The sequence below is a fragment of the Cnephaeus nilssonii genome (genome assembly GCF_951640355.1).
Source record: "Cnephaeus nilssonii genome assembly, chromosome: 8".
Lineage (NCBI taxonomy): Eukaryota > Metazoa > Chordata > Mammalia > Chiroptera > Vespertilionidae > Cnephaeus > Cnephaeus nilssonii.
Window position 1 is genome coordinate 11990372 of NC_137079.1, and position 72089 is coordinate 12062460.

Below are 72089 nucleotides of genomic sequence, written 5' to 3' on the forward strand. Positions count from 1 at the left end.
ACCCAGTAATCCACTTCTAGGAATATATCCCAAGAAAACAGAAACACCAATCAGAAAGGATATATGCACCCCTATGTTCATAGCAGCACAATTTATAATAGCTAAGATTTGGAAACAGCCTAAGTGCCCATCAGCAGATGAGTGGATTAGAAAACTGTGGTACATCTACACAATGCAATAAATACTCCTGTGCTATAAAAAAAGAAGGAACTTTTACCATTTGCAACAGTATGGATGGACATGGAAAGCATTATGCTAAGCGAAATAAGCCATTCGGAGAAAGATACATATCACATGATCTCACTCATTTGTGGAATATAATGAACAACATAAACTGATTAACAAAAATAGAGCCAGAGGCAAAGAAGGATCGAACAGTCAAACCTCAGAGTGAAGTCAGGGAGGGTGGGGGGCGTGGTAAGAGATCAACCAAAGGACTTGTATGCATGCATATAAGCATAACTAATGGACACAGCCAGTAGGGGGTGAGAGCATGTGCTAGGGGGTAGGAGTGGCCTGGGAGAGGTCAATGGGGGAAAAAGGAGACATATGTAAACTTTAATCAATAAAGAGTAAGGGAAAAAAAGAAGAAAAGTAAAAGAAACGTCAACATATGAATATAGTACTACTCATTTTTTTTTTTGCCTGTGAAAGCAAGCCAAAATGTCAACATTGACTCTTTAACTACTCTTTAACTTTACTTTCTATATAAACAAGCAGCATTAGCATTTTCCCAGAGGACAGGGTAAAAAGTTGTTCATAATGAAGTAAGATTTGGAATTAAAAATACAAACAGCATTGTGCTTGAACAAAGCCAGATTATCTAGTGCAAACAATGGATCAATTGTCAGCTGAGTGAAAAGATAACCAACTCTCCAATGCCCAGGGGCCTGGAAGACAACTCATTACACCGAGAGTTTTCATGCATCCATTTTCCTATGTGTTGGAGAAGAGAACAATTTCACCTTGACACCAAGAACTATGCACACACAAATGCCTAGCGCTCAAGTGGAATAGGTCTGAACCTCCTGGGAAAAATAGATGGCTTTCATTATTAATTTAACTTTAAACTATGTACTTAAAAGGTGAGGTTTTAAAGACTTACTGAGCATTGCAGTTCTAGAGAAAGAATGCCAAACTCACAACTCCTAGAATGTAAACCACGAAAATACAGAGACAATATTTTTGTAAATAACTTTGTTTGGCACCAAAACCATGTCGATGAGTAATGATGTACTTAGAAAATACTTTGTTGATGAAGAAGATAAGGAATCAGGACTTTTGATTGGAAGAGACAGAGAGCCAAAATCAGCCATCTCAAAAAAGGAATTGGCAGCTCCCCTAACCAAACTCCAGGAAAAATTGTGAGCAAAGCTGGACCTCGAGCTAGGGCCAGGGCCCGAAAAGGGGCTAGGACTTTTTATCTCTAGGTCTTTCATTCCCACTTTCTTGGGGTATTGGCTTTGTCATCTCCAACCTGAAACCCACTTCTTCCCCTATAGCAGGAAACATAAATCCAGAGGCTCTCTGCTAGCATCTTTCTAAGCTGAGAGGAAACAGTTCTCTTAATTTGCTTTTTCCTGTGTTTGGTCCAACTGAATCACCCACTCACTCTCAGACATATCCTTGGCCAGGGATGTGGCGTTTCGTCATTGGCCAATGTTGACTCATGTGCCTATCCTTAGAGGGTCAGAGATTTATGATTGGAGTGAGGGAAGAGAAGTTGTTCCTGCAAAAGAATAAATGGACTGAACTACAGGAATAAGGAGAAGTAATGAATCAAATAAATCGCCCATAGGAAACTTTGCTTCTTTTGCTCTCCTGAGCCTTTTGGTCACCTCGGGTCATGCAGAAGTTGTCTACAGAATGTAGAATTGCTTTAGAACACTAGATACATTGCCTAATTAAGGCCATTAAGGTTTCAGTAATCTTTATGTCCTACCTTAGAACAGCATGTATTTAAGGCTGATTCCAATGCCACATAAACGATAGCAAGAGTCACACTGATGTGTGCTGATGGTAATAGAAGACAATATTCCATAAGAAACTATCAAAACTACAAAACTCATTCAACAAAGTACAGTCGTGTAAGGGAACATGGTACACCTAGAATAGATTACCATGTAGCTCGGCAGGAGTTCTTGAGAGCCCCCATTGTTAAAAGGCAAGAATGGCTTTTATACAGATAGTATTTGTATGGAAATGGATATTCCTAAGGTACATTAAAACAAAGCTCTTCTTTCAACAGTAAGTTGGCTAGGTAGTTTGTAAAGCCCTTACTGCAAAACACATAGAAATAGCAGATAAAATACAACAAACATCCATTTAAATGCATAGTTGTGCTTCCACGAGAATGAGAGAAATATCCAAGGGGCAACTACAATAAGACAAAGCAGAAAACCCAGATGGTCAATGAACACAAAAACCATGACTGTTCTGGGAACAACTGTTACTGCCAAGACTCTAGAAACTGGGATCCCAAGGCTGCACAGGGGACAGAAGACAAGGCTTTGGACTCTTGCAAGATAGATAATTGGAAGTGTGACTCCTGCATAGATTCAGAACTCATGGATCAGGAAATAAAAGCTTCTGATGACAGTAGAGAGCTAGAAAGAGGGACTTGTCCACCTCAGTCTGAACCCAAAGAAAGACAAAATTCCTCTTGAGAACCCTACCCTGAAACAGATTGGGATTTTGAATTTACACCTCAGCAGGCTCTGAGAAAACCTAAGCCAGGAAAGAACGGTAAAGAAATCCCTGAGAGGGAATGTTTGGGACACCATGTTGAAACAAATATAAAACTTGTCTTGAGTGACACACTCACAACGGGGACATCAGACTTCTCACCAATTCAGAACAGCTGAGCAAGCACCCACAAATCAGAATTGCAAAACAGAACTTATTTGTTGGTTCTGATAACTCTGGCCCATGTTAGCTTATTTCCTTACATAGAAGTAGAAAGAGATCAAGAATTTTTTAAAATTCCACCAGTCCAATAGAAGTCAGGAGAGGTGTGGGGCATGGAGAGGCATAAGATATTGAGGCAAAAGAAAGCACCTAAATAAGAGAGTATAATAAATCTGTCAGTAATCACCATCGATCTAAATGGCTGAACCCAGTCATTTAAACACAAATAATGAGACTAGACTAGAAAGCTGAATCTAGCTACATATAGTTTAAAAGAGCCAACCTAAAACATGATATCAAAAAATTCTGAAAATTCAACAATAACAAAACAAGCAACCTAATTAAAAACCATACCAAAGACCTTAACAGACAGCTTACCAAATAAGATATACAGATAGCAATAAGCATATGAAAAGATGCTCCACATCATATGTCATCAGGGAAATACAAATTAAAACAACAATGAGATACTACTACACACGGTTAGAATGGCAAAGATCCAGAACACTGACAGCACTAAATGCTGACAAGGATGTGGAGCAACAATAACTCCCAGAATGGCTGGTGGAAAAGCAAAATGATGCAGCCACTTTGGAAGAGAGTTTGGTGGTTTCTTACAAAACTAAACATACTCTTACCACACAAACACACCCCTTGGTATTTTCCCAAAGGCAATGAAAACTTATGCCCATGCAAAAATCTGCACACAGATGTTTATTACAGCTTTATTCATAACTGCCCAAACTTGGAAGCAAACAAATTGCCCTTCAGTGGGTAGATGGATAAACAGACTGTGGTCCATCCTTTCCCTGGTATCCACACAAAAAGGAATGAACTATCGAGCCAAGAAAGGTATGGAGGAAACTGAAGCGAACATTTCTATGTGAAAGAAGCCAATCTAAAAAGAGGCCACATATTATATAACTCCCGCTTTATGGCATTCTGGAAAAGGCAAAACTATGGAGACAATAAAATAAAAAAAAGCAGTGGTTGCTGGGAAGAAAAAGAGGTAGAGGGAATGAGTAGGCAAAGCACAGGAGATTTTTAGGGCAGTGACCAATATTTTGTATGATATTATAATGATAGGTAAGTCATTATACTTTTGTCCAAACCCATAAAACATGTAACAACAAGAATAAGTCCTAAAATAAACTATAGATTTTGGACAATTATGATGTAACTCTGTAGGTTCATCCTCAGTATAAAAAAAAAATGTACAATTCTGATAATGGGGGAGGTTATGCATATATAGGGGAAGGGAGTGTATAGGTAATCTCTGTACCTTCTACTCAATTTTATTGTAAACTGAAACTGTTATAAAAACAAAAAAGTCTTTAAAAAAGCATGATGATAAAGATTGAAACTAAAATATAGAAAGTCAGTTACCACAAAAATATTAATATTAACTGAAAGAAAACATATAACAATGTTAACATCTGATAAAATAGATTCAAAGGTAAAAGTATGATTAACAATAAAAATGATCACTAATTAATTATAAAAGTTCCATTTATCCAAAGACATGACAATTATAAACTTATATGCAATAAAAAGTATAGTTTTAAATATAGAAACAAAACTTGACAGAATTAAAGAGGAAAATGGACATATGCATACATCATAACATGAAATTTCAATGTCTCTTCATAATTTGTCAATCAAATACATAAATATTTAGTAGGAATGCAAAAGAATTGGGAAACAGAATAAAGCTGAACATATATAAAACCTTGCACCAAAAAGTAGCAATGCATATTCTTCTTAAGCATAAAATTATAAAAGAGGTTATCAAGTTAATCTCAATAAATTTCAAATAATCAATATCACGCAGAAAAATATAGTTTAACCAAATTCAATTACATTAAAAATTAGTAACAAGTTTTTTTATAATAAAGTACATTTGGAAATTGTCAAACATATAAAATTACCAAGGGGTTAAAGTAGAAATAATAATGAAAATATAATATATTTAGCCGAAACCGGTTTGGCTCAGTAGATAGAGCGTTGGCCTGCGGACTCAAGGGTCCCAGGTTCGATTCCGGTCAAGGACATGTACCTTGGTTGCGGGCACATCCCCAGTAGGGGGTGTGCAAGAGGCAGCTGATCGATGTTTCTCTCTCATCGATGTTTCTAACTCTCTATCCCTCTCTCTTCCTCTCTGTAAAAAATCAATAAAATATATATTAAAAAAAAAGAAAATATAATATATTTAGAAAAATAACAAAATTTCTACATATCAAAATTTAGGAATACAATTAATGTCTAGGAAAAATAAATTATTACTTTCACATTAGAAAATTAAAAGTTAAAAAGTAATGATCCAGCAATCCCACTTCGGGTATATACCCAAAGGAATTTAAGTCAGGATCTTAAAGCATGTTCATCGCAGCAGAATTCACACTAGCCAAAAGGTAGACACATATCAACAGATAAATGGATAGGGAAAATTTGTAAACTATATACAAGAGATAATTATTCAATCTTAAGGAATACTTATATCCTATCATTTGCTACAGTGTGGATGAAACTTGAAGACATTATGCTAAGTGAAATGTCATTCACAAAAAGATCATATTATATGAATGATAGTATGGGATATGTAATCTAAAGTAGTCACACTCTTTTTTTTTAGTAGTCAGAGAGAAACAGAAAGTAGAATGATAGTTGTCAGGGACTCGAGGGAGGAAGAAAAGACTTCTTATATGGATGTAAACTTTCAAATTTGCAAGAAAAAAAAGCCCTAGAGATCTGTTGTATAATAATGTGCATACAGTTGCCACTACTATACTTAAAAATGTTTAAGATGATCATTTTTATGTTATGCATTTTTTACCTCAGTAAAAATATAATAATGAATGAAGCATCCAAGGTAAGAAGTGAGGGGGAAAAGACAGAGGAAATCTAATAAATGGGAAGGAGGATAATAATAAAACTAAGAGCAAAAATTAATCAAATGAAGAGAAAAAGATTCAATGGAAAGGATCAACAAAACCCAATGTTGTTTCTTTGAAAAGATTAATAAAATAATCAATCCTCTGTAAGTTGGGTTAAGAAAAGAAAAAGAGAGGAGACATGAACTATAATAGGAATGAAATAGAAGATATATCTGTAGATATAGCAGAGATTTACAAGGTTATAATAAGATGAATAATTTTACAGCAATAAAATTTAAAACATGGATGAAATGGATAATTTCCTACAAAAGTACAAAAAATTAATTCAGCACTGAATCAAAACTGCAATCTTATTCCATCACATTGTGAAGTGAGCACCTGCTCAGAGACCCTTTTGAAGGTCATTGAGGCATCATGGAGGAAGCAGAAATCACAACCCTCTGATGCCCTTGGCTGGGTTGTGCGGAGACTGTTTGGTAACCACAGTTTATTAGTGTTGAGTTCCCAGGTGACCAGTTGCACAGAACCTCACTTACATTACTGAATAAAAGTGGACTGGGGGCCTTTAGTGTGATGGGAGGGGGGGGATGGCAGTGCAGTAGGAATAAGGACTGTTTCCCAGAGCGAGTCTATAAAGAGCAAAGTGGTGTCTGTTTTCAATCCCGCCATTTCTACAACAGGTCAACTGTAATTCCCATACAATGAAAGGTGCCCTGAAGTGAACATTGAATCAAAGCAACCATATCCTTATTCCAAACCTCCTGAATTCACTGAGATTTAAGGACTTGCTATTTTAGTCTATCAAATAAGTTCTACTTCTTTATTCCTTAAACAACTTCAGATAAAACTATAAATTAGCATAATTACTCCACTTGAAATTATTAAACTACTAAGGCTTCAAAATTGATTAAAAGGATTTTCACTGAACTCTAATCTTTAAGTGAAACAATATCTTTCCCTCCAAAAATATACCAATTTCCTGGAAATATACTTCATGGCTTTATTTCCTTTGTTAATTAATCCTGGTAATTTAATTCAATAACTTTTATAAAGTTAAAATTATAAGGATTTAATTGACTTTTGCTTAACTTCCAATTATGTCTAATTGGTTTCTATTCAGTCTCATTAAATCCAATTATGGTTTGACTAATCGTAATTACTCCCAATAGTTCATTTACTTTAAAATAAGGACTCTGTCCTTTGTTACTTTCATCGGGGTTAGGTAGGGTCGCTTAATTATATTAATGCAAATGGCTTCCTATATGCATCAATAAGTTTACATTTAGTACTTAGGTAATCCTTTGTAACTCAGCAAAGCTGGTAAGATCCTAAATACAGCCCAGTAGCTATATAGGTAACGTCCTGGTAGTCATCATTAATATCAATTGAAATTGGTGACCAATCGCTTGGTGTCATATTTCATTACCCTAGTTACAGAAACTTCTAAAAATTGTAGAATTTGGATTAAAAAAGAAGTTAATATAAAGAATAATCACAGACATTAGGAAGAGGGGGCACTTTCTCAGAAATGATGCATGAGTGGAGCAAGCTCATTTTGTATTTTGTTTTGTGACTATCTATTTCCATTTTGATAAACTATTATAAAGGCCCAGAAAGGAATGCATATAACATAATTTTTTTTAAAAAAGTTAATCTGGGTTTTTATAAAAGACTAAGATTTCTTAGCAGTACTTTCTCTGTGACGAAAAACAGAAAGAGAAAAATGGAACAACAAATGTTTCAAGGGAGAAAAAATGGAATATTCTTTTGTATTGTACTGATTTTCTCTCCTGATACCAAAAAAAGGGGGGACAGAGGGGAGAACCAAGCACATTTTTCAAGACAGCACTTGAAACAAATTAAAAATACTTTGCAGAGCTAATAAAAATCACTGTGACTTGTTCCTTTCATTTAAAGAACATAAAATACTGTATGATTCTCTTTATATGAATTCTTGAAATAAAATTTTAGAGATGGAGAGAGCAGAGAGCGATTGCCAAGGGTAAGAGCTACATGGGAAGGGAGTAGATGTGGCTACCAAGGGATAGCATGAGGGAGCCCATAGTGATGACATAGTTCTTTACCTTGATTCAGTGGTGGTGATACAAATCTACATGTGATAAAATGGTATAGAACTATACCACACATACAAACACACACACACACACACACACACACACACACACACACACATTGAGATCTGAATAAGCTCTGTAGATTGTACCAATGTCATTTTATGGGTTTTCATATTGTCCTATAGTTGTGTAATTTGTCACCTTTGGGAGAAAAGGAGTCAAAAGTACATAAGACATCCCTTTACACTTTTTTATTGCCAAGTTTTTATAAACCTATTATTATTTCAAAATAAAGTTCAAAATATAAGTATGGTAAGACCTAACATCCATCATTTTCAAAAAGAAAAGAAATGAGGGTTGATGGACCTATTCAATAATGTCAAATATGAAACAGTCCATCAGAGGGTCATCGTCTGTTCACTCACAGTATAGCTGTCATTTAGCCTCGTTCCGCTGTGCCCTGGAAGATGAGCACGGTTATATTCCGAAGGCCCATAACTTTCATTGCTAACTTCATACTAAACTAAAAGACAATGCAAAATAATAGAATGATTATTTGTAACTCTGAAATAAAGTCTCTGCCACCAGGCACAAAGCTCCTAAATCCCCAGCTTTTTCCTCAGTGATAAGAGCACTGAAATCATCCTTTGGTCCAATATTTGGTCTTTGACCCCATCCCTGACACACGGCTCCTACATCCCTTAGAATTTCCTGTGTGATAACAGTGTCTTTTGTTCTAATGAGGTGACACTTGGTGGCCTCCTGAATGAGTGCTGGCCACCAGAAAGACCAAGCCATGGTTAGAAAAGAGACAGAAATTTCCAGCTACCCCCGTCACCTCCCTCCCCCCTCCCTCAACTCTCTTGAGAGTGGAGAATGGCTGGAAATAGGATTTGTAGTTGATCATGCCTATGTGAGGAAACTCCCATAAAAATCCCAACAGTATGGGGTCTGGGGTTGGTGAACACATCCAAGTACCAGGAGGATAACACATCCCAACTCCACGGGGACAGAGTGCCTGGGCTCAGGACCCTCCCAGGCCTCATCCTATGGCACCTCTTCATCTAGCTGATCATGTGTATTTATCATATCCTGTGTTATACAATGAATTGATAAACATAAGTGTTCCCCTGAGTCCCATGAGCTGTTCTAGCGAATAATGGAATCTGAGGAGACCATCACAGGAACCTCAATGTAGCTGATCTCAGAAGCACAGATGACAATTCAGACAGGCGATGGGTATCTAAAAGGTTGGGAGTGCAGTCTTGTGAGATTGAGCCCTTAGCCTGTGTGATTTGACACTATCTCCAGGTAGACAGTGTTAGAATGGAATAAACGGGAGCAGACGGACACGTAGCTGGTGTCACAGAATCGCTTGGTGTGGGAGGAAAACCCACACATCTGGTGGCTGTGAGTGTGACAGTAATGTGAGACCAAAGGAGGAACACACAGGATGAGAAAAGGAGTTCATCTTCCAAAAACAACTAGCATTTATTTATTTACAGAGACAATAATGGTCGGAAATTTTAACAGTTGGGGTGAAGGACAGAATCTTAATGAGACTGCAATGGCAAAATGCATAGGGTAGAAAGCAAAATAAAGGAGTTGGCAACAAATAGCCCAATGTTGTGGGAAAATCCTGGGACTGAGAAGCAGGAGAACTGAGATTATTATATTATTTCTGCCTCAAACCTGCTGAATAACCTTCACTAACTCACTCCCTTTCCCTGAGTCTCACTTTTTTTTTTTAAGAAACTGAATGAAGTGGACCATCTCCAACATCCCCAAATACTGGCATTTGTCAACTCTATGTGGAGTCTGATTAGATCCCTAATTTCAATTTTAATATGGGTATGTGCCCACTGCAAATTCTAATAAATAGCTAAATCCAGCACAGGAGGCTAATGCACTTTGCTAAGTATTCTTGAATCTTATTCTATCAGTGTTGCAAGATAAATTGCTAACAATTTAGTAGACATGAGGCCTATTAGCAACTGTGACTGCTGTGTTATCTCAAAGACTTTGCAAGGATAATGTTAGGAACTCGACACGGTTAGCATTAGAATAAAGGAATCGAGAAAAAAGCAAGCGAGTGCAAAGGGTTAACCATTCTGCTCATGAAAATTCACTTCTTTCAATAATCCAAACACCTTCCTGTATAGTTTCTGGGCTGACATTATCCCACTCCTTTATGCAAGTATTAATTGCACCCTCGTTAGCTTACACATCATGAATAATAGCCACTTTGCAATAATCCATGGCAACTTCTTTATATACCTGTTTATACTTGTGATCATAATAATGTCAACTTTAATATTCTTATCAAGCAATTCTAGGGAAAAAAAACACATAACATGGTGCTAAATATCTAGGATGCCCATAAATAATCAAAAGATAAAAGCAATACAAGTAATCTCTGACAGTGCTATGAAAAGGCATCGAGTTTAGCGTTATCAAGTTCATAAAATAAAATTCTTAACCAGCTGCTAAAATTGGAAGTTATAATTTGTCTGCAACCAGGATATCAGCTTGTTCAAAAATATAGGTGATATGCCCCAGCTGCTTTGGCTCAGTAGCTAGAGCATCAACCTGTGGACTAAAGGGTTCTGGGTTCGATTCCAGTCAAGGCATATGCCTGAGTTGCTGGTTCAATCCCCAGTAGGGAGTATGCAGGAGGCAGCCGATCAATGATTCTCTCTTATCATTGATGTTTCTATCTCTCTCCCTCTCCCTTCCTCTCTGAAATCAATAAAAATATATTTTTTAAAAATATGTATATATAGGCAATATACTCATGAACGCGTCTGGTAAACTCTACCTGACCTCACCATGTGAGGAAACTGGAGGAAGAATAGTGAGATGAAAGCTCTCACTATAAGGCTCAAATCAGGAGGTCAAGGAGCAGAATTACTGCGCATCCCCCATGCCTCTTTCCCATCTGTTCTGATCATCCAGGCAGACTTATGTGGAAACAAAATAAAAGCAGTAGTATGCAGTCTCCTTGGCTGCATTTCTCTTAGTTTCATGCAGGAAAACACCCAGTCACCGCCTCTCACACTGCATTCCTAACCCCAGGATTTTGCATATTCCTGCGATTGGTCACAAGATGCAAAAGGCAGTGCAAACCCATCACTGCCACTGGAAATACTACACAGGAGACACGTGCTACCGATGGCGGGTCAGAGCAGTCACAGGACTCAAAACCCCCGCTGGACTCATGGGTTCTAATTTCTTCATGGGCTACCGGTTGGCTCCCTCTTCGCTTCGGCCACAACAGAATAGAACACCAGCCAATCCACAGAGTCACCAGCAGCCTGGGCGATAACCTGATATTAAAAGTTCTGCACAAACAGCCACCAAATGAGCCAGTGAGGTGTTCTTCCTTGGCAATAGAAGTGGGGAATATATAGAAATCAGGCACTTGGCAATAGAGTCGAGGTGGAAAAATTATGCAATACAAAGAGACTTAGAAGGACCAAAGTGAGTCAACGTTCATACCAGAGTGCAGAGCAACTTCTAGTCCCCCGACCCCCGACCCCGTCTCAGGGCTGAGCTATGGAAGAGAAATATCAGGGAGACGGTTTACAGCTCAGATCAAAGAGATGATCTTTTAGCTGCCTCTTTGAAAGAGGGCTATATTTCTAGTGCCAGGCTATATCACTATATCAGGGCCAGACTGAATTGGTTTAGACGTTCACCCACCACAGAAAGATATAATAAGGGACAAAGAGAGATTGAAAGAGAGCATTCAGAAAACCAGAAAATAGCCCTCTTACCTTTCATTTCATTTGTGTGATGGTGGGGAGTGTAAGGCCAACACACTCAAAAGGTCTTTGAAATTTGGATCACGCCTGGATCCCAAAGAGTAAAGGTTGGTGTGTCAGAGATTCTCAGGTCATTGGCGGGCCTAGCATAGCCCCGGAAAACATCTGGGACACAAGTGGTAGATTAGTCTCCCTCATCAAAGGGCTTCAGGGAGGGCCATAGGACTTTCTTGGAGGATACATAGATGGAATCGCCTGTTCCTGGTAAGAGAGATGGAGCTCGGAGTTATACCTTTTATAAGGCTCTGAAATCTGTCCACTGAGGCTCTACCTCCCTGCACTTCCAGAGTCACTGGTGGCATAAAAATGAAACAGCTGCCCAACCACCCTTGACTGTCAGGATGCTCTCATCCATATCAGCAAACTGCCCTCTTTCCCTGCTGCCTGCCCTTCCTGGACATGAAAACATATGAAGTCATATAGAAGTTTAGGAATAACCTTCGAGAAACAGAAAGGAAAATGAGAGGGCAAGTGTAGTACTATGAACAGTGATTGAGACATTAATGTCTGGCTTAAACTTTTTAAAATATTATGGGAGAGACCCAAGGTTACTAAAACAAGACCAGTTATAGTCCAAGAAGAATAGAGGTTCAAAGTTAAGAAAAGCTTGTACACTCATAAGAGCAGAGTGAAGTTCAATCTCATTAGTCTTTAGAGAAGTCCAAAAATTCATTAGCATAACAATATACATCCAACAACATAACAAAAACTTTTTGAAAATACCAAGTGTTTGCAAGGATGTGGAATAACTGGAATAGTCAAATACTACTGGTGAAAACCAAATTGGTGCAACCATTTTCAATATTTTTTGTCGATATTAAAATTGAACCTTTTCATACCTTATGGTCCAACAATTTCAATTCTGAGAACATATACAACAGAAATTAATATATATGTGTACCCAAAGTCATATACGTGAATGTTAATAGCCTGATTGGATTCCATTTGAAGTAAAAAATGGAAGCAACTGAAAAAACCATTGACAATATAATGATAAATATGTGTGAGGATATTTGTACAACAATAATAAACATGAAAAACTATTTTTACATATTTATTATGTAAAATAAAACATATTTATGTATTAAATCTCACAAACATAATGTAGAGTAAAATAATCTAGCCATAAGTAAAATGTGCAATATAATTTCAGTTTTATAAAATTTAAACTCTGGCAAAACCGATCAGTGGTGCATGAAGCCAGGAGAGCACTTTCTTTGAGGGGGATCGCAGGAGCAGTGACTAGAAGGGGACTTCGATGAACCTCTACAGTGTAGGTGAGTTTTATATCTTGATCTGGATTGTGGTTATAGGGACATGTTCACTTGGTGATAGTTCATCAATCTGTATGTTTTGACTTGTTTACTTTATGTATGCATACTATACTCTAATAAAAAATAGATCTGAAAAATACACATTATGATCACATCAATTAAAACAGTGATAATGAGAAAGTCTTAAAAGCAACCATAGAAAAAACACATATTGTGCACAAAGGAACAATATCTATATCTATATCTATATCTATATCTATATCTATATCTATATCTATATATCTATATCTACATCTATATCTATATCCATGTCTAAATCTATGTCTATATCTATCTATGTTGACACCGATATAGATCTATAGTCATCTCATCAGAAACAGTGAAAGACAACGACAATAAAACAACATATTTAAAGGAAAACATTGTGCTAAAGAAAACTGTCATATTAGAATTTTATAAACAATAAAGTTTACATTCAATATGAAGGCTCAATAAAGTTTTCTCAGACAACTAAAATGCTTGAGAGAATTCATCACTAGCAGACCTACATTGTAAGAAATGTTATAGAATGTCTTCAGGGTGAAAGAAAATGACACCAGATGGAAACTTGAATCTATGCTAGGGAATAAAGAACCTCAGAAATGGTAAATGTGCGGATAAGTATGAGACTATTTTTCTCACATTTTTTAATTTATTCAAAAGATAATTGGATGTTTTAGGCAAAAGTAATACCAATGTATTATGAAAATTAAAATATTGATGTAGAATGTTGGACAATAGCACTGCTGTGGTCTAAATATTTGTGTCCTTCCCAAATTCATCTGTTGAAATCCTAACTCAAAAATAGTATTAGGAATTGGGACGTTGGGGAGGTAATTGGATCATGAGGATACAGCCCTCATGAATGGCTTTGGTGCTCTTGTATGAGATCCCACATTGCTCCCTCGCCTCTTCCATCCTATGAGGATACAATGAGAAGTCTGCAACCCAAAACAGGACCCTCATCCATCCTAAACTCAGACTTCAGAACTGTTAGCAATTAATTTCTGCTATTTGTAATCTACCTGGTCTGTGTCATTTTGTTTTAGCAATTGAAACAGCCAAAGACAAGCACAAAGAAATAGGAGAGTTAGAAGCATAGGAAGTCCTCACTTTGTATGGTCATGTAAGACTGTTAAAATGACCATGCAAGCCAAAGCCACACAAACTGATCTTTCTAATCAATGAAAACGATTACAATTGTTGTGTGACTCTTCAAAACATTGTCAAAACAGTTACACCTCTCTTAATGTCCGTTATCTAAATGTATAGAAAAATGAAAAAAATAGTGAAACTAATATTTATTTAGTCCACTATAATTTAAAACAGTAGAAACATTAAGGATTAAAGTGATTCATTTCTTTGCAAAGAAAACTTCAATAGTAGATTGAACCGTGCTTGCCATCTTCTTCTCAAAGTATAACCTACCATTTGCAGTAAGCATCTTTTCAATGTATTGGAAAACAGTCAAACTCTTTTATAAGTCTGCATCAGCTTCCAACATTTCCATTTTTGTGCTTTTAATATTGTGAAATATCTTCAAGATTTCCTTTAATGTAAAGTTTTAGCTGACATCACTTCTTTAGGCATATCTGACTTCTTTTTTGTGAGAATCTTTTTTCCTCATAATAAGCCCACTTTCACTAAGTTTCTCCCAGATGGTGGTGGTCAACATTTCCATGGTCAGCTATTGCTCCAATAACTCCATTAACATCCTATTTGAATTCTGCATGCTATTTTCACAGTTCAATAAAAGTTTCTGCCACATTACATACATATTAGTCATTGTTCCTTCCTTCTATGATGCCTGAATCAATTGCATTCTTTCAGTAATATTTATTCCATGCTCAGCTAAAAAAAAATGGTATGATCTTTCATTGTAGCATCAATAGCCTGTGGAAAAGTCAATCTAAAATAGTAGGCGTTAAAAGTCCAAATGATTCCTTGGTCCATTGGGCGGATTGAAGATTATGTGTATGTTAGTAAAAAGCAAATTATCACATTTTCTTGGAAGTCTCCAAATGCATAAAGGTGACCTGAACCATTATCCAACAGTAGAACTACTTTAAAAGTTAAATTGTATGGGCTTATAACTGGGAGATGAGCAGTCAACACAACTATACACTGGCTGTTTGTGTTTGAAAGAAATAACAGATGCACGGTGGCTAATCACCAACAGACTTTGAAAGAAATAATATGCACATCAAAAGAAGCCATGATGCACATCTGTTAATTATGTTGATTTGTGTACTAAAGACGAGCATCAAATTTGTACTTTATACAATTATTCAGAGTTAATACACTGGGTAACTGATATTTGAACTGTGTTATTGGAGAAATGGTATTATCTGACTAAACCATAACTGAAATGCATGTATACCAGGACCATAAAAAAGAAGGACTGCCTGTATACTTGTCTAAAATTTTTACCTATTTTGTGAAGTGGTATAATATTACTTGAGGGTAAACTATGAAAAGTTAAAGGTACATATTGTAAACCTTCAGCAATCACTAAAAAAGTTACAACTAATAAGCCAATAGTTGTTATAAAATGTAATATTAAAACAACTCAAAAAGAAAAGAGGAACAAAGCAACCAAGAACAAATGGGGAAATAGAAAAGAAACAGCAAACAGTAGATTTAAAGCCAACTTTGTTGAATTTATATTAAATATAATGAACTCTAATTAAAAACTAGAGATGATCAGATTAGATAAACATGCAAGAGCCTATGATATGCTATCTACAAAAAAATACCACCTTAAATATGAGATAGATTAAAAGGATGAAAATAGATGTATGATATAAACACCAATAATAAAAAATAGGAATTATATTATTAACATCAGAAAAAGTGGACTTCGGGAAAAGAAATATCTGGGACAAAAAAAGGAAATTTCATGACAAAGGGTCAATTCATTAAGAAGACTTAACAATCCAAAATATGTATATAATAAAACAACTTCAAAATACATGAAGCAAAAACTAATAGAACTGAAAGGAGAAATAGAAATTTCAACACTTCTCCTTTCACAGAAGTAGGCTGAAAATCAGTAACAATAATGAAAACTCAATGCTAAAAAATAACTTGACCAATTGTCAGCACAATACACATTTTTTTCAACTACACATGGTACATTCACAAAGATGAGCCAAATGCTGGCACTTCAATATCAATAAATTTAAAAGAATTGGTATCATTCCCTAGCTAGTTTGGCTCAGTGGATAGAGAGTTGCCCGAGGACTGAACTATCCTGGGTTCAATTCTGATCCAGGGCACATACCCTGGTTGTGAGCTTGATCCCTGGCCCTGGTCAGGGTGCGCGCGGAAGGCAACCCAATCGTTGTATCTCCTCATATGGATGTTTCTCTCACTCTGCCTCTCCCTTTCTTTAAAAATCAATGGAATAATATCCTCAGGTAAGGATTAATAACAACAACAACAACAAAGAATTGGTATCATATAGTTAGTTCTCTGGAATTAAATTAAAATTTTTATATTTATTTAAAATTTTCTAAATATTTGGAAAATAAGCAACACATTTTTAAATAATCCATGAGACAGAGCAAAAAAAAATTATAAGCTAGAAAATATTTTTAGCCCTATAATAATAAAATCAGAACATTTCAAAATTTGTGGAATGTGGTAAAACAGTGCTTAACATGATATATACATTTTTAGATACTTATGTTACAAAACAAAGGTCTAAAATCAACTATCTAAGTCATCATCTTTAAAAAGAAAACTAGAAAAAATGGAACAAATTAAACCCAAAGTAAGTAGAAGAAAGGAGAATAAAGATAAGGGGGGGGGGGGGGACAACAATTATATAGAAAACAAAAAAATAGAGAAAAATCAATGAAACCAAAAACTGCTTCTTTTAAAAGATCAATAAAATTGCAAACTTTTAGTCAGACCAATCAAGAGGGAAAAAAAAAAAAAACAGAAAGAAGGCACAAGTTATCAACTCAGGAATAAAAGATAGGACATCAGCCCTGGCTGGATGGCTCAGTTGGTTGGAGCGCAGTCCCATACACAAGGTTGTGGTTGGATTCCCGGTCAGGGCACATATCTAGGTTGTAGGTTCCATCAATAGTTGGTGCATGTACAGGAAGCAACCAATCAATCTCTCTCTCTCTCTCTCTCTCTCTCTCTCTCTCTCTCTCTCTCTCAAATCAATAAACATATCCTTGGGTGAGGATTTTAAAAAAAAATAAGACATCATCAGTGATGCTATAGACTTTAATGAGCTAATAAGGAATATTATGAACAACTTTATCACAATAAATGCAACTATTTAGATGATACAAATTCCTTAAAGACAATAAATAAAACATGGCCAAAGGACTTGAACAGACACTACACCAAAAGGGATATACAAATGGCCAGTCATCACATGAAAGATTCTCCATATCATTAGTCATTAGGGAAATTTATATTTAAACTATGAGGAAATTCAACTTCACACTGAAAGAATAATTAAAATTATAAAGACTAAAAATATTAAGTTTGGGTGAGGATATGGAGCAATTGAAAAACTCATACTTTGCAGGTGGCAGAGCACTACTTTGAAACACAGTTTGGTAGTTCCTCATTAAGTTAAAAACACCATATGACCCAGCAACTCCCTTCTTTAGTGATTTGACCAAGAAAATAAAAGCATCTCTACACAAAGATTAGTATAAGAATGTTCAGATCAGCTATATTCAAAACAGCTAGTAACTGGACACAATCCAAATGTCCATCAACAGGTGAATTGTACATCAGCTACTCAGCAATAAAAGAAACAATAAAAGGAAATAAATAACTTGGATGAATCTCAAAAGCTTATGCTGAGTAAAAGAAGCCAAACATAAAAGAGACATGTTGTAGAAGTCCAAACATATTAAATTATACAATAGGCAAAAGCACTTGACACTGACATAAAACAAGTCAGTGGTTGTCTGGGGCTGGGGACAAGGTGATTAATTCCAAAGGAACATGGGAAACTTTTAGAGGAACAGGAAATGTGCTACACTTTGAATGTCATGCCAGTTAGCCAGATATATGCATTTATAAAAACTCATTGAGCTATACCTTTAAAATGGGTATATTTTAATATATGTAAATCATGTCTCAGTAAAGTTGACATAAAAAAGCACTTAAAACTAAGCACATGCATCTTAGAATTCTACATAACTCTTGTAAACTCTTATGTAGTATACTTAGTTCCAATAAATACTGTTTCAACATTACTGACTATAGACATTCTAACCTTATTTTTTAATTAAGACCATATTGAAATGTAAGTAATTCTTAAGTATATATCTCCTAGACTAAATGAGTAGAAGGAACCCAAGAAGAAGGACTGGAAAAGAGAAGAAGAGACTACAGGAAGGTATAATTGGGGATGATAATGTGAAAGAAGAGGTGTGAACTGGCACATTTAAAATAGGGAAAATTAATATCAAAGCATTCTTCCATCCCAATTACAACCTACATATACATTAAAAAGAATTAATCAATGAAGGGAATATTTAGGAGAGCGCTATGGATTACCTAAAAGGACTAGGACTCAACAACAAAAAAGAATTTTAGAGGTTATGACATTATTAATTGACTAGAGGCCCGGTGAACAAATTCGTGCACCAGTGGGGTCCTCAGCCTGGCCTGCGGGATAGGGCCAAAACCGGCTCTCTGACATCTCCCAAGGGGTTCTGGATTGAGAGAGGGCACAGGCCAGGCCAAGGCACCCCACTAGTGCACGATCGGGGCCAGGGAGGGACTCAGGAGGTTGGCCAGCCGGGAGGGACCACTGGAGGGCTCCAGGGCATATGCGGCCCATCTCGCTCAGTCCTGATCTGCCAGACCCCAGCAGCAAGCTAACCTACCGGTTGGAGCATCTGCCCCCTGGTGGTCAGTGCACATCATAGAGAGCAGTTGAGTGGCCTTAGCATATCATTAGCATATTACGCTTTGATTGGTTGAACGGCCAACCGGACGACTGGACGTTTAGCATATTAGGCTCTCATTATATAGGATTGTCTCAGAATACCTGCCTTTGAGGTGTTTAAACATAGATTAGAAAAAACATTATGAGGCAAGGCAAAGAGAGCTCTTCTGCATCTACTTGCCATGTAGAACAAACACTTCTTCCGTCTGCTCCCATAAGGGCCACAAGCTCTATGCTTTCTGCCTACATTACCTTGGATTCATTCTCAAAAGTAGAGCCTGAGATGAGGCCTGGGTGCAAGAAGTTGATTTTTTAATCCCTGAGAATAGGAGTGGAGTCTTAGAAGAGTGAAATAGGGAACAAGGAAAAATCACTTCAAAGGTGCATTATCTAGCTGATAAACACTGTGGGGAGCTAATGCTCAATCCCACTGGGACCCTGAGGCATTTGTGTACTGCAAGCTGTTTGGGTAGAATGTGCTGAGACTTTTCCACCCAGCTCTATCTACCATTGGTCAAGTGGCCCTAACTATGCAATGATTCTCAACTTTGGCTGTTGTTCAGAATCACACGGAGTGTTTTCGAAACTCCAGGTGCAGACTACAAAGCAGAGCAATTAAGTCAGAACATCTTCAGGTGGCACCCAGGAATCTGTATGTTTCAGTCATCCCCAAGTGATTCTCATGTGTCATTCTTGAGAACCAGTGTCCCAAGGGATAATGTCCTTGTACTTCCAGATGTGTGCATGTGTGAGTGCCAGGAAGGTTCCCACAGGAGCCTCAGGACATGCAGGGGACTTAAGTTGAGGTATTTGCAGATTACACCTATAAAATGTGGGTGAAAATGAGAGAGACTCAAAGATGTCTGGCTCGTTGTCCCCACTTATGACTATCTACCTACTTCTACTTCAAAATGCAACAGATGGTTGGATTGAGAAAGAAGGTAAGGTACATGCATTGATCCTGAGAAAGGCAAATGTGATCTACTAAGAGCCCACAACAATCCTTAATTGTCCCTGCCTGCCCTGAGGCTCTGATTGGTCACATGCATTGCGCATAGTTGACGGTCCATTAATATTTGTGCTCAGCTGAGCTAAAGCATCCTTAAGGACACCAGTGTTGTGGCCTAAAAGCAGGGAGAAATACATCATAGGAGGGTTCTCTCCATCCTGCCAACTACCCCACATCAACATATTTGTGTTATTTATGTTATATGTAGTACCCCATAAGATATATCCCATAATCTCAAAAATATCTCAAGATTTTCAATATGCCTTGAGTTAAATAAAAAGCAACTACATGTTACAAATGATATTTGATAGGAAAACATCAATTTAGCATCACCAGAGTTGAACTCCACGAAAGCTGGGGGATTTTCCCATTGCCTTGGCTAGGAGAGGGAGTCCCACCAACACCCCTTCTCATTTATTTCTAGAGAAATATCACTAATACCTTTCTGGTCACCAGGGGGAAATGAAAGAGCTTTGCTTCAGAGCCTCTGATGTTCCATGTGACCTTTGGTTAGTTATGAATCTTCTCTGTGCCTTTGTCTTTAACTTCAAATTAAAGCATTGGACTATATGATCTCAAAGAATCTTTTTAACTGAAAAATTCTGTTCATGGTTATTTTATTTTAAATTTCCTTTAAGTATTAATCTACTAAGGAAAATTTTGTCATTGATCCTTATATATCTCTTTAATTAATACAGTCTTTTCAGAATGCTGGCAAGGTGTCAATGAATTTGGCACAAGCTATTGTCATGGATTTTAAATTTACTACCTATTATGAGTTTCCATAGACTTTATAGACTGTACCCAGTCTAGCCCTTTTTCAAATGTAAAGCTTCTTTTCATTGATTAGTCTGAAGGCTGCTGGAGTAGAGAGCTGTGTCTCAAACATCTTTACTGGCCTCTATAATGCTATAAAAAAAAAAGTCCTGACTGTACTGGAGGGGGTTAATATTAATTATTAAATTGAATAAGATGGAAAGTAACTCCAAAAGTACAGCAAATTGATGTTTTCAAAAAGTAAAAGGAGTTAAGTCCACCACATTTTCTTCTCTCACCATTTAACTACACATTCCACAAAACAGATTTATTAAACAATAGTAGATGATGCACAAAGTGTTCACGGTACTGCCAGAGCATTCATTGTAAAGGTGTGGACGAAACCTAACAAGCGTGGCATTAGAATTAGAAGCCTCAATAATTTGAATATGTTTGGGGTTAAGTGAAAAGAAGATGACGTGTCACAATGATATTTGATGGGAAAACTAAAAGGAAAATCATTATACGTACTGACCATAATTACTTGGAAATTCAAGTGGTGTCTGGGTCATAGTCCTTCTCGGCAAGATAGAAGAGAGAAAGTTGAAAACTCTATTCTGGTGAGGTAAGACAATGAACTGTTAGACAACAACCCGAGAAGAATTGCTTTAAGTTTAAAACTGTACAGGCTCAATTTTTTCTTATAATTACAATTCTTCTCTATGACTACTCTCATTCAAGAAGAAGAAATGAGTGTGGCTTGTTTTATTGTTCCTTTGTTTCTTTTCCTTTTTGTTTCTGTTTTAATCTTTCAAAAAAAGCAGTCAAATAACATTTAACCATGAGGCTTGGCCCTGTGAGATATGGCTCCCTGATAACCACAAAGGTTAGAAAAGATGTTTATCATGGGAAACAGTATTTATTCATTGGACTATAAAATACAGAAGTGGGCAAAAGTAGGTTTACAGTTGTTTGTTCAGAAAATAATACAATCCTATCTAATAAAAGCCTAATATGCAAATCGACCAAACCATGGAATGACCAGCGGAACAACCAGTCATTATGACGCACACGGACCACTAGAGGGCAGATGTTCAATGCAGGAGCTGCCCCCTGGTGGTCAGTATGCTCCCACAGGGGGAGCACCACTTAGCCAGAAGCTGGGCTCACAGCTAATGAGCACAGCAGCAGTGGCAGGAGCCTCTCCCACCTCCGCGGCAGCACTAAGGATGTCCAACTGCCAGCTTAAGGCCCACTCCCGGGCCTAAGCCGGCAGTTGGACAGCCCCCGAGGGCTCCCAGACTACAAGAGAGTGCAGGCCAGGCTGTGGGACCATCCCCCCCCCCCCCAAGAGTGCACAGATTTCATGCACTGGGGCTCTAGTAATTAATAAATAATAATACAAGAATAGCCTCTGGGTTTCACTTACAACTGTAAGCCTACTTTTGGCTAGCCGTGTACATTTTTAATAAGAAATTGAATATTCTCACATAAGCTGTAAATCAATTTATCAGCTTTGTTGTGTTGAACCCACACTCTGTCAAAAAACTCACCAAATTTGTGCTAATTAATTCACCCCAGTTTTTTTTTTTCATGAGAAATATTTTTTGTCCAATATTATCCCTGCTGAGCTGCTTTAAAGAAAGGTTGCCTGGAGCTAATTCTGATTCAAACAAAAATGAAAGCTTTTTTTCTTCTTTAAAAAGGGCAGCCCTTAATTTTGTGATTGGGGTCCATATTTAAAATTATTCTTCTAAAGCAAATAGAGGTGTCTCCTTCGGTTGATTTCATGAATAACAATATTTTTACCTTGATGTCTTCAATGTGCTTTCAAATTCATTATCTCATTTGATTTTAATAATCACATTGTGAGCTAAGTGTATCCCAATTTTAATAATGAGATAGAAAGAGGTTAGTAACTTGCTGAAGTGTGTTTAACTTGCAAGGTAGGGGCTACCAACTGATCTTCCCATTTGGAACCTCATTCTCAAACTGCCTCCAGGATCCTAAAAGCCTCAGTATTGCGTGTTGAAAATCAATACAATCAGTGTTGCCCTTTAAATCTCCCTAATTCCTTGTCAGTCTCTGACCTGAGGTCTCCCTTTTTGTCCACTTTATCTGGTCCCCTCCCAGGCAGCCAAGCAAAATGGGAGAAAATTATATAAAGGAACCACTATTCCCCATTGTCTGGCCCACATCCACTCAGTGAATACTTATTGAGCATCTTCTACATCAGGCCAAGTTCTAGGAGCTACTGCCATAGCTGTTAAGACAGACAAAATTCTTAGAACTCTGCAGAAGTAGAGTAGTATTTGATTCTTATTTCTCTACCATTCCAATGATTTGATTTGATTTCTGTATTCTGTTATAAGCCTCTAAAATACTTTCTGAGGCAGATATAGTGGAAATCCTATATAATAAAGAGCTAATATGCAAATGGTCATCATGCCATCACAGTGGGGCCAGGGGACCTGAGACCGTGCCCCCCACCTGGCGGTGCTTGACAGGGGACCTGAGGCTGTGCCCTCCACTCTGTGGGGCTTGATGGGGTGGGGCCAGCTGGGTCTGGGTCTTGCACGATTTTGAGGCACGTGCGGGTGGGCAGGGACTTGACTCTGGGTCCCACAGCGCGCCCCAGACTCTGACAGGAGGGAGATTTTCATATACATTTTACTAATTTTCTTTCATTTCTGACACTTCTATTATAGAGAAAGGGCAAACAGCAATATTAAAATAGTTCATCTAATTAATTCCTTTTTAATGTGCATGAATTTTGTGCACCGGGCCACTAGTAAAAATATAATTTGAGATCATTACCATATATTGACTTAATTCTCTTGTAAATTCATACTAGTAAGATAGCAAATGTTTGTCTCTTTGTTGTTTTTGTTTGGGGTGGGAGAGGGTGTTCCCCTTATGCTGCTGTTATTCCTAACAGTGCCCTGATTAAGTTCCCTCATTTATTAGATTGGCTCCTTGGAAGGTAAATTCAGAAACCTGCCAAAGAAAAAGGAAGAAAATTCGCACTGAATCAAAACAGGTTTCTCTTCCAGCTTCAGGCAGCCAGTGGGCAGGTGGCTGACCACACTGAGGTGGCACCTCAGGGCGTGGAGTCCTGAGGCAGTGATACCAGGATGGAGGCAGCACAGGATATCAGTCACGGGGACAGGGTGTTGACCTGACTGTTCCTGCTCAGAGACAAATGCAAGGGTTCCTGCTCCCTGAGGTCCCATCATTCTTTGCATGTCCAGGGCTGGTTTTCCAGCCTCCAGTCGATTCTTTGAGCCTCACCCCCATCACTGCCACCGATCTTTCCAATACTTTCCTCTTTGGTTCAGTGGTATTCCAGGGAGAGGGAGAGGGAGATAGAAACATCAATGATGAGAGAGAATCATTGATCTGCTGCCTCTTGCATGCCTCACACTGGGGATCAGCCCACAACCCGGGCATGGGCCCTGACCAGGAATCAAACCGCGACCTGCTGGTTCATAGGTTGATCCACAACCACTGAGATATGCTGGCCAGGCTCCTTCAATGCTATTTTTCAAATGTTTGAAACCAAAGAGCATTAAGTGAAACACTAGCCATAAGTTATGGGGCCCTGTTGCTCCTTATGTTCCCCACTAACTAGAAAGCTTCAAGCTCCACAAAGATGGGGCCAGCTCTCCCTTAATCAGCACTGGACACTCCGACTCCAGTGTGTAGTAAGTGCTCAAGAAGGAATGAGGGTGGGAAGGAGGGAGGAAAGGGAGGGGCCTGGGAACTGATTCCATGTGACCATTTCTGATGAAAAATGCCAAGTTAAAAAGAAATGCTCCCTGGAGACCCACCACATTTCTGCTTAGGCACATGGTATCCCTTGAAAAACCAGAGAAATTATAGTTCATATCTTTTATGCAAGAATGAAGGAAAATTAGGATGTGAAGGAAATTCAGACAAATATGTGAAAACACAAATTTAGATACCTAAATTCTGAAAAGTTGGTAAATAAGAATGAGGTAAGCCCTAACAGTTTGGCTCAGTGGATAGAGCATCGGCCTGTGGACTGAAAGGTCAATGGTTTGATTCTGGTCAAGGGCATGTACCTGGGTTGCAGGCACATCCCCAGTAGGAGGTGTGCAGGAGGCAGCTAATCGATGTTTCTCTCTCATCGATGTTTCTAACTCTCTATCCCTCTCCTTTCCTCTCTGTAAAAAATCAATAAATATATTTTTTTTAAAAGAATGAGATAAAAGATTAGGTGAAGAAATCAGAAGTGGAGTGTGACTTAGAAAGCAGACTGGTATAAAGAACACTGAGTTATTTTAAATTTAGTCGAAGGACGTTGGTAGGCATGGAAATCTACAGGATCCTGGCTTTCCTATTTATACCACTTTGATTAGCAGTAGAGCACTTAAAAGAGAGGAGGGTTGGAAAAATCATGAATGATCTTTCTGCTTAAAGAAAACTTGGTAGCCTGACCAGTGCAGCTCAGCAGTTGAGCATCAACCCAGGAACCAAGAGGTCACTGGTTCAATTCCCGGTCGGAGGCAGCCAATCAATGATGTTTCTCTCTCATTGATGTTTCTCTCTCCCCCTCTCCCTTCCTTTCTCTCTAAAAAATCAATACAAATATATTTTTTTAATAATAATAATAAAATTGTATACAAAACCAAAAAAAAAACGTGTTTTTTGCATTGGTCTCCTACTATGGAAATCTCTCTCAGTAGACATTTTACATATATTCTGATTATTTGACTGGTTAGATTTCTCTCTGTGTAAAATGCTTTTTCCCTCAATTCTTGCTATTTGCTTAGGTTTCCATGGCAGATGTCCTCCATCCCCTTGTTACCAATTAATTCCCAGTTCATTGAAGGATTCCAGCTCTCTACTTGTAACCTCAGGTTTTATTGCTGCTGCTCTTAGCACACATCAGTTATGTAGCCCAGGGCCCCTGCTTTGCTCATCTGGTTTCATTTTGTGGCACAGAAACTCCCCATGTCCAGCAGGAAGGTGGATAAGCAATTATCTGTTACACCGACATTTCCCAGATGCCAGTTATTTCATGTTCTTATTAACCCTTAGAATGGATGTTACTCAGTCTGCACACCCGGCGAATGCCTGGTGGGAACATCAGCGGCTGTAGATACACAGTCATCATTTAAAACTAAAGGGGAAAATTAAAATGTCTCTCTAGCCAAATAAACCTCTTAAGCCCTCTTTTAACATTTCCATACGATATAAAATATAAATCAAAAACAATTTTAGATCACTTACAGACAAAAAAAAAACCCTTATTTTAAAATCTGATGCATCAAAGGAATGATCAGAGATCAGTCTAGACAGCTTAAAAAAATGAAATGCTACAGGAATGAAGCATGATTAGTGTCCAAATAAAAGCTTTAGCTTCCTCTATATAGCAAGAGAATATCAATATTAAGTGGGAAAAATTAACCCTCCCTGTCTCGTCTGTTCTCAAGAGCTCATAGAAGCCTTTCATCTTTATCATTTCAAGCACAAGCAAAAATCCAAGCAACAATTTTAAATCTTGATTCTAAAAGCTGTTCTCAGGCTACAGTTATTACAATGTTTCTGCCAGCAGCTAGCACCACACAAGGTACTGGGATCAATGGACAGCTATTCATTCACTGGACAGCTTATTGCAGCCCAAACCAGTGTAACACAAAATGCTGCCGGAGGCAAGTCTCCTCTCAGCATCTTCCTTGCTGCGTCCACTCCTATTCCCCACTGACCTCTCCATCCCCTTCCCTTTGCCCCATAGGGCCCCGCTACTCCCGGGAGCCTTTCCCAGCAGCCAGCAGGTCCAGTCTCATACAATTGGCACCCTGCCTGAGGTCAGAGCAGTGACCGTGATAAAGCAGGAGTTTGCAGATCCTCTGCCGGGCCCAGGTCATAGCAGCAACCAAAGGTGGCTTGCCTAGCCTTTAAACACTTTGAAAATGAGACTTCTGACCACATAGGGTGAAATTTAGCGCCTACCTACCTACATCCTGTGCTCAGAGGTTTAAGCAGAGCCACCAAATTGAGGGCATGATGATCCATGACCCGCTCACTGGACACAAGATTCCTTCACAGATACCCCCATATACATCACTCCCCACCTCTTTCCTTTATTTTCACCCCGCCCCACCATTTCTTCGTAGTTCTCAAGAATGATCCTATCTCTCCAAACTAAACTAGAAAACTATCCTGTGTCAGCCCTGTGTCTCTTTCTTTGCCAGTGGTTATCGGCAGGGTGATTGTGCCGCCCCGCTCCCTTGCAAGAGGATACTTGCCAATGTCCAGAGACATAACTAGGGGGTAACTTGCGGCTGGCACCTAGTGGGCAGAGGCCAGAGATGCTGTTGCTAAACATCCTACAATGCACAGGACAGCCCCCACAGGAATTATACGGCCCGATATGTCAATAATGCTGGGTTGAGAAACCTCGCTTTAGACATCACTCACGAAACTTGACCGCTCAACTTCTTGCCATGTGTCTACATGCACTGGTTCCAACGTCTCCCGTCCAACTCACTGCCCAACCCACAAGGACCTGCCATCTGCCTTCTTGCTCCACTCACTCTGCTCTTGCCAAGATCGCACACAATTCTCAGACAGAAAATCCCTGTAGATGCTTTAATCTCTCCTCGCTTTGCTTTGTTTTTCAACAAAGATAACTTTGCAAGACTGTATTCATTGTTGGTTTCCGTGACCCCATTGCATCACTGGCGTCATCCCTGGTACTTGCAGGATAACGTCTGAAATCCTCTGCTGACTCCGAGGCACTGGTCTACATGCCCACCATTGAATCCCAAAGGCCTTCATGTGCACCTTGCTTTCCAGCCATACAAACAAACCACCTGCTGGTTCCCAAAGAGGCCAGACCCTCTCAAACCTCTTAGGTTCTGCACATGCCCAGAAGTCCTGGCCACTAGCTCACCTAGTGAACACTTACCCACCTTCCAATTATCTCCCCGTCTCTGACAACTTGCTGTGCCGCAGGCAGAACTCCGCTACTGCAGGTGTCTCCTCCCACCTAATATAGAACTCACAACACTTTAGTTTATTCCTAGCTGTTCCTATATCTCTCGTGTCCCCAACCCCACGAAAATAGGAGCCCCTGGACCTGGGTATTTTTGTACATCCAGAGCCCAACACAGTGTCCAGTAAGTAGCTGGTGTTAAATAGTAAATATTTGTAAAATCAATGAATAAAATGAATAACTTCAAATAGGACAACATAATTGTCATCTAACAAGTCCTCTAACATTATCCCATTACCTTCAAATTCTCTCTGCTTTTTCTTCTCTTACCCATCTCTTGCAAATAAAAAGACCCGTGATCTGTAAGCTTTCTTATCAAGGGTCGGCATTTTGATGAGTTAATATAATGAGTTAACCTGTTTCCAAGATGAAGGAGCTGAGGTAGAGGGAGGCTAAGGAACTTACCCAAATGGAAGCGATGACCTAAAGTCTGTATTCTTAACTCTACACTATAATCCAGGCGATAGACCATCCAGAGAAGCATTAGTCCATGAAGGCAAGTGGGCGGGCAAACTGGGAAGATGCCAGAGACAAAGCCTAGTGCTCAGGGCGGGCTCTTACAAGACCTCTGCAAGATAGTGAGTGGGCGGGGTTATGCCAGGTCCATCAAAGCAGGAAAGAAAGAGGCAGGGACAACATCCCCTTCTGCTATTTACCTGTAAGTGCAGTGACTGAGATGTCAGCGTGTTCCAGCCAGGTAGGTGTAGCAGATATTACGCATGACGCTCTAATGTACTTGGCACTCTCTCTTTTTGGCTGTGGGTGTTGACTCAGCGTCAGGTATTACTAGGTGCGATCCAGGCTGCGGTTTTCCATGGTCACACCATATACATGTTCCCTAGATGGCAATGCACAGTTGATTAAGCACCCTCCCCAGGTACTCCCTGGTGGTGTTTTATTCTTGCTCACACATTTTATTCTCTATGACAACTTTTCCAATTAGACAAGACCATTCCTGAGGCTCAATTCCCAACTCCAAAGTAAAGAACAGACAAAACCCCAACTTGATCTAAATCCAAATAAAATGTATGCTGAAATATCTACGTTGGTTTCAAAAACTGAATATTTGCAACTAAACCAGCTCAGTGGAAAACAGAAGGGAAAATTTTGTCCACGTTTGTTTGTCCAAAGTGCTGTATCATTTCTTACAGGTAAATGTTAGTCAAAGAGTAGAGTTTATATAAAATCTCAACAAAACATGGCATTCTGATTGAAAAAGCAGTTCCTGTAAAATAATGTGTATATTTAACATATAAAATGCTACATAATATATACTATATATCATCTATATACTAAAAGCCTAAGTGACCGTTATGGCAGAACGACCAGACAACCAGTCGCTACGATGTGCACTAACCACCAAGGGGCAGACGCTCAATGCAGGAGCTGCCCCCTGGTGGTGAGTGCACTCCCACAGGGGGAGCACCGCTCAGCCAGAAGCTGGGCTCATGACTGGCAAGTGCAGCGGTGGTGGTAATAGAAGCCTCTCCCCACTCCGTGCCAGCACTAAGGAGCAGCGAGCAGGCAGGCGGTAAGGAACAAGGGGTCCCGGACTATGAGAGGGTGCAGGCCGGGCTGAGCCCCACCCCCCCCCCAGTGCATGAATTTCATGCACCAGGCCTCTAGTACTTTATAATATATACAATCTGTATATCAATATTTTATAAGGAGAGTTATATAGACGTGACAAAATTTTGTTATAACATTGAAAATCACAGTTATGTTTGAATAATTTGTTTAAAATGTTGAACGGAACAGCAATTCATGCATTAATGCCATTTCTATCTTTCCAAAATAAACATTTAACATTCAGTATTCATACGTATCCCCAAGTAAGTGAACTTTATTCCTCACTTGCCAGTAAAGTTTTTTTGAAAAATAAACTGGAAGCAATTTCTGTTTAAAGATGTTGCGAAAACTCCAGACAACTTATCTCATGTATAAAAAAAGTCCCACACTTTAAAAAGGTGATTTAGTATGTGAATGTTAACTTCTATTTTATTTTCATGACTATTAAAAATGTTAAACTTTTTTTAAACCTGGAAAGCAATTCATAAACAATGGTTAATAATGTTGCTGTATCTTGGGTATACCCAAGGGGCTATTTTAATTCCTTTTAACTGAGCTATATAAGCAAAGTAAAAAGTTTCTCTGAGAAATAATTAAGCTTTTGAAACTGAAATGTTATTATATTAGGTCAGAGAGATACACGGCTAAATTTATCATTTTCATATGTCTCTTTCCACTGCTAAATTGCCTTGTTATTTGCCTCTTTTTAACCATAAAGTAAAATTCAGTGAATAGAATTTCAATGCATGAAAGTTGTTTTTTGCAGTGATTCGGAATCAAAGCCATCTTGCCCCATCCCGGTGTCAGTGAAGATGACTTCATTTGGAGCAGAAGAGCGCGGATGGTAATAGCCGGTCTGCAGGGAAACCAGTGAACGACCGTGAGCTGGAAGGCACCGGTGTTCAGAACCTGGTGGCCCCAGTGTCAGAAGCCCCAGATTGCATGCTTTTAGAATGCCAAGGGGATGAAGAGAGTACACAAAGTGCCGCCCGGGGAATTTTAAGTCCAGTTGACCCCAATGGTCTATACAAGAATGTGAAGATGTCTTTATCTCGGTGCATTGTCCTTGCTGTACTAAAAGTGTTCATTGCGACCCCATGCCCCTCCCTCTAAGCAGAGATGGACACAACTGTGCACCAGCACCTTGGCTTCCGGGTGGGGAGGAGGGGGCACCAGCCGTCTGCACAGTGCTAGAAACTTGCATAGACATTTCACCCCACTTCCACCCTTTCTGTTGCAGATGAGAACATGGAGACCCAGAGAGTCTGAGCAAGCTTGCCCGAGCCACGTTCTCTTCAAAGCTTTGAGTTTACCATCCTCTGTTGTTCCAGAAGACTGTTTGTAAAGACCTCACTAGCACAAGATGCATTTCAAGATAGGGACACAGAATGGGCATAGATGAAAGCATCCGTATGGTCTCATCCTGTCTTAACTAAGTGTTTGAATAAATAATTCACATGAAAATGAACAATACTATATTAATAACTGTCACATTATATTAATTGTCTTAGAAGAAGCTCTCTTTTCTTCTGATATATCCCCAATGTCATGTGGTTTCAGGCATTTATTCAAAATGCACACCATGCCACATAAAAACATGGGCTGGAATTGTCATGATAGCCCTCTCACATCAACCCCCACCCATCGGGACCGGCCCATCCCACAAAATGCATTGTCACCAGCTATAAATGAAACAGTCATTAGAGCTGACAGAAGTGGTAACAGCAAGGTGTCAATCATCCCTTGACATTTTTCAAAGCAACTGAGCACAAGCATGCAAAGGCCTGTCGCTGGATCACACTTTGTATTTCAGAAGCAAACGTTTCTTAGGAGAAAACCAAGCTGAGCTTAGTTCCTAATATCAAGCACCAGATCACATGGCCCTTCTTACAGAATCAAGTCAGGTGGATCTGGTGGTTGGAGTTTTTGCCAAGAGCTATATGTGCGTGTGTGTGAGAGTGTGCGTGTGTGTGTGTGCATGTGTGTGTGTGTGCACATGCGTGTGTGCATGCGTACATGTGCTTCTCAAGGAATGAAAGAGAACAATCTGGAGTTGAGAAGCAGCTGTCATGATACAGTCAGCTCTTCCTGAATCCCAAGCACCTCCGTGATTAGACTTGTGCTGACCAGTGGGGTAGCCTTCAACCCCTGGTGGACATTGACCACTTGGAATGAGCTAGTAGTTCGAAATGAGATGTGGTGGAAGTGCAAAATACACCCTGGGTCTCAAAGGGGGAAAAAGAATGCAGATGTCTTTAAATTTTTAATTGGTTGCATGGGAAATGTTACTATGTTGGATACATTATTATAAAATTATTTCCATCTGTTTCTGTGTTGACTTTTTTAATGTGGCTACTAAAAATTTTTAAATAAAAATGTCCTGATTACCCATGTATCCGAAAGAACTGACAGCAGAAATCTCAAGGAAATACTCACACACCATGCTCCTGGCAGCATGATTCACAATAGCAAGAAGATGGCAATGGCCCAGATGTTCGTCAACAGGTGAATGGATAAACAAAATATGGCATATCTATATAATGGGGACTTATTCGGTCACAAGAAAAGGAGACTGAAGTACTGACACATGTTACAAGATGGTTCAACCTGGAGAGTATTGTGCTAAGTTACAGTAACAGTCACAAAGACCACCGAGTATGTGATTCCATTCATATAAAAGTCCAGAACACAGAAACTATACCCACAGAAAGTGGATCTGTGGTGCTTAGCTCCAGGGATAAGGAGGTCAGGAGTAAAGGGGTGATCGCTAAAGGCTAATTTTTGCGAGGTTTACTTGTGAGTCAATTAAAATGTTCTAAGATAGGAGATGTGGTGGTTGCACATATCTGTAAAAACAGTAAAATCTGTTGAGGCACTCTTCAAATGGATGAACGGTATGGTATGTAAATTATATCTCCATAGCTGTGTTTTGAAAAATAAGAAGAGGGTGAAATACTTTTTAAAAAGTAATATAGGTGGAGAGGAGGGGGAGGAGGATATAGACAAAGCTGTGAGGGGGCGGATTTGCTCTCTCCCCTTGATGGGCACTCCACATCCCCTCAGATCCAGCCCAGGTTTTCAATGCCCCCGCGGCCCAGAAGCAGAATCCTTACCAGGTGAAACCCAGCCCACAGGTGTGCCAACTGCTCCCTAAATGTGCATGCACACAACTCCACTACAACTTGTTCCCTTCCTCTACAAAAAAAAAAATGGTTTAAAAAACAACAACTACACTGCAGGGAGAGAGAAAACTCTGCTCAGAGAATGCATTAACCAGGGACTTGTTAGCAAAGCTCTATCATTAACGTTGTTGCTAAGAACCACAGACGTTGCTAGACAAGGATAATGTAACTTCTCAGCGCAGCAAAGCGAATGGACATTTATAAAAATGGGAATTGTGGGAGCGTTTTCACTAACTGAATTGCAGAAAATGCGTTGTATTTGAAACAAAGGAAAACGTTTCCCCACCCCCAGCATTTTAAAAGCCAGAAATATGACTAATGCCATTCCATTAAAGAGCTGAGACACTTCCCATGATTGCATTCAACCGTCCCCTCCAAGTCCACGTTGCTCACACCACTGAGCACGGAGAGCGGCTAACCTGCCACAGCAAAAGGACACGTTTGGCCTGTGACTCATGTCACCGGCAGAACGACGGGAAGGCTGACTGCCCAACCTGCGGGTGAGTGAAGAGGATCCGAGCCCTCAGCCGGACAGAAGACGGTGTTGTGTGACCCATAACCTTGACTTTTGGGGAGAGAGGTAATCAGATATTTTGTAAAATGTCCCTTAATTTGAGTTTGCTGATGTTTTCTTGTAATGAATTTGGGGGAGGGGGGGAGGTATTATACACAGAGATGAATTCCCCTTCTCATTGCTTCATAGCAGGGGGTACATGACGTGTACGTGACTTACCACTGGTGATGCCAACCTTATCACTTGGTTAGTTTCTATACACCAGGGCTCTTCACTGTAGGGTTACTAGTTTTCCCTTCCCATGTGCTAGTCATTACAAGCAGTCCCTAAACCGAGCCAACCGCACAGTCAGGGCAGGGCGCTCCTCCTCCTAAGGAGTAATGAAGAATTTATAGACACGTGGTTAGTTCACTATTGTAATGAATAAACATTTGGGGAGAATATTTGAGCAAATATCCTGTTGCTCCTAAATATCTCAGCTACTAAATTTAGCATTCACCCAGGAATCTCCCCTGCAGCAGTTATTACTGTGGTGTTTTAGTGGTATCTTTCCATTGTCCCCTTTCCTTCCATATTTATTATTTGGAATTCTTCTATAAGAAAAATTTGTCACTTCTCTACCAATTATTCATTCAATCATTTATTTATTTATTTATTTCATATCTTTATTCATTTCATAGAGGAAGAGAGAGGGAGAGAGAGATAGAAACATCAATAAAGAGAGAGAATCATTGATTGGCTGCCTCCTGCACATCCCGCACTGAGGATCGAGCCCACAATCCAGGCATATGCCCTTGACCAGAATCGAACTCAGGACCCTTCAGTCTATAGGCTGATGCTCTATCAAGCCAAACCAACCAGGGCTCAATTATTTATTTATATCACTATGAACTCATGGGAATTTTTTTTTTAATCTTAGGGGGTTGTGATGCAATAGCATTTATCATTTATTTAATTGCTTGAATTGTTCTAGCTTTGGCCTCTTACAAGTAGGCTCCTGTGTCCCTTTGACATGTCCCATTCCTTTTTTCCCCTTACTTTTTGGGACCACAAAATGCTCCAAGCTCATCATGAATTTTCCTAGCCCTGCCCTTACAATCATCCATGTCCCTAGCTCAGAGGGGTAATTTTTAAAGTCAATTTCCATTTGTTATTATGTGTAAGTCCTAGATTGCTTCTATGCTATAATTAATGCTATAATTAACTATAGATTTTCTATAATTAGCCATATAAATTATAACATTCAGGCTCATAGACCATGTTAAAATGGACCATGCATCCATCAACAATGCTTCACTCTTCTTTTTTTTCCATCACTTACCTACATAATCTATCTGGGCTCTAAGAGCATAAAATTTCATGATGCTATGATGAAAACACAAAAGAAAAATGATGTTCCTGTGAGGAACTTTGCTTTGGATCAAAGAGTTATTCCATTTTGCCAAAAATGTATTTAACATGTAGTTGACCTCTATTTCATCTTTTCTCACTCTCCCAGAGTTCAGCCCTATTCCTTTCATTTTATTGTCAACTTTGAAATAAGATGTTAAGTATCTTTTGCTGTATCAAATTACTATACAAATAAGGTAATAAAATTATAGAAAAATGAATTCTATTTACTTATAAAGTTTTTATCTTCTTGACATTAACCTAATATGATCTGCTGCTTAAAATCATTAGTCATCAAACCATTTAAACACTAGAGGAATGCTCCCTTTTTTATTGATTTCAGAGAGGAAGGGAGAGGGAGAGAGAGATAAAAACATCAATGATGAGAATCATTGATCGGCCGCCTCCTGCATGCCCCCCACCTGGGATTGAGCCTGCAACCCAGGCATGTGCCCCAACCAGGAATTGAACCCTGACCTCCAAGTTCATAGATCAACTCTCAACCACTGAGCCATACCAGCCAGGCAAAGAATGGTTCTTGACAGAAGTGTTTCCCCTCCGCCCCCCCGCAGGGGACATCTGACAATATCTAGAGGCGTTTTTCATGGTGACAACTGGGAGGGATGCTACTGGCATCTAGTGGACAGAGTCCTGGATGCTAAACACCTTACAATGCACAAGCAGCCTCCCTCACATGAAATATTTGGCACCAAATTCAACAGTGCCATGATTGACAAATCCTGCACCCACGTGCCTTTCAACTTTCAAATTGGTTCAATAACAGATACTTTCCTCCAAAATTATTAAAGAAAATATTAGCAAATACCAAGGACTATCTCCACAAAAAAGTTGAGTTCAAGAAAGGATTTTTCTAGAAGAATCAGATGATAGAATATGAAGGATCCATTGTAGCTACAAAACACCAAGAAAGCAAAGGCAGAGTTGAAGGCACATGCTTGCAACTTAACTCATCCCATCTTCCATGTCATTTATTTAATACACCAAGGCTCAAATGCATCAGACAAACAAACTGCTAAATGACTGGCTCATCACTGCATTTGCACTTCAAACAAAAACACGAAAGGTCTTCTGGCTAACAAGATACGATTTCAGTGTGATGCAGGTATGAGGATTTGGACCAGGAGAGAGAAGCTAGGAGTCTAGTCATGCCTCCATCTCTTGCTGACTGTGTGACTGTAGGAAATTCATGTCGCTTTCCTGAGCTCCTCATCTGGAAACTTTCCTATCAACGTTGATAATAAAATATGAGCGCTAATGCCTGCCTTACCTACATCACAGGGTCATTGTGAGAATCAAACTTTTTTAAATGCACTTTCTCTTTACTTTTTTGGGTACTGATAGCTACTCCTAATATCCTTCTCACACCGTGGGGGGAGCAAGCGTGCCTTTGGGAGACTAATGAAAGGGAGTACCTACAGAGAGAACGTTGAGACATTATTGAGTTCTTATAGCTGACTAATTGCTTTTCCTCTTCAAGGGTCCCAGTGGAGTGTGAAAATACATTGAAAAAAAATATTACAAACAAGCCACAACCTGGGAGAAAATATGTGCACAACATATCTGGGAAAGGACTTATATCTAAAATATACAGTGGCCTCTTAAAATTCAACAATAAGAAAATAAACAAACCAATTTTAAAATGTGAAAAAGATTTGAACAGATACCTCCCCAAAAAAGGAATACAAATGCCAATTATACTAGTAAATGTGAAAAGATGGTCAACATAACTTGTCTTCAGAGAATTGCAAATTAAAACAGCAATGAGTGACCACTACCTACCTATTGGAATGGGCATAGGCTTTTAATAAACTGACAATGCCAATTGCTGGCAAGAATGTGCAGCAACAAGTATTCTCACTTACTGCCGGTGAAATGCAAAAGGGTACAGCCACTTTGGAAGGCATCTTTGGTGGTTTCTTACAAAGTCAAACTTAGTCTTACCATATCATCCAGGAATCACAGTCCTGGGTATTTACCCAACTGGTTTGAAAACTTAAGTCCTCACAGAAGTCTGCTTGTAAATGTTAATACAGTTTTATTTATCCTTTCCCAAACCTGGAAACAATGGAAATATCCTTCAATATGGATAAACAAGCATCTATACAAGGAGTATCAATACAAAGAAATTTTATCCCATAATAAAAACAAATGAGCGATCAAGACCATCTAAGATATGTATGAATATTAAATGTATATCGCCAAGTGGAAAAAGCCAGTCTAAAAAGGCTACATGCTATATAATTTCAATTATATGACCATGTATATTTTAGGCAGAAGTCCTTTTTTCAGATATGGAAAAAGCAAAATTATAGCAACAGTAAAAATATCAATAGTTACCAGGGGATTTGAAGGGTTGAAGAGGTGAATCACAGGGGATTTTTTATTTCAATGAAACTATTCTGCATGATGATCTAATGGTAGATACATGATATTTTGATTTGTCATAACTCATAATACTTTACAGGACAAAGAGCAAACCTTAATGTGTGCAAACATTTCAAGTAATTTAGGGGTTTGGGGGTCCCTTAGTGGAGTTCAGACTGTGATAAAAGAATCTAAGTGCAATACAAATAAATGGAACAACCTTACTGAAAAGGATGGGGGTGGGGGTGGGAAATGGTGCTGACCTAAGTATTTTGGGAAATGAATGGACTTTATAAGAATAAAGGCAAAAGGAATAGCACATAAGCATTGTATTCTATTCTATTCTGTTGTTTCCTACAGGGGTACAGGTTAACAATTTTAATTACACTATGCAAGTATATTGGAATTGAACAATTAAGTAAATAAACCATGGGTGGTGGAAACCAGGTTTCTCACTATTGGAGTGGGAATTTATAGATAAGCATGGGGAAGAATCTAGAGTAATTCATATAGTAGTGGATCAGAGTTGGATGCATCAGTATAAACTTATATTTAGCTCAATATAGATACGGATGATTATATGTAGAAATATTTATAGATTGTGATAAGACATGGTTTTGTATACACACATATATTCCCTTGTTCTGTCAGTTGAGAGTGCCTAGAAGCAATGATAACCGAATAGTCATAAGTATACCCAGAACTCAGATCTTGATCTCTAATAACAATCTCCAATAGAAGGAATTGGGGCTTCTTGGAGAAGTGGTTGATTTTAGGGCTGGGGCGGGATCCATGATCACCTTATAGTAGAAGAGATTAAGGAAATGCTCAAATAAAAACTGATATGGGTATGTCCAAAAGACATAAGAATTCCCAGTGATCACAACTAGGTTAATTTGAGCAATAAAATAATATTTAATTATAAAATAATGAGTCCATGCAAATAAAATAAATGGCTGAATAAATAATTAAATGGGAAATGAGACAATTCCTTGTGCAGAAAATTTCCAAATAATCTACATAGATATTCTACCCTCAAGGAACTGGAGCATAACTCCTAACTCCTTAAGCCTGGGCTGTGCAGAGGGACTTTCTGCCAAAGAGTGCACTCTGGAAAGGAAGAAAAAAGACTACATTTATCCCACAAATACTACCTTCGCCAGATGATCAAAGTCAACATCAACAGTGATGTCATGTTGTTAGTATGCACTGTACCCTTGATGTGACACAATGACATAGTCATTTTACCTCTGAGCTTCTCCTCCCCAAAGCCTATAACTCCAGTCCAATCATAAGAAAAATAAAACAGAAAAATTCCGGGAGAGGGGCATCCTACAGCATGCCTGATCAGTACTCCTCAAAACCGGCAAGGCCATCCATAGCAAAGAAAGCCTGAGAAATTGTCACAGCCAAGAGGAGCCTGAGAAGACATGACCATTAAATGTAATATAGCACCTGGATCAGAGCCTGAAACAGAAAAAGGACATTCAGTGAAAACTAGGTAAATTGTTAAAAAAAACAACTTTAATAATAATGTATCAATATTGGTTCACTAACTGTTGTAGAGGCACCATAATAATTAATGTAATAATGTATGATGCTATTGATAGGGAACCTAGTGAGGAGTATATGTGAACTTTGTACTCTAAATTCACAATATTCCTGTAACTATAAAATATAAAACTGTTCTAAAAGTAACCGATGTGAAACATTATCAGAGAGAGCAAAATTGGATCACACTGTAATTGCACTTTCTCACAAGCACTTGGTTTCACTCACAGAAGATGAGACCAGAAGACTCATTTTTTAATTTGCTCAGTAGTCTACCCTGGGGCAGCCGGAACTCTATCATTCAGTTATCAGCCATTTATAAAAGCTAACAGAAAGGTGTCAGTGCTTAAGCACATATGAAAATGAGTCTCACAGACAGCAAAAATGGAGTAAGCTGGAAAACCTGTCCTTTCACACCGAAAGTGAGCCTGATTTTGTGTCCTACTTTCCTAATGAAGGCCAAAGGGCGGAGGACTGAGTAAGAGTCACAAGGACCTTCCAGTATGAATGAGGATCATCCCGTGACCTTTCCTCCTGAACACTGGCGTCCTGGGGAAGTCTATATACATCTGAACATCTCCAATCCAATCCCAGTATCCGGTAGTATCCCAGATGTTTCAAAATATGTTTCCAAGTATTTCCTTAAAACAGCAGATGAAAAGAATAAAATGGTGTAAATTATTAAACTTGTCAGAGTGCAACTGGTGAGGGCCATGGTGAATTAGCTACCATACTTCCCTCTCTCTCTCTGTCCCAATCTATTCATATCAGCATCAAATTTATGGCACAAAAAAGATGGAGGAAGAGGAGGAGGAGAAGGAGGAGGAGAAGCAGCAGCTAGTTGTTCACTCTTAGACCAAAGATCGATTGGTTTTGTTTTCAGTATCTGCAAGATAATATATTTCCTCCCCCCCACCCCAAGTTCCATGCCAGACCATAGCTTCCTGCCCCACCGAAATCCAACACCCATCCCCCCACCACCACCACCTTTGGCTAGTATAAGTTCTTCCCTCCTAGGAAATCACCAGAGACACTGTTTTCATCCAAATTTTGAATGCCTAGGTCAGTGCACTTGAAATTGAACTCCTTCCATAAAAGAGGGGAGGGCCATGAAGGCATTCATTACATAACAAGTCTTGAAAACACCTAGAACGTTGAACTAAAAAACTCATTTTATTCAACCTTTTCCCCACCCCACAGAGAGCCACACTGATATGAATGATGTGTCGTAAGTGTAGTTACAGATCCCAATTAAAACAAACCCTTAAAGCTCAGGCTGGGGTGCTAATCACTGGTCTCTCTGCGGCCCAGATTCAATTTCATTTCATTGGAGTGTTTCGTTGGAGCGTCCCTCTTCCCCCCCACGTCTCAACACTATTAGAACGACTTCCATGCTTGCACTTGAAGCTCCTCGGGATGGCATGGCAGGAGGGAAGGGGACCAAGGGCAAGGAACCTCGACAGCAGGGGGGAGCGCGCTGAGGCAGTATGCGAGCTCGGTGGTTTGATCTTGACATCAGGATATTAAAACAGAAGATGGAAAGCCCACATTGAGCCCTTCGGCTCTCTCCCTTGAGAGCCGTAGATTATGCTGGACAGTATATTATTTAGCACTTTGTCTGGTTTTATTCTAAATAACCCTTCCCTGGAGGCCTATTCATTCCAACCTGGCAAGGTTGTTATTACCAATGGAGGGCTTTATACTGGTTGGTCATTTCTTCCACAAAATGCACACTCTCCTGCTGAGATATGTAAAAACCAGCCTACCAAACAACAGGAAAGCAGGGCGGTATTGTAAAACAAGGGATTGTAAAACGAGCGCGGAGCACTGAGCAAAATCCCCCACAGTGGCCCTCGCTGTCAGGGCTGACTCGCCTGGACAAGTGCTTGCTGAGACGCTCTCCTCTCGGCCTTTCCCTGGAGACAGGGGCCCTCCCCGCTCAGCTTCCCGCAGCGGCCTAGTCCCTCCATCCCTGAAATGACATCCACAGGCCCCGAGACCTCCAGGTGCAGTTAATGTCCCAGGCAATGCTCCCAACCAGCTGACACCACATCCGGACTGCCTCCCGCTCAGGGAGCCTGCCTACTCCCCATCCACAGGTGTGCTCTCAGGCTGGCCCTGTTAGCAAGGCAGAGTGCCCTGACCGAGCGCCAGTCCATGCCATTTGTCAGCAAAGCACCTCGACCCTAGTACTGTGTCCATGGGAGACCCGGCCTTCTCTCCTCTCTGGTTTATAAGTGCCAGCCTTCCCCAATATGGGAGATTCCCTGCCTAACCCATGCCAGGCCCTAACCTTGGGCATGACAGAGAGTGACTCAAATGAGACCCTCTTTGAACCACAAAGACTGAGGACTTCAGAGCCAAACACTGGGCCAAATGTGTGTCCTGATGCTCATTAGCTTTATGAGCCTCAGTTTCCTCATCATCAACTAGAAAAAGTCTGTCTTATATTGTAAGGATTACTGACTTGTATCCTAAGCATATGGCTGTGGTCAGCCCATGACAGAAATTCAATAAATGGTCCCTGATATTGCTGCTGCAATTATTCTCAGCAGTAGAGACAAACAGGTACCCCCTCGAGGTTTATAAATATTATTTTTTAAATGTGTAACCTAAAATGTAGAGTTGGGCTTACTGCACAGAAATAAAATGTTTTAATCCATGGAATGGATGATAAAGCACTGCTTACCGGCGATGTACGTGAGGGACAAAAGAAGTGCTCATCTTGCTCTGGGCACATTCCTGCACCAACACCTCTCTGACAGGGTCCCAAAGGCCAATGTGCCTGAGCTTCTCCAAGACAGAAGCTCCAAAATCACTCCCAACTTCCCTCCGAACCTGGGGCCTTGAGGGGTTTGATTGCCTGCGGGCACTTAACATGGCTCAGCAGGTGACACAGAGAGCATCAAGTCACCCTTAAATGCTAAGTTTTTATTGCTGTGGGAACAGAAAATGTTAAGTATGTGGCAGTATGTGAGATGTGAAGGTGTGAAGTGAGTGTGAAAACACAAGGGTGTGAGCATTCAAGAACTTGAAGGGTGTGTGATAATCTTGCTGACAAAACAAGGAAGGACTGGCCTCTTTCTAATCACCAGGAAGGCTCTGTGTGGAGCTTGGAAATACACTGGCTCCATTCCTCAACCTCTTAGCACCGCCCCCAGGTTTCTACTCCTAAAGCCACAGTGCAAGACAGACAATCGAGGATCATGAGTTTACGCAGCTTAAAACAAACTGGCATTGGGCAGTAATGGCCTGAATTTCTCTATCCATGTTGGTAGCATCTTAAGTTGAATGAAAACAAAATCCATTTTCTCCGGTATAACCCAAAACTGGAAGCCAATGGGTAGCCAGGTCTTTGAGCATTAGCTCAGCTATGTCTCTGGGAGTGCACTACTTCCTAAAAATAAACCCTTTCTTTGCTGGGGAAAAAAATCCAACAACACCACAGCGCAATAAGATGCTTCTTACTAGAAACATACAGAAAGCTAAAATGGAAGGCCATGAATTAAGGGCCAGGTGCATTTTAACTAACCAAACTTGCACAAAAGGAAAGCAGTTTTGGCAATATTACTTTAGGCAGCATAGTATGTAAAGCATTTTAAGTAAACAGAGCATTGTATTATGTTATATTGGTGAGCTAATAAAGATAATGACATTTATAAACTTCAGTATACCAACTAAAAGAGCCTCAAATGTACGGAACAAAAACATATAGACCTATGGCAGAAATTGCTGTTTCTAACCCACTGCTATCAACATACGCAGATCAAAAATAAAACAGGGGCCAAAAAATAATAAGTAATATAACTCATGAGGTAGAACTCATCGACTAGGCCAACTTCTTTATCTTAGAAGGACAGATCTCCTTCTCTTTCATAAAATAAAATTATCAGTCTATTTCAAGGCATTATTATCACAAAGACCTGATAACCATATGTACGCAGATGAACCATGGGAATGTTAAATGATGATGATGACTGCACTGCTGCGTGTGTGCCTTGCTAGGCGCCATAATTCAGATATTTGTGTTTTAACTTCTACAGCCTTCTGGGCTGCGATCATAATTTTATAGTTTGCTGTGGAACTGCACCAGATCTATAAAATCTGCACAAGTCCTCGAATTCCACATATGTGGGCTGTCACCGGCCCTGTTAATTGCTCTCCATGTTTGGCATCAAATTCTTCACAAAGGAAAAGCAAATACGCCATGTGCTGCAGCCAAAGGAATGAAAGGTGCCTGCGAGGATGCCCTGCGCTGACACTCAGCACCTCCCGGAATCCTGCATCTCAGTGTTTTGCAGGCAGCGCTGCCTTTCAGTTGCCCAATCAGCACGTTAGATGGGCATCCTTCTCACACAGTATTGTCTGTAGACCTTAGGAATCGCATACCACAGGACTCTTTTCCATGTTTGCTGGGAATGAGGAATCGCATTGCTCGGCTGAACCAGGGGCGTGCAAATTCAGGTGAACACCAGGAATGTCAGGCCCTAAGCGTGCAGAATTAGAGACCATAAAACTCACGCAGCTGCTAACTTTTCCCAGAAAGGAAACTGCTCAAGAGATTAGTAGCTATTTTTTTTTCCTTTTTGTCCTCTCTCTTCTTTTCTTGCTGACATTTGAAACATATGTCCTCAGCCCCCAGTGGTGAGCAGACTTCTCTCACAGCAGAGTACTACTATATACGACACAAACGGGTTGATTTCAGAAAACCAGTATTGTTTTTATCTGCTCCATAGAATCAATTTTAAATAATTAATTTTAATGATTAAACGCAAGCAGAAGAAGAATCAAATTTATCCTCTCCACTTGCAAGCTACTCCCTCAGAAAATGGTTCAAAACTGGATAAAATATAATTATCACTATAAAACCAATCACAAAAGGTTAGCGACAGGCACCGAACATCCTAGATTCCTTTAACTCGTTATGAAATGATCCTCCCAAGAAGATGTCTGCATAAAGACTTTAATAATCTTTAAACTTCCAGGGTTATCTAGTTCCCTTGATTATGTCATGAAAAAAAATCTTCAATAGTGAATTCCTTAAGTTTCAAGGTTTTTGAATTGAATATACAGATGAGTACAAAATAATATACTTGTTATAAATCCATTCCTATACCTTGGTAGGTTCCAGTTCAAACTGGAAACATAGGAGCATCCTGGGCTCACTGCCTCCCACAGACACACCGAATCTGCAGCTACATATGGACCAACTTCCCCTGGAAAAACACCAAAATCTGTCTGAGCAACATCTGGCCCACGAGGGAAGGCCCACATGGAAGCAGATAGGAGAGGCTGGGACACAATCTCACCATAAAGCCCACCCCACGCAGTGACGCACAGTCAGGAGAGAACTCAAACCCTGGACCTTCTCCCGAGGAGTTGAGGGTTAAATTCCACATCCCGCAGCCCAACTTTTAAGAGCCGCACCTTAAAGGCGAGCCCCAAAACATCTAGCTTTCGAAACCAGTGGTGCTCGCGTCCCTGAGACCCACCTGGTGCACAGACTGTGTGTGAAGGAGGCTCATTTGCAGATCTTAAAGCAACAGGGCGGGGTCAGGCATCCAACTGAGACACACCTAGAGGCCTGCTGGCTGGTGGGCACCATCTTCCTTTCTTTTCTCCTTTCTCTGCAGTGCCAGCTATGGGCTCCCCCTTTGCCTTCGTCCAGCTGGCAGGTGCCACCTCCTTTTTTTTTTCTTTTTCCCAGCAGGCACCCCCTAGAGGCTCCCCCTCTGCTTATTCCAACCAGCAGACTCGGTCCGTCCTCTCTCTCCCTCTGCACAGCCCCAATCTCCACTATCGCCCAAGGGGACTTCTCACATGGACCTGCTGCCCTGCGGTGATGTCCAGGGCCTCGGTTTTTGTGGTTGCAGCCCAGGGGACACTCTCCAATCACCAGGTGCTGGAGGCCAGGGGAGCTTGTGTTCTTGGGTCCCGAGGGATTAGGACAATCAGAGAGACAGTTCTTGGCAGACTACCACGCCCAGGACACGGCACGGACGGCAGGTGAAACACTGCCCAGCGTCTCTGTGAAAGAGGCCAGTTTGCTTGTGCAGGAGCTTCACCCTGAGGGCAGGCTTCAGGCCTGGCACACACCTAGAGGCCAACAACGGTGCTCTCAGGGAATTCGGGTGGGAGGCACCATCTTTGCACTTTACTTTTGCCTCTACAGCTTGCTGGTGGTTCTGGGAAAGGAGCTTATACACTCATCTGGAGCCCTGCTTTTTTAAAAATATATTTTTATTAATTTCAGAAAGGAAGGGAGAGGGAGAGAGAGAGAGAAACATCAATGATGAGAGAGAATCATTGATCGGCTGCCTCCTGCACGCCCCACACTGGGGATGGAGCCCACAATCCGGGCATGTGCCCTGACTGGAAATCGAACCATCACCTCCTGGTTCATAGGTCAACGCTCAACCACTGAGCCACACTGGCCTGCTTTTTGTGGTTGCCACCCAGGTGACATCTCCAGATCACCTGGCTATAGAGGCCACAGGGGCTCATGCTGAAGGTCCCACGGGACTGTATATAGTTTCTTGCTTTAAAAGCTGCTGCCTGAGGGGTCTGGCTTCCAAACAGCATGAACCTAGGTGCTGAGATCTTCCCCTTGGGCACTACACAGGTCTGGCACACCCTGAACTACTGTGAGCTGTTAAAAATATCATAGGCTGCTTGGATGACCACAGTGGTTTGAGAGACAACCAAGAGCTAGGGGAGGGTTGAACAATGAGTTTCACCTCCTGGTCCAATCCTTAAGACTGGGAGAGGTTGCTGTTTTATCTTATGCCTAGAAACCACAAAGATTCATACCAAATGAAGAAACAAAATATGTTCAGAATGAAAAAAAAATGAGATAACACTTCAGAAAAAAATTAATAAAACAGAGATAAGTAATTTACCTGATAAAGAGTTCAAAGTGATGTGAGCATCTTTATCTGTTTCCATAAAGATGCTCACAGAACTTGGGAGAAGAACGGATGAATAATACAGTGAGAACTTCAATAAAGAGACAGAAAATATAAGAAAGTCCCAAATAGAAGTCACAGAGCTGGAGAAAACAAAAACTGACCTGAAACATAAATCCATTCCTGCTCAGAATCCCCGAAAGATGAGAGGACATAATGGAAAGGCCAGTTGTGTGGAGGTCAAAAGACCCAGTCCTTCAGGCAGTCATTCATTCCTTCTGAGGTCACTAGCCCGTAGGTCAGAACCTGCCTCTTTGTCAACTGCTAAACCAGGTATTATCTCAGGTGCCTCACGGAGCTAATATTCTATACTTTGAACTTGCTACCAACCAGTTCCTGGGACGCTGCAGTTCATCCAGTGAACAGAAAAGTAGCTAAAGACACAGGCTGAGCAGTCAACTGGAACAGAGGACCATGCTGTCTTTGCTGAGTGCCTCTACCTCCCCCCCACCCCCCACCCGCCTTCCTTCTTTCCATGTGTCAGGATGACTGGAAGAATTAGAGGCACTCGTAGAAAAAAATGTGTTCATGGTCTAGTTCTCCTCTCCTTCAACAAACAAAAAAGCTGTAAGTTATCTTTTGTCACATCTAGTATTCAGAAATTTATGTTCCCATCTCAAGGCACTGTGTAAGGAAGCATAACCCATTGAATGCAATGATAGCTCACACCTGTTGCCCTGACCTTCCAGCTCATTCTCCTCAGGTACAGGCCATTAACTTGACAATGTAATTTATTCGCCTCTGAGAGTATCTCAGACATCCCAAATCATGGACATGAAGTGAGCTGCAAAGAACACGCTGGCCCTGAACTCCCAGGATATCCTAGAAACATAATGGATAGGCTGGTCTGTTATCACTGTGGTGAATAAAGGTTTGGCTTGCTCTGGAGAGGCAGGCATAAGGTGTACCTGCCAGCTGGCATCGTCGCCTTCATCACAGACTCCCCCTAAGGGGGATGTTTGATACCATCTTGCCTTGTTCTAAATCTTAGTTGTTAGGCTTCTCTAAGGAGTCCCAAGAGAGTTTTAGTCTGTGGGAAAAGACATGAAGTGAATTCTTTTTCTGAAACCTAACCTTAGGTACACTGATATACTTATTTGTTTAGCCCAAGAGAAGAGTTCATTGAGTATTAATCAGGTACCAGGGCAGGTGTGGCTTCAGATGATAACTGTGACATCACTGCTATTTCCACTTAGACAGCCAATTCCAACATTTCCATCCACTAGTGGGAAGCACATCTCATATTTTATACTAGTACTAGTGGCCCGGTGCATGAAATTCGTGCACATTAAAAGGGAATTAATTAGAGGGAATATTTTAATATTGCTATTTGCCCTTTCTCTATAATAGAAGTGTCAGGAATGAAAAAAGATTAGTAAAATGTATATGAAAATCTCCCTCCTGTCAGCGTCTGGGGTGCACCGTGGGACCTAGAGTCAAGTCACTGACCACCACCTGCATGTGCTTTGAAAACGCAGAAGACCCAGACCCGGCTGGCCCCACCCCCATTGGGTGAGACCCAGACCCAGCTGGCCCCAGCACTGTCAAGCCCCTCTGGGCGGGGGGCACAGCCTCAGGTCCCCCAGCCTGGCGCTGGGTTGGACACGCAGTCTCCGGCCCCCGTCAAGCCCCTCTGGGCAGGGGGCACAGCCTGAGGTCCCCCGGCCCAATGCTGGGGGGGGGGAGCATGGCCTGAGGTCCCTTGTCAAGCACAGCGCCGGGGGCGTGGCCTGAGGTTCCCCAGCCCAGTGCCGGGGTTGGGGGCATGGCCTGAGGTCTCCCAGCCCAGTGCCGGGGTGGGGGACACAGCCTGAAGTCTCCAGGCCCGGTGCCGGGGCAAGGGGGCGCAGCCTGAGGTCCCCCATCAAGCCCCACCAGGCGGGGGGCACAGCCTGAGGTCCCTTGTCCCGGCCAGGCGCCATGCAGCCTCAGGTCCCTGCTATTCGGTCGTGACGCTATGGCGTTCTGGCTAATTTGCATATTCCTCTATTATATAGACAGATTTTATATAAAAGGCTGGGTTACTCCACAGAGGTAGTTAGACATTTCCCCACGGGCTGTGAGATTGTGCCCCAGGGACACCTAAACTCCTAGATCCATCTTCCAGCTTCATTCCCCTGCATTTTCACAAGGTTGTCAATCCTCAAAAATTCCCACCTCAAACAGAGAACTGCCTGACAAAAAGTAGCACCATCATGATCTTGATGCATAATTGAAATTCATCATCACATTATTACTATTTAAATTGTTTGATAATAACAGCCTTATTTTGACTTACAACTCTCAGAGGTGTTCTTTTGGGTTAATAAATTTCCACTTTATTTTTTAAAGCTAGGTTAAAATAAGTTGTATCAAGTACCAAATAATGCCATTGTTGGGGCTGACATGAAATATCAAATTTTCATTTTATTCTACATCCTCAGACATCACAAGAACATACAAACATTATAGAACAGCAAGCTCTTACTGAAGATAAATGAGTCAATATAGTATGATGGGATTGCACATGATTTTTTTTTTATTCTTTATGCTTTTCTGTATTTTCACAATATTCTAGAATATTAAGAATATTTCTTATTAAAATTGTAACAACCACCCAGCCAGCATGGCTCAGTGGTTGAGCATTGACCCATAAACCAGGAAACAGTTCGATTCCCGGTCAGGGCACCTGCCCAGGTTGCAGGCTCCATCCCCAGTAGAGGGCATGCAGGAGGCAGCCGATGGATGAATCTCTCTCATCATTGATGTTTATCTCTCTCTCCCTCTCCCTTCCTCTCTGAAATCAATAAAAACATGTAAAAAATTTTGTAACAACCTTTTGAAAGTATATACACATAATAATGTGAAACGTTGGTAAATATATGGAACATTCTTTTAAAAAGATGACACCCCAGTTGTCAATGTGTTTCTACTTTAGATATTAAATCCATTTGCAAGGCTCACCTTCTCAGGTGAGAGGTAAGTAAGAAACTCTGATTCACTAATTACAACCAAAAAAAAAAAAAAAAACTACCCATAAAATAATTGATGGTTTGCTGGAGACGCCCTTGGATGCTCCTGGGAAAAGACTACCCTTGACTCGCATCACGTTGACCACTCCATATTTTGCCCCAAGACTTTCGAATTCCCCTCAGCGAGGATGTGGTATGGAACCACACTGACAAAGTCTTAACCTTCCCACTAGTGTTTCTTTTCCTTAATAAATTGAAGTGCAACCAATTGAAAGTCTCTTATGAAACTGTTACCAAAAGAGTGGCTGCTTTTGTTCCTCGGGACATCAAATAATGAGTCTGACCAATATTTTCATTGAACTGGCAATTGGCTTGACTTGTTTCCAAATTGACTTTTTCTGTCCTTTGGCATCACGTAGAAATCTCAACCTTAATATAAAAGTCATTAGCAAATACATGTAAGGTTATTGATTTAGCTGAACGGGGAATTTAAACCTTGACATCCTGATGGAAAAGCTGCATACATTTTTATGAGCATGAGTAACATTCAGTGAGCATTTGGAATGTGTCAAGTGTTGTTCGAAGTACTTCATATGTATTAACCAATTTAATCCCTATAGCAACTCTCGAAGAAGGCAAAATTATTATCCTCGTTTTAAAGAGGAAGAAACTGAGACCCAGAGCAATTAAATAACAGCAAATAAATAAAGAAGCAAAGAATGAATCCGAGGCAGTCATGGTCTGGGACCTTCTCCCTTAACCTCTGAACCAGAACTGGGTCGTCAGCGCAAATGGTGCTCTGGTTTCTTAGTCTTTATGTTATCAACTTGACTAGGCTTGGGCCCAGATATTAGGTCAATTACAGTCTGATTTTCACTGTGAAGGTATTTTGAAACAGAGCTATGTAATGTAGTGACCAACACCATCAGCCTTGGTGTCTCATAGATGCTGGTGTTCATGCCCACTATGCCACTTAGTAGCTGAATATCCTTAGACAAATTATTAGGGAAATCTCTTTGCTTCAGTTTCCTTCATCTAGTACCTAACTTACTTGATTGCCAACGGGTTAAATTAAATACTGTCTGCAACGTGTTTAGCCAGTGTAACTCCATATTAAATCTCCTGTAAATGCTACTTACTAACATAAATTTTGTCCTCAAAAATATCAGAATGCATTTAGAATGTTTACAGTCAAATGAGCAATTTCCAAGGAGGAAGGCAGATTCCCTGGTTTCAGATTGAAGAAGAGTCAAAGGCCAAGATCTCGCTGTCATGGAAAGTTGTGCAGATCTCAAGTGGGTGGCACTTTCGCCTAGTTGTTCTTTTATTTCAGGGCATGGCAAGTGCCCTCACTGGAGTACTTTTAAACTCTTTTTTGCTGCCAAAAGGCAGAGACACAAACAATGCGCTGCCTGTAGTCCTTGCCTCCAGAGATCTGTGAACGAAATGAAGAAACAAAGAGCTGGCAGGAAGGACTGGACCTCTTCAATGCTACAGTTTGTGGAGTGAGGGGAAAAAGGGAGTCATTTCTTCCATGAGAACAGCCAATGCATATTATTCTAGTGGAAGTACTTACACACGCAGGCTAGAGACAGGACATAAAAAACAGCAAATTGCTTTAAGAAAAGAATGAACTCCTGTGGGGGGTGGGGAGGGGCGGGAAGATGCTTAGCTTAGCTTAGTACTGAGAGGGCAGAGATTAACGCTGAAAGGGGCTGTCTAGCGCAGGGTCCAGCATGTAGTAGGTGAGGAGGTCAATCAGTGTTTGCCAGATGATCAATAGGAGGATTTGAAGCATTTTCTACATGACAACCTAATCCTTTTTTCAGGAAAGACACTATTTGTCTTGATTTGCTCTTGAATACTGTATCATCCAACTACACCCACAAAGAGGACTTTGTTTATAGAAAGTTATTGCCAACATTTTTAACTATTTGCCATGTTAAAATTTCATGGAGAAAATAATTATTTTGCCTTTTGGAATTAGTAAACATTGCAACTCTTTGCTAAATAATTCTGAAGACGCTGAGTTGAGAGGTCAGAAGGGATGATGGTTACAAAATAAGTCAGGTAGTTTTTGTTCCCTAACAAACCATCCTAAACCAGGTGGTTGCGATGGTAACTTTATGTGTCAACTTGGCCAGGCCATGGTCAAATACCAGTCTGATTTTCACTGTGACAGTATTTTCAAATGAGAGTAACATTAACGTGAACATTAAATGAGTAGACATTGAATAAAGCAGATTATCCTCCATACAATGAGTGGGCATCATCAAATCAGTTGAAGGTTGAAACAAGACTAAGGTCTGAGGAAGAGGAAATTCTACCTTCACACTACCTTTGGACCCAAGCTGCAACATCAGCTCTTCCCTGGGTCTCCACCTTGCCAGCCTACAGCCCCACCATCACATGAATGAATTCCTTAAAGTAAATCAATATCTATCTATCTTTCTCTCTTCCTTTCCCTCTCCCTCTTCTATTTTCTCTCCCTTTCCCATTATCTCTCTCCCCCACTCCTTGTCTTTCTCCCCTCCCCACCTCCCTTCTACTTTGTTTAAAAATCCATGAAATAAATATCCTCAGGTGAGGATTAACCAAGAAGAAAAAGGAGAAAGAGGAGAAGGAGAAGGAGGAGGAGGAGGAGAAAAGGAAGGAAGGAAGGAAGGAAGGAAGGAAGGAAGGAAGGAAGGAAGGAAGGAAGGAAGGAAGGAAGGAAGGAAGGAAAGGATGGAAGGAGGGAAGGAGGGAGGGAGGGAGGGAGGGAGGGAGGGAGGGAGGGAGGAAGGAAGGAAGGAAGGAAGGAAGGAAGGAAGGAAGGAAGGAAGGAAGGAAGAAAGAAAGAAAGAAAGAAAGAAAGAAAGAAAGAAAGAAAGAAAGAAAGAAAGAAAGAAAGAAAGAAAGAAAGAAAGAAAGAAAGGGCTCTGGTCATCTGGGCCAGACATATGGGACATGGGCTAATCACTCATGCATCTGAGTCAGCGGCTAGATTGGTGGGGGCTGGCTGGTTTGGGATGACTGGTCTGGGTTCCACATGGCCTCTCCTCCTTCAGCAGGCTACATGGAGCTTATTCACATAGTAGCTGGGCAGGTTTCCAAGAGAATGAACAGAAGTATGCAAAGCCTCCGGAGACCTAGGCTTAGAATTTGCACAAGATTACTTCTGCTGCATTCTGTTGCCCAAAGCAAATACAAGGTCAAACCAGATCCAAGGGGGAGCAAAAGATGCTCTACCTCTTGATGACAGGAACTGCAGTGGGACTGTGGCAATTTGTAATCTACCATACAGCTGAGCTGTGCTGCAGCAGTGGTTAGTTTGGAATATATACTACAAAGTGCGAATAAGATGTTCTGCTTGACCTAAAGGAGCTTATAGTAAGTGGAAATATGGGAGGAATAAGAATAACAAATTATGAAAAATAGTGACACATGAAATAATTGAAACTATGAAAACTCTAAAATGAGAAATTTAAATCAGCTCAAATGGACAATAAAACTTTCTTGAAGGGATAACATTTGAGTGACTATAGTTACAGAACAAGTCCATGAAAACCTAAAATATGTGCCTGGAAGAACACAAAATTTTCATTTAGGTAATTAGGATAGCAAATATTTTATTAGCAACTTTAGATAGTGATTCATAGTGAGGATCTCTGAGTTTAAAAGAACTGAGCTGGACGCTCACATTTGCCACTTACTAGCCATGAGAACCTTGGGCAAGTTATGTAAACCCATTGCCACTTAAATTCCTTAAATTGGAAACAAAATAGTACCTGCCTATTAAGGTTGGTGTGTGTATTAAGTAAAGTGCATGTAGAGTTGACAACAGTGTCTGGAGTTAGTAAGTACTCGATAAATTATGTTATTGCTACCTTTTTCTTGTAAGCATTCATCATTGCATAGTTTTGCTTTTGTTTTGTTTTTTAATTCTGAGAGAGAGAATTATCAAAAACTCTTTTTGAGTGTTAGAGTTACAAAAGTTAAATCAAATGCTTGAACATCATTTCTCTTGAGCTTAAAAAAAAACAAAAAAAACCCTTCCTTGGGAAAGAGAGATGGTCTGTGCCGCTCTCCAAGACAGCATTGCTCAACGTGGGGTCTGCTAACATGTAGAGGTCCCCAAGACCCTCTCAAGGGTAAACAAGATCAAAACTATTTCTATTATTGTTGGAAGCCAGTTCCAGCATGTCATAATTGCAAGAGTTTCATCAAAAGGTTGATGGAACTTGGGGACTCAACAAGGAGTCACATATGTTATCACCTGTTGCGAATGGCTGAAGGCTTTTCCCCAAAACCTGAATATGATGATTGTTTGCTGCCAGACAGCTCAGGGGGTCTTATTCTACATGTTATTGCCTCCTACTGGCCAAACACCTGAACAGCCGTAGGCCATTCCCCATTCTGATAATGCTTCTGTACAGAAACCCTACCCTTTGAAGTGTATCTCCACCTTGCCTTAGGACAATTTGCGTTAATAAAAAGCAAGGAGTCCTGAGACAAGGAGAACTTAGCTCCTTTAGCTAAAGCTCCTCTGACCCCCAATGCCTTTCAAAATTATCTTTCGTCTTTGGAGTCTTACTTAATCTATGCACAGCCTTCTCCAGATTCCAGAACCCTTCTAGATGCTGGATCAAGACCACCGGCGTTAAATGACACCCAATGTCCGGCATTAATAGTACTGAGATATATTTGCCTTTTCAAACTGTGTTGGTATTTATTGATGGTGCAATAGCAATGGCAGGTAAACTGCTGGGTAACTCAGCACAAACCAAGGCAGAGGCAGTGAACTCCATTGCAGTCATTGTATTCTTCACCTCCAAGCACTCCTAATAGGAAAACATGCCCATTAGACTTTGGGATCTCGTTAAAAAGGTAACATAAATTATCAGTTTGATCAAATTCAATTCTTAGGTTACTTTAATATTCTGTGTGATAAAATAGAAGTATGCATAAAGCAATTTAGTTGCATATCGAATTAAGATATTTGCCTTGAAAAAAAAAAAAAACATTGAGTGATTGAGTTGTGAGCTGGACTAGCCAGTTTTTCCAAGGAAACTTGATTTTTTTTAGCCCTAGCTGATTTGGCTCAGTGGATAGAGCATCAGCCTGTGGACTGAAGGGTCCCGGGTTCGATTCCGGTGAAGGGCACATGCCTGGGTTGCAGGCTCATTCCCCAGGAAGGCAGCCTATCAATGATTCTCTCATCATTGATGTTTCTATCTCTCTCTTCCTCTCTGAAATCAATAAAAATATATTTTTTTAAAAAAGAAAGAAAGTTGATTTTTTAGTTGAAGAATGACAGATAAACTCTGGGTGTACAGAAATGGGTGTTTGGCAGACATTTTCACAAAAACTGAATGAAGTGAGTCTGTCACTTCAAGGAACGTGTTTATTGCCAACAATAAATTTCAAGCTTGAAAGCTTCCCAGTCTTCTCATCACGACTTTTCTGATGGGATCGGTGCTGATAGAAATGAAAGTGGTTCTGAAGTGCATTTTTAAACGGGTCAATATTTGGAAGACCTGTATAAGTCATAAACCAATATTTTCAAAATGACCAATGCATAATGTTAGAAAATCATGCATGTATGACAGATTTGGTCAAAGTTCAAGATAGAACAGTGGATTTTAATGTAATAGTATGAAAGTTTACTGATATATATTCAGACTCTACATTATAATTTTTAAGAAACTATCACTCATCAATTTTGGTGACTTATCAAAGAATAATGTCTATAATTATGTAAAAAACTTACTAAAATACTTATTTTTCTAACTACATATCCATACGAGGCCAAATATTCTCCTTATACATCAATGGAAGCAATTTATCACAATAGAATGAATATGCTAAGAGATATAAAAATACAACCTTCATCTATCAATCAAACATTTAAAAGAATTATAAAACAAAAACAATTTTGATAATCTTACTAATTATTTTTTGTTTTAGAAAATAAAGTTATTTTTTATTAAAATATCTTATTGGTGTTTAAATGCATTGGACTTGGTATTATCATTTAAATGAGTTAACAATATATATTTTTTACATTTCTCAGTTTAATTTCTAATACAATAAATATAAATGATGTAATTCACAAAAATAAAAGCTCTTAGAGGCCCTCAATCATTGTTAAGTGTGTAAAGGAATTCTGAACACAAAACCTTTGTGAACCACTGGTCCAAAACATAGAAGTTACTGTGGATCTCAGCTTGAAACTGAAGGGCCAGGCCAAACCGTGGGCATTCAGACTTCTCTTAGTATTGATCAATGTCATCTATTACATAAAATTTATTAAATGTTTGCTATCTGCCAGGAAGGTGAGGCTTGGTGTATTGTCAGGAGCCAGGTCATGGAAAGCGTTAGGTACTTGGCTAGGGTTTTGATTTTACCTTGAAAGCAAAAAAAAAAAAAAAAAAAAAAACAGAAGTATTTTTTATTGATTTCAGAGACAAAGAGAAAGATATAGAAACATTAATGATGAGCGAGAATCATTGATTGGCTGCCTACTGCACACCCCACACTGGGGATCGAGCCCATAACCCAGGCATATGAATCTAACCGTGACCTCCTGGTTCATAGGTCAACACTCAACCACTGAGCCACACCAGCTGGGCTGACATATTTTAAGGGTGAGATGATATTATCATATTTATATTTTAGGAGATAAGTATAGGTTGTGTCTATGAAAGAAGGCAACAAGTCTGAAGCCAAGATCAGTTGGAGTTTTTAGCTGTGGTCCAGGTGAGATGAGATGACAGTCTCCTATACTAAAGCAGGTGAGAAGGATGAGCAAGGAGATCTTTGGGAGAGGAACAGGAAATGCAATCTGCACTGCTGGGTGACTGAATGGATGTGCAAAACGAATGGCATATTCTTCCTCCAAAATCGTAATATTTTGCTCAAATCCAGTTCCTGTTTAACAAAAGCAGTGGCTCTTTCTTTTAATAGGATGCCTGTTTCAGCAAACATTTTCTGATGCTATTTTTAGACTATTGGAAATTTTAAATATCGGGGTGGTGGGGAGTATTATTGAGGAACTGCTATCACGGGGCTGAGAGAATTCCTGAGAACATGCATTGGTCTTTTTCCCTTTCTATTCTCACCTTAGAGTCAGACTTCCAAATGAAACTCCCCAATTATAGGATTCCACAGAGTAGAGATATAGAATGCTGTCCTGCTCTTGCCCAGGAAGATAATACATTCTCCTGGGGGGAAAAACTTAGATTTCCAAAAAAAAAGAGAGAGAGAGAGAGATTTACAGTTGTTGGAGAACTTGGTTCATTAGCTGCTTATTTTGAGATCTTATTCCTACAGAAACAGGACAAATGAAGATGGAACCAAAGAGGTGATAAAAGCTCTGCCATCCGTATTCAAATCCATGAGGCATATAAAAATAATAATGTAAAGCAAGGTTTCCAGAATACATTGGATAAATCTTTACTATGGAAACATTGTCCTTTTGCAAAAGAAAGTGAGTCATGGGGAATTTGAATAACCAGCTCATTCTTCCCTCAAGAGCCACCAACATTAACACTTGCAAGAGGAGAACTGAGAGAGCAAGTAGGGGACAGGGAGTCTCTTAGAAACTACTGCACAGCCTTCGTCCTGGCTGGGATTACTCAACTGCAGACTTGATCCATCTGTCCAAGCATGTTCGTGGTTCTTGTCATCACCATCTGCCTGTTTCCCTTATGACTCCTCCCAACGTGAATCTCCTGGGGTCACTTCAGACTTCAGGGTTTGGACAGCATTTATTTTAAAGGTACTCTTAGTACCTTGTTTTGTGTGTGTTTTTCTTGTTTTTGTTTTTTTAACAGTTGCTGCCCTTTTGTTCTAAGGGGAAATTTTCTTTTGTTTATGTTTTTTTCCTCAGTAAAGTTATTGCTATACAATATTTACTATATATGAAGAAAAGAGAGAGTGAGGGAAAGAATATGCTACTTTACCTGGCAGTGGGCTCTCCAGCAATCTCACCCCATCCTAAAACTAGTTATATTTCCAGAATTAGACAAGCACCAACAACACAGTTATTGGAAAAGAGCTCTCCAGAACTTTTACACAGAGTCATGGTGCTACCTTCAAGCATTACCAAGAGTAAAATTATCAAGTTTGGTTACTTGGCTTCTGCACAGGAGAACAAAAGTAGATTTCTAGAAGCAGACATTGTCAGAAATAAGTGATGGCAAACAGCCTGATGGCAGAGCAGAAAGAAAAGATTTACAAGTAGGAAACAGAAAAACTATGAAAACCAATCTTATCCTTTTTCTTCCCATTTCCATAGAAGAGGAAACTTCTATTGCAACCCTTACTCTACACAGGGAGGGGAGAGATGATGTCAGGGAGAGCAATTGCATTTTTCTTTCTCTACTCCTTCGTGCATTCCTTACCAAGAGGGGGAAACTGGTGTGTCAAAGCAGTCAGGCCCAGGGGATTGGTTGATAGGTCACTGGACCTCAGAATCAACAACCAGGCCATCAAGTTGCTTTTCTTCAACATGCAGATGGAGCCCTTTCTCTTGCCAACTTCTTTCTTTCCTAAGGGGGTGTCATGGGCTGTCCTGTTCTTTCTGTCCCCTCACAGAAAGTCCAACTGGGAAGAACCCAGACTCTGCTTCTACCAACCTTTCTCTCTGTTCCACCTGTGAACGGGTGTGTGGAGCAGTCCTACCATCTTCTTGGCCTTGGCCTTGAGTTCAAGTATGCATTACAAACCCCCACTGCAAGCTCACACCTATCTATATCTGCCAGGACTGGAGGATAAAGTCACAAGCCCCACTTCAGTCTCAAGGAATCACAGAGTGCATACACAGACTAAGAAAAAAATCCATTGGTCATTGATTGTTCTTAAGACCTGGAGGAAAGAGGAATAAGGAATGAGATGTCATGGGTTGACCTGTGTCCTCCCAACATGAGCTGAAGTCTTACCCCCAATACCTGTAAAAGTGGCCTTATTTGGAAATGAGGTCTTTACCGATATATGATCAAGTTAAGATGAGGTCTAAATTAGGGCGAGCTCTAATCCAATGTGACTCTGTCCTTATAAAATGGAAAATGGAGGCACGGAGACAGAGACACACACAAAGAGAACAAACACCATGTGAAGATGAAGGTTGGAGTGGTGCATCCAAAAGCCAAGGAGCAGCAGAGACTGCCAGGAAGCCAGCAGAGTCTAGAAAAGGCAAGGCACGATCCCCCTACAGGTTTCAGAGGGCGTGCAGCCCTCCCCACACCTTGATCTTGGACGTCTTGTACTATAAGACAATACATTTCTGTTTTTCTGAGCCACCCAAGTTTCTGGCACTTTACTACGCAGCCCTAGGAAACTAATACAGCCATCCAAACCCTTCATACCATTCAAAAGACATGAACAAGTGTTTTAAAAAGATTATGCAAATAATCAGTAAACATATGAAAATATATTTTTAAAAACCACTAGTCTCCAGGAAATGCACATTTAAAAATTAAGATAGATTTTGTTTAACAAAATAACATTTTTTTTCTATAGAAACACCTGTTTTCAAGGTCAGAAAAAGAGATATGCAAACACTTGGTATAAACATGAATTAGTACAACTTTACCAAAGATGCTTTAGAAATATGTATCAGGAGTCTTCTGGAAATTTATCCTAAGGGAATACTGCTAGATTCCATAGCACTTAAAACTTCCTAATATACAATATAATTTATTTGTGATTATTCTCAATCTTCACCTGCTAGAATATAAATTCTACAAGAGCAAGGATTATTCACTTTTATATCCCAAGCACCTAGAATATTGCCCAACAAATTGCAAACACTCCATCAACTCCTGTTGAATATATTAATTAAGATATCCACCAAGATTTATGTATAAGTGTGTTCACTACAGCATATAAATGGCCACCAATGGCAGACTGGTTAAAAAAATAATGGTTCTACCACACAATGAAATATCATGCAGCCATTAGAAAGTAAGTACATAATACTTAAGGCTATGAGGAAACAGTCACAAGATATTAAAAAGTTAGAAAAGTATAATATTAGCTTTACTAAGAAATTGCAGCAATGTCAAAATGTTGACAATGATTACCTCTGCCTGGTGAGCTTAGAGTCATTTTTGTTTCTTCTCTATGTTTTCATAATTTCCAGAGGTGGGTCAATAAAATTTTGAACCATCCACCTACTCCACACACTTCTGAGTCTATTTCATCACACAGCATGGTGTGATAATAATGTTTATAATAATAACCCAAGGCTATTTTATAAATATTAAATTACTCCCATATTCCTCTATTTATAGAGAGGGGAAACCTGTGTATGGAAACATGGATTCGATTAGTCTTTATACTTTTCTGTGCTTTTATTTCTAAATTCAGGAGGTGGGCAATTCATTTTTTAGTGCTTTCCATTCAAGCAACTTAAAATCTTAAAAAGCTCAAGTTTTTTCAGGGGTAACCTTCAATTATCTGAAAAAAAGTCATTTATAGGAAATACCTAGTTCCCTTATTGCTGGTTAAATGAAACATTATTGCACATATTCCAGTGGAAAAGGCATTTATTTGACCTTTGACAGTTTCAAGTGTGAATTAATATGTTACTTTCCATACTGTTCAAGCTGATCATGTCATTAAAATGGCAGAACTATGAAAAATTAGTATAAATGTATTATATCAATTAGCTTCACTGTGCTATGGACAATAGCTAAAAGTTTTATAAATATTTTCAGTAGCCTTACAACAAGGTTCCACAATCCAGTGTAAGAGAAACAGAAGCACAGGAAGTTTGCATGGCGGGTTCAAGTTCACTTCAATACACGCACCAGGAAAATGACAGAGATGGGAGTGGCAGGCTCAGAACCACGCACTGAATTGTGTTTTGCCTCATCAATACACTCTGTTAAGTGGATTTTTTAAATTTAGTGGAAAGCAAGCAAATGTAGTTCTGCCACTTCCAGGAGTAGAAACAATGCCTTCCCTTGTCATGAAGGACAGTGAACTTCAGTCCTTTCACCTTGGCCTCAGCCTGGCTCTCTCTGTTCAGATCCACCTGTGGGAGTTCTCCCGGGCTGCAGAGCCCAGGTGTCTGCTCAGAGCCCAGCTAGAAACCGATCCGAAAATGGCACTAAACTCCAATGCGCAGTATTGGTTTGATATGGTGGTTATATTCAGATTTTGATAGGCTGGCTCTTTTATTGCACCAGTGTGTGTGCTTGGGATATTCTTGTATAAGGAAGGACTCAAATTTAAAAATTACCAGCCTCATCACAGATAATCCAAATAAACTATGTCATGATGCTTCTATTTGGCTGTCTGCTGAGCAGTGATTAACCAGCCTTTGGTTCTACTGATTCACCATCAAAGCATGTTTATTTAAATGTATTCCCTCCTCCTCTCACCCCCAGGGATTACTTTCTTCACTATCCCCATATGCATGCTAAAATGAAGTAATTACAAAGAACTAGTCTGAACTCCTATTTCTATATGGATGATTATAGATACACTAGACGGGCACACAGGAAATAAGAAAAATAAGAAAAACAGTATTTTAAAATTTTCTAAAAGTACATTGATATGCTGGCAAGAAAGTAATAAGCCCTAAAAATTATAAATCCAAGTCAACCAAAACCTAGGAAGGTAAGCAGAGCATTCCCACCAAGTTGTGACCACCGGGCATTTGCCAAACCCAATGAACGTTAGCTACAATGTGTGTGGCCTGCTGGGTGGGTGGAAAGAGGTAGAGAGAGACAAAGGCCAAGACTGGCCCCAAAGCCCATCCAGCCCTTCAAAGTTCAGAGAAAATACTCATCAAAATAAAATAAAATAAAAAGCAGTGCCGAACACTTTCTGTTTGGGACACTTCCCATTACAAAAGCCAGAGAGAGAGCAGACGTCTGGCCCTGGCTCCCAGGAAGCCAGGGAAGAGAGGGGCATGACACGGCTTGGCCAGTCAGAATTTCTGCCCAGGTGGAGGATCTTGAGGAAGTGATACAAGCTCTGAAGACTTTGGGGATTCTGTGAAGCCACGTGACAGTGAGTTAGAGCCCAGCAGGGTCAGGCGGCAACTGTCCATCAGCAGCAGAGCTGACAGCTATGTTCTCAGATGCCCAGTTCCACTGGGCTTCCACATCGTTTTTCGATAACATTTCTCCAGACTTGTGATTGACTCTGCAAACTATACTTCCAAAAAATATTGCTTCTAATGAATTTCTACTTAAGTTAGCCAGATTTGGTTCCTGATGTTCGCAACTAAGCACCTCATCAATGTAAATTTTTTCCAAACTCAGAAATCTTTAATGCCCATGCCACATAATTCTACCTGGGGCAGAGGTCACCCAGGAAAGCCTAAATCTAAATACAAGATGATCTTCTGGAAGGACGTTTTCTCACAATTACAGTTGCTATGCAGGGTGCTAACCTCCATTATAGCTCTATGACCTTTATCATTCATCCCAATCTTGCCGCTGTTTATCTTCCTAAACTCACCCATATGACTGACTCCGACTCGTGACCATTCCAATAACCTGCCTTGAATCTTCATGGTCCAGTCACACCTTGACTAATCCACATCAAAAAGAATTATGATGCTCATTTTCCAAATCATAAAACAGAAATTAGTTTAGTAGCTTAACAGAGTTATCAATGAGGAGCAAGGAGCCTGTATCCTAGACTTTCACAATTAATGTTGCCTCGCGGTACTAATAATTTATTTTACTTTGTTTTCATAGGGGGCTTCTCATTCATCTTTAATAAATACGCATTATGTACCTGCAATGATGCCAGCACTTTGCTAGGTGTTCTAGTTGACAAAAAGAAATAGTCTTCCATCAGGTGGGCCTGTAGTAAGAATATCTCAACGTGAATGCTCGTTTATCCAATTACTCTGTGTGAACTCAGACAAATTTCTTAACCCTTTGAGCTTCATTTTCATTATCTACTGGGGGTGATACTCATCTGCCCTGTCTGCCTAATAGGGTTATTGTGAAGGATAAATAATAACTGTTGCCAGAAAGATAATAAATATTTCTTGTTGCACTTGGCAACAGGAAAATTCAGATCTCTCTCCAAGAGTATTATATCACTCATAAGTGAAATAAAACAAAGTTTAACTCATAAAAACAGAGGGAGGGTAGAATGTTGGTTACCAGGTGCTGGGAGTTGGGGGAGTTGGAGAAATGTTATTTAAGGGTACAAACTTGCAACCAGAGATCAAATGCACAGAACAGTGATTATAGTCAACGATACTGTATTAAAAACTTCAAGGTTGCTAAGAGACTAGATCTTAATTTTTCCCACCACAAAAGTAAATGCAATAGAGGTGTTAACTAATATTACAGTGGTAATTATATTTCAATATATAAACATATCAAGTCAACATGTCATTCACCTTAAACTTGCACAATGATATATGCCAATTATATCTCAATAAAAATCAATTTTTAAAAATCACTCTTCAAGAATTAAATTATAAAATCAAGATGCAAAGAATCAGAACCAAGGTAGGTAACATCAGCTTTAGAAGACAGAATGAATTGCAGGTCAGCAAAAATGAACAATAGTTTGATTAATCACATTGAAAGACATAACCATTAATTGTGGCAATAGTCAAATAGAAAGTCAAAAACGGCAAAAGAAAAGTCAGAGATGCAAACATTGAAGAGTGCTATGGAATCTTACCTGAAGGACTTTAGTACAGTGGTTGCAAGACCATTATTAGCAAGACCATCTGCATGATGGAGATGAAAATAGTAGGCTTAATACCTTTCTTGCCTCACCTTTGCCAAATAATCAAGTACAAGTGTTCTGATTTATAAGGCAAGTATGTCTACAGAGTGATGTCAAATGAGCATTCTTGTTGATGTGACCATTGTAGTTCACTTTGGAAAAATTGTGACTTTAAAATTAGTTTTGTGAGCTTGACTTCTGTGTACCACTACTGAGGATGACTTGTTGACAAAATCTAACTTTTGAGCCTACCAGCTTGAGGGCCAAACCCTAAATTCTCCAAGGTGATACTAGCCTGGGAAGATTCAGAAAAGGCAGCCAACATTTTGAGTCAGAAACCTCAGGATCTACTAATTCCTGATGGATAACTTTTTCCTGAGCTTGGCGTTTAGGAATGGTTAAAATTTGGGTAAGAGGAGAACCAGGGCAAGGGAAAAGGTAAGTCATGGGCAAGAAAAAGGAGATGAGAATGAGCTCACCAAATTCAAAATTCAAAGATTAGATAAGCTTTGCTTTTACAGGAGTCAGAGATGAAACTAGAAAGGCAGCGTGAGGCCAAATTCAAGAGGACCTTAAATGCCAAGAGAAGGTGCTTGGTGTTTATCTCGTCGGTAATAAAAGTAACTGAATGTTTTCGAGCCAAGGATGTTAAGACTTAATGGGTTCAGAGAGATTATTAATCTGTCAATGGTAGGAGTAACTAAAGGGCAAAAGACCATTGAGAAAGTTATTTTAAGAATCCAGTAGCAAAGCTATTAGCAGGATTTGACTACGGTTGTTTGGTTTTTTTCTGCCCAGTGCCTCTCCTTTCATCTGGGAAGGACGCATCCCTTCTCTTGGAGAAGTATTTCTCCTCCCTCTCCAACCGGTACCTCCAGCACAAGTTGATATAAGGATACCCCATCCCCAGCTTCTGCTCATTGCTCAAGCATTGGACATGTGATCCCAACCAAGGCCATCAAAGTCCTTCAGTGGGAGTTTTCAATCAATTCCAACCTGGAAGTGAGACCAATCACCTTCTAGTCATATCTGAATTGGGCAGCTTAATCATCTGAGAAACTTTTCTCAATTGTATTGCTAAATTCTAATCATTTGTTGTATGAGCTGGTTTTGCTCCATTTGCTGTTCACTCCTATCTCTCTACACATCAGTATACAACTCATGCCTCATCCCAACGCAACGAATCCCAATTATTTTCAATTCCCAACTAGCAGGTCACAACTTACAACTGCTCGTCCATGCTCATTTGAGACACTATGCTTCAAGATATTCTTTTTCATTTTTAAAGTCTGATACAAATTAATATTTCATTCTAAAATATATTCAGTGACTAAATATTCTCATTAGTATTACACCAAAGGAAAGTGGGGAGTAAGCCAGTTTTTGACACCCTCGAATTCCTTCCTTTTAGTTCTCATATTTTTTACTTGTTTCTTTACATATTCCCAGTCACATCTTTCTTAGTGTTTGCTGTTTAGAAGATGGCGGTGTAGGTAAATGCCTGTACTTGCCGTCTCCCACAACCACATCAAAATTACAACTAAATACAGAACAACCATCATCCAGAACTGCCAGAAAGCTGGCTGAATGGAAGTCCTACAACTAGAGAAGAAAATAAGAAAACACATTGAGACCAGTAGGAGGGGCGGAGGGCTGGTCTGGCACCCATGTGGGCCGCTTTTTCAATTGGAAAGGAGATCATCTCTGTTGAGGCCACCTGAAGGAGCAAGGGGTCCCAGCCCCACACCAGAAGCCCAGCCCATACTCCCAAGGCTGAGCAGAGAAGTCCCCATAACTACTACCTCTAAAAACCAGTGTGGATTGGGGCTCAGTGACACAGAGGCTGCTGGAGACCCAACTGTTCCTCTTAAAAGGCCAGCGCACGAACTGAACTTACAAGGTCTTGCTTCCTCTGAGCTCCAGCACCAGGGCGAGGATTTGGGGGACATAGACACATACAAGGAGGAACTGGATTGTCTGGCATCGGGGCAGGAATTCAGAGGTGGCTTTCTCCCAGATGGAGGTGCTGGCAGGGATCATTGTTCCTAAGCTGCGACTGCCCCGGTCAGGGCTGCTGGCAGCCATTTCTGTTTGCTCCGCCCTGGTGATTCCCTAAGACCCTGCCTCATCCAATTTACAACCCCACCCAAGCTGTGTGCAACAGCTTTTGCATATGAATGGTCTGTCCTTGCTCAGGCTACAAGCTCTCAAACAAGCTCTCAAACAAGCTGCAGCTGGGTGAGGGAGCCCCAAACCTATCAATAAAAGGCCCAAGACCTGGCACCAGCACCAACCTGCCTTGCTTCATAGCTGGGCCTCGCTTGGATACTTCCAAACCCAATACAAAGAGGAGGAATCTGCAGATTTCTCTGTAGCTCCTGCTGGGTGGCTCCTGTCAGTGGCTGACTTTGGGACTCTCTGTGCTTCCTGGACTTGTAAGTCTATTTCTTTCACGAGGTAGGGGAAGTTTTCTGTCATGATTTCTTCAAATATGTCTTTAATATCTGGCTCTCTCTCTTCTTCTGGCACCCCATAATTCAAATGTTAGTACACTTGAAGTTGTCCCAGAGGCTCCTTACACTATCTTTATTTTATTTTATTTTATTTATTTATTTATTTATTTTTGCTCTTCTGGTTAGATATTTTTTGCTTCCTCATATTTCAAATCATTTATTTGATTCTCAGAATCTTCTACTCCACTGCTGAATCCCTGTATATTATTATTTATTCAGTCAGTGTATGCTTAATTTCTGACTGATCCTTTTCCATTTTTGGGGAGGTTTCTAGAATATTCTTGAGTAACCTTATAACTGTGGTTTTGAAATCTATATCCAGTAATTTGCTTTCTTCCATTTTTTTTTATTTGTGACATGTGTCTTTGTCTCCGCATTTTGGCTGCTTCCCTGTGTTTGTTTCTGTGTATTGGGTAGAGCTGCTATGTCTCCTTGAGTTGGTAGAGAGGCCTTGTGTAGTAGGTGTCCTATAGGGCCCAGTGGCTCAACCTCCCCAGTCACCTGAGCTGGAAGCTCTAGGTGCATCCTTTTGTGGGCTGTGAGCACAGTCTTGCTATAATTGAGACTTGATTGTTGTTGGTGTCACTGGGAGGAATTGACCTCCAGGCCAATTTGCTATGAGGACCAGCTGTGACTACAGTGGGAGAGCTGCTGTGCAGGAGACACCCCTATAGAGCAGGACTTGCTTCAGTGGGGCTTTGGTGCTCATTGAGTCTGCCCCTTGAGTGTGCCACTTATGGATGTGTAGAGCTGTAACCTAGTATGGTCTGACACTGACCACTGGGTACACTGGCTCTTGGGTCTCCAGAGAGGTGCAAAGTTAGCCACTGCCTGGGACCACCCAGCAGGAGCTACAGAAAAATCTGTAGATTCCCCCTCTTTATATCGGGGGGAATATACAGCTATGAAGCAAGGAAGGCTGGTGCTGGCGCTGGGTCTTGGGCCTTTTATTGATAGGTCTGGGGCTCCTGATCCAGCTGCAGCTTGTTTGAGAGATTTTAGCCTGAGCAAAGACAGGCTTTGGTACTCACTGAGTCTGCCCTTTGAATGTGTCTCTTATGGATATGTTGGGTCTGAGGAACTTCCAAGGTTCTGTAGACTGCACTTTGAGAACAGCTGACCTACAGTATATGTGGACAACACAACCCCAAATTCTAAAATAGATAAAGTTTGCCTTCAGCTCACTTCTAATTCCTAGCCAATACTCTGGCATTCAAATACTGGGTATCCAGGGTGCTCTTGCTACCTTTTGGTTGCCCAGAAATCCTTATCCAACTGGGACACCAAGTTCAAGACTGCTCTTTTTTGTAGGACCACCTGTTCTCAACTTGCCAATTTCTTTCAATCAAAGCATATTCATTCTCTGATTATTCCCTGAGCATCCTAACTGGGAACATGCCAATTTAATGAGCTAAATTGTTAATGGGTGATAATCATTTAATGGCTTAGCCATCCTTCATTCAATAACATATTTAAACTCAAGACTTCAATGCCTCCACCCAAATAAATTACCTGTAAGTGAGTGCATCCAATGGGAGGGCTTTTATGTCACTTTTCTCCGATTACATGGCCTTTTCTCTCTTTGCTTATGCCTGACCTTGTGTGCAAGTGTGCAGTGAATATTGTCAGGTATATATGTGAGATATTTGAACAAATGCTTAGATATTTTGCATCCCTTATTAAGTGCCACTTTCAGTCACATACAGTAGATGAAACCTAGGCAAAAAGCAAAAGATACCAGCAGTCAGCAGAATGACAACAAAAATGCAAACTCAGATGTAGGAAGATGCTATAGCTCTGACATCCAGAGACAAACAATTTATAGTATCAGTTCCCTAACACCTAGCAATTTTCAACTTAACCATTTTTAGGAATAAAACTCAATAGCATACCTTTGCTTGTTTGGTTCAGTGTCTAGATCATTGGCCCATGGATTGAAGAGTCCCAGGTTTGATTCCAGTCAAGGGCATATACCTCTGTTGCAGGCTTAATCCCAGGCCCTGATCGGGGCCATGTGAGAGGCAACCAATCCATGTGTTTCTCTCCCATCAATATTTCTCTCTCCCCTCCCTTCCACTCTCTCTAAAACTCAATGGGGAAAAATGTCCTCGGGTGAGGATTAAAAAAAAACTCAATAGCATTCCAAAACTATTTACAATATAAAAGGCCTTATATTATAAGTAAGATACAAGCATTGGTTGTGAGAACATACAATTTTGACATCTCACCCATCCAAAAAGTGGAGAAAATGGGCCTGGGCTAATTTCACTAAGTCATTTGAAACCCACAGAAAGATAATATTGAGCTATTGAGTTATGGTGTTAATGAGCATCAACACACACATTGCCTCAAGATAGTGAGGCCACATTCTCCTGGTGTAGGATGGGTAAATAATGCTTCCAATTATCATGAATCTTCAGAGGAAACAATGATTAGCAACTGCCATGCTTTGCCAATTGGAGTAGTCAAAGAAGAAAACCTCTCAGAAATTTTCATATCACTTTCTGTGACACAAACCAGGCTATTTTGAAAAATATTGTTGTTACATGGGAAACAAAACTATTTTTTTTCTAAAGTACCAAATTTACAGCATCCACGCAAGTGTAACAAAAGGCTTCACAAACTCTCTACTCCCACGTGGTGGGTCTGTTCTCCAATAACTTGATCCACTTATGACTCCAGGCTGTGTGCATGGATTGGCTCCTAATTTTGTAAAATCCAAATATATAGCCATACGAAAATCCAAACCAGGCCCCAAAGTTTTGCACTTCGGTGACTGAAAGAGATGCTGCCTTGTTAATCTCAAAGGATTGGCAGAGCAATTTTATCACGTTTTCTGGAAAAAAAAATCTATACAGATTTAAGGTCGTGTTCTGGATTTAATTGAAGTAACCTTTTGTACAATCTAGCTTTAATGAAGTGCAATGAAGTAAAACTCCATGGGGGCCATTAATCTGAAACACTCCATTTAAAAACTACAAGGGGAGTTTTTAATAAACAGTGTGAACTAATGCCCATGTGGAAAGGTAATTGAGAGGGAACTGGTATCTGGGCCAGATTGTTATTAAGCCCTTATCACAGGTAAAGCTGAAACCCCCAATGGCAAGCTGCCCCGTGATTTATATTGCCCTTCTCATCCTAGCTTTACAGGAAAGGCTACATTTAATAATGAAAAAATCCTGTGACTAAGCCATAAAATAACTGAGCAATTACTTAGAATAATTTATACAGTGCAATACACTGACCTTGCTTTAAGCATAAAATCTACAAAATAACTTTGGCAATAAAACCGTGAACTACTAAAAGGACTAAAGGTTTTAACCATTTTTATTGTGTGGCACCTGGGGGGGACCATAAATACATATTACGCTCTAATCACGGGGCTTGAGAAAATTCATAATTTTTTTTCCATTAAAATGGCTTTTCAGAGAAAAGTTGACTCAATTTGGCCAATTGCAAATCAATTCCAATGCTCTTGCTTTAGAAAAGATTACATACAATTTCTTTCACTTTTTTTAGCATGTGAATTCTGCCTGACTCTCTCTTTTAACTCACAGCCAGGGCCTACAAAGGAAAACTGGTGATAACTTTTCCATATTACCTATTTAAATATTTACTCTTTCAAAATTAAAAGAAGAAAGAAAAAAAGGCAACTGGGCTCTATTGCAATAGTTGCAATAGATCGACGCTGTCTCCCCAGCCTACTGAAGCAAGGATACTTCTATTTCTGGATAAGTAAATAATACTGCACCACTCAGCAATCCACAATCAATGTTTCCACTTTCCACGGTGGTTTTCAACAACAAAGTTCAGCTCTTTACTCCCAACTGGCACAAGAGCAGCGCATAACCAAGCATGACACAGCTCTCCAGCCACCTTCAACTTCTCAATCACCGTAGCTGAGCAAATACTTTTTCTCCGAATGTTTCGTATTCATGAAATGATTCCAACAGATTGTCTTTCAACTCACTCCAAATTCCATGAAATCCACTCTTTTTTTTTTTTTCTTTTGAAGATTGGAATATCAGTACAGCAAAACTCTGCAGAAACAAATGATCAGAGCGGCATCTTTTCTTTGCAACATAAAAACTCTGCACTCCTAAGGTTTACCTTGCCTTAGCCCCAATAAACTTAGCTAGTTTAGCTCCCCAATGAGAACAAAGTCACAAAGATGTTGTCCCTGGAGTGGCTTTACATAAACAGATGCTAGAGGAAAACCTCTCAATCAAAACTATTGCCTGAATATTTCACTTTTATCACCGCTTGAGCTACAGACGTAAGAGAGTTATGGCTTGAAAGCAAAAAAGTCTTAAGGAATGACACATTAAGACATGGTTAGTCCCTTAAAAACACCTTAAACACCTAGCAGAGCAGCTAACCCATAGTCTGGAGGGACAGTAATAGGAAAAGTCCTGGGAGTTCTAGCGCCAGTGAGATCCTTCAAAGCATGAGCTCTGGAGACCTCAGGGAGGCATGAACTCAACTTAGGTCATTTGAGTGGTCACAGAAATGGAGGGTGGAGAGAGAGAGAGAGAGAGAGAGAGAGAGAGAGAGAGAGAGAGAAGGTTTAGGGCAGTGGCCTGATGTTGAGTCCTTAGTCTTGTCCCTGGAAGGTATACCGAACCTTAGAAGACAACACAAGTGTGAGTAAAAGCCTGATTCTTTATGAGCCAAATCTCCAGATGAACCCCACATCCTCCAGGAGAGAAGGAAGCCTTTATAAGAGGGGAAGGCAGTAGCCCTTTCCTTTCAGGACTAGGAAACTGCCTTAGGAAGAAGACTAAGAAATGCACCCATCTAATTTCACTCCCTGAAGAAATTCCATTAAAACACCATGAAAGGAACTGTTTAGGGCCTATCCTGATAAGGATTGGGTTAGAAGAAACCAGAGCGGGAAAGCAGAAAGACATGTGGCAATGGATTGATTTGATTGAAACCACAAGATCCCTGAAGGTTCTAGGAACCATATACCTTTGGACATGGGTGAAGGTGGACAAATGTTTGGAAACCAGTTTCATAGCTGATAAATGTCCAGATCCCCACTCAGGCAGGAAAATGGAAGTCTAGTCTTTTAAGATCAAATGTGAATTTTCATCATGCCATCAGTATGCTAGAGTAGGGTAAGAAAAATAATTTTCCCTTGGAATTTTTATAATAAGAAACAGATTTTTTAAAAGAAGTTTATTAACATGTATACCTTATCCTACATAATAAAAGCCTAATATGCTAAGTGCCCAGTCATCCAGTCATCCGTTCAACCAATCAAAGCATAATATGCTAATGATATGCTAAGGCTGCTCAACCACTCACTATGACATGCACTGACCACCAGGGGGAAGACACTCCAACCAGTAGGTGAGCTTGCTACTGGGGTCCGGCTGATCGAGCCTGAGCGAGATGGGCTGGACACACCCTGGAGCACTCCCGCGGTCCCTCCCCAGCTGGCCAACCTCCCACATCCCTCCCTGGCCCCAATCATGTACTGGTGGGGTCTCCCAGCCTAGCCTGCACCCTCTCACAATCTAGGACCCCCTCAGGGGATGTTGGAGAGACTGTTTCGGCCCAATCCCACAGGCCAGGCCAAGTGACCCAACTGGTGCATGAATTCGTGCACCAGGCCTCTAGTGTATACATAAAAGATACCCAGGGGAAATTTTGTAACTCCTTGAGGTGGTTTAGAATTCAGGCTTAAACACCATCTTAATCTGGAAAGAAGAGGAGAGATGTGAGCCTCTTAGAAGAGAGAAAATTATTTTTAGGAGAGATGCATGGGCCCTTAGAAGAATAGTTGAGGGTATGACAGTTTGTGACAAAATCTGAGTGTGGTGTTGACTTCCAGTCTCTTCTCCTGTGACAAGCGTCCATGAGCTCCTCTGGGAGGATCGTCTTTAAGCAGCTAAGGGGAGGTCAGAGAAAGCCTCTCCCTGGATTTACTGTTTTTCAAGTGCCTTCAGCTCAACACAGTCAATATATCAAAATGGTATATTTGCAGTGTCATGTCCTGAATCCTTCAGTGTCTAAAAGATACACAATAAAGACCCGGCCAGGATGACCACTGCTGGAGTTGCAGGAAGAGGAAAAAGAGAAAATCCCTCCAAGTCAGTGTGGGCTGTTTGCATCCCTCAGATATCTTTTCTGTCTACAGGTTCTTGTAACAGCTTCCTCCCCTGCAGACCTTCCTATGGAAAAGGAGCCTTGCTCTCACCAGCCCCAGGCCACTTCTCGCACCTTTATTAAACATTCCTTGAGGTTTCCATTTCAGTTCGCTGTCTGAATCCTGATGGAAAGATCTCCCAAGCATCCTTTATCAGTAAGGTGCTGCAAGACCCACATCACCAATCTACAGAAGGAATCTAAATAAGAGAAACACAGATACCACAAACAGTGAAGCAAAGTAGCAGGAAAAGTCCCCACAATGACAGGACAGGGGATCCCAGAATAATAAAGCTGAGCTGGGGGAGACGGGGGATGAAAGCAGAGCCCCGATTGGATCAGGTCTGAAGGTTCTGGAAAAGATTACTCAAGAAGATGGAAGTCTGGAACACCTAACGGATGGGAACTTTTAGAGAGAAAAAAAATGAATCAACTAGCAAGGAGTCTGAGGTTGAATTAGCAGTACAAACATGGAGAAGTAAACAAAGAAAACACGAAGTTATTAATTGAGAAAGACAACAAATCCCATGGGAAAAGAAAAGCAACCACACTTTTCCACAGGCTCAGCAGTGAATGGCAGTTACAGTCACTGCCTTGAAGCAATGACTACTGATCGAACCAAAAGAATAACCTAATGGGAAGGAAGCTTGTGAGGGGATGGGGAGGGGAGGAGGAAAGAAAGAAAAATCCTTAATGACCATAAATAATGCCTGCAACTGAAAATTTGAGAAGTAGCAATAAAAAAACATGCTATTTTTAAATATAATGGCAGAAAAAAGGGGGGAGCAGTAAAAGTTAAAAGCTATTGCCTCTGGGAAAGAAGTCATAGGAGTTGGTGGGTAGCAAAATATTTTTCATTACAGATCGTAGAGGAATATTTGATTCTTCGAACTACGTGTAACTGTGACCAAAAATAAAAACTAGAGGAAGACAAGGAAGGGAAGGAAGCATAGAAAAAGGAAAGGAGAGAGATTTGGTTTTTAAAAAATCGAATTGGCTCATGTAAACAAGGCAGGGCACAGACTGCAGAAGCCTGGCTTGGAGCCTCCTCAGCCCCTGCTGGCCAGAGCCTGACCCTTCCTTCTGCTGGCTGGCCTCCTCCTACTGAAACCCTCTGGCTGATTAAATAAGCCAATAGCTACAGTTTTTCAAAAATCTGCCCTGCCCTCTGTCTAAACAAACCTCTCAGCTAAGCAGGGTCCTGGCAAGTCCCCACTCAACCCCAGTTTGTACAACTGAAATTATAGGTCACCTAGTCCTCCCCTTCACTTGTAGATTCATGAACTCTACAACACCTTTGGACTTGTGAAGATGCCCCCGGAATTTGGTACCACACTTCCCTACCTCTTGGACCAGTGGCTAGTTTTTAACATTTGGGGAGGCTTTACTTTATGCAAGCACTTCCACTGAGCCCAGATTTGAGAAAGAAAGATATATGTTACTAGAGGCCCAATGCATGAAATCCGTGCAAGAGTAGGCCTTCCT